Below are 72,089 nucleotides of genomic sequence, written 5' to 3' on the forward strand. Positions count from 1 at the left end.
AGTCATGGTGAAGCTGAAATAGGACCTGGCGGCCCGGATGGAATCCATCACCTTCCTTCCAGCTTCTCCCTAGGGCATGACTCGGACTACCTCTACTACCCTGGGCAGCTCAAACTGTGCAACAAGTGCAGCAAACCAGGCCACACTGCCAAAGATTGCACAGTGCAAGGTGTGCAAGAACTGTAAAAGGGAAGGACACACAGCCAGGGCATGCAAAGAATAAGCCCCCTGCAACCTCATAGGGGGATGGGAGACATCGTTTCAAGGACTGCCTGCAAAGAGCCAAGTCCTATGCCCAGGCAGCCAAACCTCCCTGGAGAGCGACACAAGAGGGAGGCTGCCGCGGCCAGCCCTCCAGTCCCAGACCCCAGAAAGACCAAGGAAACTGGGAGGAGGAAAGGTCCCAGGCAGGTGCAAGCCAAACCTGACAAGGGCTCCACCCAGGCCCTGGAGTCACAGAGCACAGAAGAAGAAATGCCTGCCATCCCCGAGAGAGGCAGACCCTTTGGGCCAACAGACAACGCTCCCCAACCTGCCTCTGAGATCCAGGAAGAAGGGCCATGGATGAAACAGGAGTGCATGGAAAGGAGGCACAGTTCCCCACAAGCAACAAAGAAGACCAGGAAGAAACACCTGAGCAACCACAACTCCTACACCGATCCTGAGGAGTCAGAGGAAGAGGAGCAACCAGGGAATGAGGGGCCAGATGACCAACTGGACCAAGTGACCAAAGCGCTGCAGGAGATGAGGGCGCTAGCCAGCGCCATGGAGGCGTCACCACCACCATCGTCAGCAACAGTCGAGCAGGAAGAGGCCTCCATGGAGGTGGAAGGGCAAAGCTAGGCCTCCATGGAGGAGGAAGAGCAAAGCTGACCCTCCAACCTGGAGGAGGAAGAGCCCGAGACCAGCCAGGGGTGCAAGCCAGCCTCAGAGAAGCACCAAGCAACGGTGGCCAAGACAACAGTCCCTGCACCGGAGACCTGCCAGGAGCCTAACCAGCCCTGTAAGTAGCCTTGTCACTGTGTATAAACAGCTAATTAGTCTGACATGATAGTTAGTATTTAAGCCCAAGTTTAACTCCTAAACACTAATTAAGATGGCTATTTAATTGTTTTCCATAAATGAGAAAAGTATCAGAGACAAGCGCAGATGTGCTAGCACCTTGAACTTTCTTGCCAGCCAGGAATGTGATGTGTACGTGATTGAGGAATGCTCCATCCCCTTTGCAGCTTCATACACACACCTAGAACACTAGTGGACATTTGGGCCTTCCTTTTGGTCTGGGGGGAACAGCAGTATGTCTGTAGGAGTCGCTACCTTAGTCAGAGGGAGGTGTTTCACAATGGACTCGGTCACCGAGCTGGAAGGCGGCAGGGCTCTTGTCGTTGACAGCTTGTGGGCAGGAGAAACAGTTAGACTGACTCATGTGAATGTGCCTTCTGATGTAGGTGAGAGACGGGAGCTGTTCCAGCACCTCAGACCGCAGCTGGTCACCTCAAGAACAATCATGATGGGTAGGGATTTCAACTGTATCCTAGAAAGTGGTGGTCGATGTGGGACCAGGGCTGGGGAAGGATGGATGGATTTATGCCGCAAAACTCCTGACAGAGATGGTGGGTGAGGCCTCCCTGACAGATGTCATTGGATCCATGGAGCCGGATGCCAGGAACTTCACCTGGAGCCTCCCTGATGGATCCTTGCGCTCCTGGATAGACTTTGTTTTCACCTCTAAATCAGTGAGGATCAGGCAACACTCCATGGTAACAGTGCATTTCTCTGATCACAGAGCTATCAGGTTCCAGGGGGAACTGACAGGCATGTTCCTGGCAGGTCCCGGCACCTGGAAGCTGAATAGTTCTCTGCTGGGGAGAGATGTACAGGAGGAGCTGAGGAGGACTTACAGTGAGTGGCAAGACATGAACGAGACCTTCCAGTCCATAGAGGAGTGGTGGGAGTGGGTGAAAGGAAGGATTCAGGACTTCTTTAAGAACATGGCCAGGAAAGCAGCGGGGGAAGAAGGAAGGAGTTCATTAGACTGCAGCAACAGCTACAGTAAATGCACAACCTCCAACTCCGGGGCTGGGAGGTCATGAACCCTCTGGAGGCAGTCAGGAAAGAGCTGAGCGAGCCCTTTCATGACAAATCCAGGAGGATCATCTTCCGTTCTAAAATGGAGAACCGGGAAAAGGGAGAGAAATGCAACTCCTTCTTCTTTAGGAAAATCACTACGCTCACACCCCTCTGGGTCAACTGCGCAACAGGGAGGGAACTTTGTGTGACACCAAGGAAGATATTAGGAAAGTTGTGATAGACTTCAATGGGGACCGCTACTCAGAGAAGAGGTCAGATGGGGATCAGGCAGAAAAGTTTTTGTCAGGTATCCCGAAAAAGGTTTCCACACCAGCAAGGGAAGTCCTGAACGCACCCTTCACTTTGGAGGAGCTGCACCCTGCAGTTAATTCCTTCAAGTCAGGAAAGACACCAGGTAGTGACGGTCTACCAATTGAATTCTACACTTCACTGTGGGACCAGACCTTCTGGAGGTGCAAAGGCCGCCCCCGAAGGGGGCATAAAGGCCGCATTGGCCCAGAAGGGACCGGTTAAACCGTTTTTTGGGGAAATGCGCGCCAACTAGGTGGCGACGCCCCCGACCCCCATTGTTGCTAACAGGTGGGGAAGGTAGAAAATAAATTGACCAATGGGGGGGGTTTGCTGTCCTTCAAACCCCCCAATGGAAGTGATGAATTTTCAAGGAAGGGGGCGAAGGGGGAGCATTTAAGAGTGTGTGCCCCGTTGGGGGTTAATTCGTGATCAGGACAACGCGCTCACGTGACGGGAGAAGGAAACAGGACGACATCACTTACCGAGGACCGGACGACATCACCTACCAAGGGCTAAGTCCGGTGTGGATTGCTGCAAGGGGACCGCTCAACCCGGGCGACGCGACCCTGCAGTAACAGCCAATTGACCACTGACGCCGTATTTCCAATCCATCCGACCGGCTCCAGCTGCATCCTGCAAGTCTTTTCTTTCGGGGGACTGCTGCAAAGAGCGACTCGACCCCATATTGAACACCGCCGCAAGCTCATCCGTACGTGGGAGAGAATCGCGAGGAAGCGCCCGGGCTAAGTGTTTCTGGGGGACCGCGCATCAGCGCAATGCGACCCCGTGGAGACCCAGGCACTCCCTGTCGGAGATCCTTGCACCGACACGTCTCCCGCCCCCCTTTCTCCGTGGGACCGGAGCAACATGAACGACTGTTCCTGCGGGGGACCGCTTTATCAAGCGACGCGACCCTGCAGTGACCCTCAGGGGACCCTCAGCGCCACACGTTCGCACTGCCAAAGGCCCTTTTCTCTAAAGGGAAGTTTACACGTGGAACGCGTGCACATTCCAGGAACCGCCAAGCCCTTCCTGCGGAGGGAAAGGGCTCTCCTGGTATTTACACATTGCCCCCTGAAAGAAGTGCCGGCCCCACTTGCTCTGGAGGATCGCACAGTTGTGCGACGCGACCCCGTAGAGCCCCTTCAATTGGCGGAGGTCCGAAGGAGTCCCGGCATCGGCACATGTAGCAAGCTCTTCCGGTTGGGAGAAAGGGCTCTCCAGGGATATACTCCATTGCACCCTGGGAGAAGCGCCTGCCCCAGTGCTCCGGGTGACCGCGCATCTGCGCGACGCGACCCCACAGAGCCCCAGCAATCGGCACGTGGCCCCCCGCCCCACAGAAGCCAGGCAGCAACACCCCTCATCAGCAATAAGAAAGGGATCTCAATCGTTTTTAGCTGGCCAATGACTATCAGCTGATGCTGGGTCCAGGACGCAGGCAATAACAACTTAAAGGAGGAGGGAGGGGGCGCTTTTGACAGCCCAGATCACCGCCCAGAGAGGACGTGGCTCACATATGAAACGCAATCACTAATAAGACACTAGTGATCACATACGTCAGAGGGCAAGCAACTTTCCCTTTGAGGCTGCTCATCATGGAAGAAGATTAAGTGGTTGAACAACAAGATGACTTAGAAAGGATGATTGCTCACATGAGGGCGGAGGCACTGCAGCGTGGCAAGGATTGGCTGCACGCAAAGATGGAGGACACAGGCGAAGCATCTCGAGCTCAGGATTTGGAAGCCACAGCACTCTCGAATTTAGCAGATGATGCGGGAGCAGCAGAGCGTATTTCGCCCCCACCACAGAAGGCAAACAAGCGTCAGAGGTCTGAGGGAAAACCGGCAAGGACGATAGCCGAAAAATCAAGGGTCGTGGTTTAGAACACTGAGGAGGATACATCAGCATCACCTGAGTCCATCATATCACGAGCACCGGCAGAGGGTGAGCATATAAGCACTATAATTAAAGAATGCTTTAAATCACTTGCGCCACTGCTGTGGCGGGGTAATGGGGCGGGGCCAGTCACAGAGGGGATCGCACCCATAGGCAGGCAGGCACCCAAGCAGTTACCAAAGAGCGCCTTTCCCCAGGGGACCCCCTAACAGCATGGAGCGCAACAACGAAGGTAATAGATACACCAATAAATACAGGAAACCCGCCCGATTCATACACAAGACCATCCCTGGGTCCCCCCTCCATGACAACAAGAGCCGTGGGCCTGGCAACGGCCATCCCTCTAGCAGTAAAAGAAAGAATATGGCAAAAAGAATTTATAGACATTTTTACACTGTTGGAAATCCAACTAGAAGGTTTAGATCTTACTGTATGTGACAAAAAGGAAGATGACAGAAGGGAGAGGAAGAGAGCTAGGAAGGAGAGGAATTTTGAGAACTGGTTAGACGCTTTCAGAATATTGGCCTGTGTTATAGTAGAAAAAATTCCCATGCTGCGCCGCAGACCTCTGGTTGTACAAATCAAAAATACATGAGGCACACCGCCAATTCCCGGGGGATGCCTGGCTAGAGTATGACAAGAGTTTTAGGCTAAAAATGCAGGCCCACCCAGAGATGAGTGGAACCAAGAGGATGTCTCCAGCTACATCCACAAAATGATGGTTGCAAGAGAAGCAAGCTCCTGGGCGGGCAAAGGGGACATTCATTTCAGAATGCCCACAACAACGGGAGGCATGACAAATACAAAGCAACACACAAACACAAAACCTGGCACAGCGCCAAAGGGCAGGGCGACAAGGGACCGCAGGCCATTTGCTGGAAGTTTGAGACAGACGAGTGCACCTGGGGGCACAATTGCAAGTTTAGACACAACTGCTCATCTTGCGGGGGCGAACACCCAGCGGCAGCATGTAGAAAACACAGGCACAAGTCAGACAGAAAAGATAAGAAAAAGAAACAGTAGTGCCAATCCTCCTGCCAATCTTAAAACCATCCAATTAAAATTGAAACTGGCCAAGTCCCCAATCAATACAAAAATCCTGAGAAAACTAGCAAACGAATACTATAACAAAAAAGATGTGATCACACTAGTGAAAGGCTTCGAGGAAGGTTTCTTTATCCCAGTGAAAGGGCAGATAACTGGATGGACCCCAAAGAATTTGAAATCAGCCAGGGAACACCCACAGGTAGGCCTGGAAAAAATTGAGGAGGAATTGAGGCTTGGGCGCATTGAGGGCCCTCGCCCCCCCCTCCCCGTAGGCCTAATCATCTCACCACTAGGGGTGGTACCCAAGAAGGAGCCTGGCCAATTCAGATTAATACACCACCTATTGTTCCCTGAAGGCACATCAGTCAACGATAGCATCCCAAAACAAGCATGTACGGTGGGGTATGCCACAGTGGATGATGCAATTGACATGATCAAAGCAGCTGGCAAAAGGGCACTATTAGCAAAAGCGGACATAGAGTCTGCATTCCGGTTATTTCCAGTGCACCCGGACAGTTATTGTAAGGAAATGCCTCCTTGGCATGGTTGCCCCCTGACTTTTTGCCTTTGCTGATGCTATGTTTACAATTGAAAGTGTGCTGAGGCCTGCTAACCAGGCCCCAGCACCAGTGTTCTTTCCCTAACCTGTACTTTTGTATCCACAATTGGCAGACCCTGGCATCCAGATAAGTCCCTTGTAACTGGTACTTCTAGTACCAAGGGCCCTGATGCCAAGGAAGGTCTCTAAGGGCTGCAGCATGTCTTATGCCACCCTGGAGACCTCTCACTCAGCACAGACACACTGCTTGCCAGCTTGTGTGTGCTAGTGAGAACAAAACGAGTAAGTCGACATGGCACTCCCCTCAGGGTGCCATGCCAGCCTCTCACTGCCTATGCAAGTATAGGTCAGTCACCCCTCTAGCAGGCCTTACAGCCCTAAGGCAGGGTGCACTATACCATAGGTGAGAGTACCAGTGCATGAGCATGGTACCCCTACAGTGTCTAAACAAAACCTTAGACATTGTAAGTGCAGGGTAGCCATAAGAGTATATGGTCTGGGAGTCTGTCAAACACGAACTCCACAGCACCATAATGGCTACACTGAAAACTGGGAAGTTTGGTATCAAACTTCTCAGCACAATAAATGCACACTGATGCCAGTGTACATTTTATTGTAAAATACACCACAGAGGGCACCTTAGAGGTGCCCCCTGAAACTTAACCGACTGTCTGTGTAGGCTGACTAGTTCCAGCAGCCTGCCACACTAGAGACATGTTGCTGGCCCCATGGGGAGAGTGCCTTTGTCACTCTGAGGCCAGTAACAAAGCCTGCACTGGGTGGAGATGCTAACACCTCCCCCAGGCAGGAGCTGTAACACCTGGCGGTGAGCCTCAAAGGCTCACCCCTTTGTCACAGCCCAGCAGGGCACTCCGGCTTAGTGGAGTTGCCCGCCCCCTCCGGCCACGGCCCCCACTTTTGGCGGCAAGGCTGGAGGGAACAAAGAAAGCAACAAGGAGGAGTCACTGGCCAGTCAGGACAGCCCCTAAGGTGTCCTGAGCTGAGGTGACTCTAACTTTTAGAAATCCTCCATCTTGCAGATGGAGGATTCCCCCAATAGGGTTAGGATTGTGACCCCCTCCCCTTGGGAGGAGGCACAAAGAGGGTGTACCCACCCTCAGGGCTAGTAGCCATTGGCTACTAACCCCCCAGACCTAAACACGCCCTTAAATTTAGTATTTAAGGGCTACCCTGAACCCTAGAAAATTAGATTCCTGCAACTACAAGAAGAAGGACTGCCTAGCTGAAAACCCCTGCAGAGGAAGACCAGAAGACGACAACTGCCTTGGCTCCAGAAACTCACCGGCCTGTCTCCTGCCTTCCAAAGAACTCTGCTCCAGCGACGCCTTCCAAGGGACCAGCGACCTCTGAATCCTCTGAGGACTGCCCTGCTTCGAAAAAGACAAGAAACTCCAGAGGACAGCGGACCTGCTCCAAAAAGACTGCAACTTTGTTTCAAGGAGCAGCTTTAAAGACCCTGCAATCTCCCCGCAAGAAGCGTGAGACTTGCAACACTGCACCCGGCGACCCCGACTCGGCTGGTGGAGAACCAACACCTCAGGGAGGACCCCCGGACTACTCTACGACTGTGAGTACCAAAACCTGTCCCCCCTGAGCCCCCACAGCGCCGCCTGCAGAGGGAATCCCGAGGCTTCCCCTGACCGCGACTCTCTGAAACCTAAGTCCCGACGCCTGGAAAAGACCCTGCACCCGCAGCCCCCAGGACCTGAAGGACCGGACTTTCACTGGAGAAGTGACCCCCAGGAGTCCCTCTCCCTTGCCCAAGTGGAGGTTTCCCCGAGGAAGCCCCCCCTTGCCTGCCTGCCGCGCTGAAGAGATCCGTTGATCTCTCATAGACTAACATCGCAAACCCGACGCTTGTTTCTACACTGCACCCGGCCGCCCCCGCGCTGCTGAGGGTGAAATTTCTGTGTGGGCTTGTGTCCCCCCCGGTGCCCTACAAAACGCCCCTGGTCTGCCCTCCGAAGACGCGGGTACTTACCTGCAAGCAGACCGGAACCGGGGCACCCCCTTCTCTCCATTCTAGCCTATGCGTTTTGGGCACCACTTTGAACTCTGCACCTGACCGGCCCTGAGCTGCTGGTGTGGTGACTTTGGGGTTGCTCTGAACCCCCAACGGTGGGCTACCTTGGACCAAGAACTGAACCCTGTAAGTGTCTTACTTACCTGGTAAAACTAACAAAAACTTACCTCCCCCAGGAACTGTGAAAATTGCACTGTGTCCACTTTTAAACTAGCTATTTGTGAATAACTTGAAAAGTATACATGCAATTGAAATAATTCAAAGTTCCTAATGTACTTACCTGCAATACCTTTCAAACAAGATATTACATGTTAAATTTGAACCTGTGGTTCTTAAAATAAACTAAGAAAAGATATTTTTCTATAACAAAACCTATTGGCTGGATTTGTCTCTGAGTGTGTGTACCTCATTTATTGTCTATGTGTATGTACAACAAATGCTTAACACTACTCCTTGGATAAGCCTACTGCTCGACCACACTACCACAAAATAGAGCATTAGTATTATCTATTTTTACCACTATTTTACCTCTAAGGGGAACCCTTGGACTCTGTGCATGCTATTCCTTACTTTGAAATAGCACATACAGAGCCAACTTCCTACATTGGTGGATCAGCGGTGGGGTACAAGACTTTGCATTTGCTGGACTACTCAGCCAATACCTGATCACACGACAAATTCCAAAATTGTCATTAGAAATTGATTTTTGCAATTTGAAAAGTTTTCTAAATTCTTAAAAGACCTGCTAGGGCCTTGTGTTAGATCCTGTTTAGCATTTCTTTTAGAGTTTAAAAGTTTGTAAAAGTTTGAATTAGATTCTGGAACCAGTTGTAGATTCTTAAAAAGTATTCCAACTTTTAGAAGCAAAATGTCTAGCACAGATGTGACTGTGGTGGAACTCAACACCACACCTTACCTCCATCTTAAGATGAGGGAGCTAAGGTCACTCTGTAAAATAAAGAAAATAACAATGGGCCCCAAACCTACCAAAATACAGCTCCAGGAGCTTTTGGCAGAGTTTGAAAAGGCCAACCCTTCTGAGGGTGGCAACTCAGAGGAAGAGGATAGTGACTTGGAGGAAAATTCCCCCCTACCAGTCCTATCTAGGGAGAACAGGGTCTCTCAAACCCTGACTCCAAAAATAATAGTCAGAGATGCTGGATCCCTCACAGGAGAGACCAACACCTCTGAAATCACTGAGGATAACTCCAGTGAAGAGGACATCCAGTTAGCCAGGATGGCCAAAAGATTGGCTTTGGAAAGACAGATCCTAGCCATAGAGAGGGAAAGACAAGAGATGGGCCTAGGACCCATCAATGGTGGCAGCAACATAAATAGGGTCAGAGATTCTCCTGACATGTTGAAAATCCCTAAAGGGATTGTAACTAAATATGAAGATGGTGATGACATCACCAAATGGTTCACAGCTTTTGAGAGGGCTTGTGTAACCAGAAAAGTGAACAGATCTCACTGGGGTGCTCTCCTTTGGGAAATGTTCACAGGAAAGTGTAGGGATAGACTCCTCACACTCTCTGGAAAAGATGCAGAATCTTATGACCTCATGAAGGGTACCCTGATTGAGGGCTTTGGATTCTCCACTGAGGAGTATAGGATTAGATTCAGGGGGGCTCAAAAATCCTCGAGCCAGACCTGGGTTGACTTTGTAGACTACTCAGTAAAAACACTAGATGGTTGGATTCAAGGCAGTGGTGTAAGTAATTATGATGGGCTGTACAATTTATTTGTGAAAGAACACCTGTTAAGTAATTGTTTCAATGATAAACTGCATCAGCATCTGGTAGACCTAGGACCAATTTCTCCCCAAGAATTGGGAAAGAAGGCGGACCATTGGGTCAAGACAAGGGTGTCCAAAACTTCCACAGGGGGTGACCAAAAGAAAGGGGTCACAAAACCTCCCCAGGGGAAAGGTGGTGAGACAGCCAAAAATAAAAATAGTCAAGAGTCTTCTAAAGGCCCCCAAAAACCTGCACAGGAGGGTGGGCCCAGAGCCTCTTCACAAAACAATCCTGGGTACAAGGGTAAAAACTTTGATCCCAAAAAGGCCTGGTGTCGAAACTGTAGTCAGTCTGGACACCAAACTGGAGACAAGGCCTGTCCCAAGAAAAGTTCCACTCCAAACTCCAAGCCAGGTAACACTGGAATGGCTAGTCTCCAAGTGGGATCAACAGTGTGCCCAGAGCAAATCAGGGTCCACACTGAAGCTACTCTAGTCTCTGAGGGTGGGGTGGATTTAGCCACACTAGCTGCCTGGCCCCCTAACATGCAAAAATACAGGCAGCAGCTCTTTATTAATGGGACAAGTGTAGAGGGCCTGAGGGATACAGGTGCCAGTGTCACCATGGTGACAGAGAAACTGGTTTCCCCTGGCCAATACCTGACTGGAAAAACTTATACAGTCACCAATGCTGACAATCAAACTAAAGCACATCCCATGGCAATGGTAACTTTAGAATGGGAGGGGTCAATGGCCTGAAACAGGTGGTGGTCTCCTCAAACATCCCAGTAGACTGTCTGCTTGGAAATGACCTGGAGTCCTCAGCATGGGCTGAGGTAGAACTAAAAACCCATGCAGCCATGCTGGGTATCCCTGAACTGGTGTGTGTAAAAACAAGAGCACAATGCAAGGCACAGGGTGAAAAAGTAGAGCTGGAGTCTGGAAAAATGGCCCAGCCTACCAAGAGAAAAGGAAAGTCAGTTGGGAAACCAACTGCAACACAGTCAGAAAAAGAGAACCTCTCTTCTCAGGAAGAAGTTCTGCCCTCTGAGGGAACTGAGCCTTTGGAGCTTGAACCTTATCAGGTTGAGCTCTTAGGCCCAGGGGGACCCTCAAGGGAGGAGCTGTGTAAGGGACAAGAAACCTGTCCCTCTCTTGAAGGCCTTAGGCAGCAAGCTGCTGAAGAGTCCAAGGGCAAGAAAAATGGAACACATAGGGTCTATTGGGAAGATGGACTCCTGTACACTGAGGCCAGAGACCCCAAACCTGGTGCCACTAGGAGAGTGGTAGTGCCTCAGTCGTTCAGAGAGTTTATTCTGACCTTAGCCCATGATATTCCCCTTGCTGGGCATTTGGGACAAACCAAGACGTGGGAGAGGTTAGTCAACCACTTCTACTGGCCCAATATGTCCCAGAAGGTTAAGGAGTTTTGCCTCTCCTGCCCCACCTGTCAATCCAGTGGTAAGACAGGTGGGCACCCAAAGGCCCCCCTCATTCCACTTCCAGTGGTGGGGGTCCCCTTTGAAAGAGTGGGTGTGGACATAGTTGGTCCACTGTAACCTCCCACAGCCTCAGGAAATATGTACATCCTAGTAGTAGTGGATCATGCTACTAGGTATCCTGAAGCTATTCCCCTTAGGTCGACTACTGCCCCTGCAGTAGCCAAGGCCCTCATTGGTATCTTTACCAGAGTGGGTTTCCCTAAGGAGGTGGTGTCTGACAGAGGTACCAACTTCATGTCAGCATACCTAAAACACATGTGGAATGAGTGTGGAGTGACTTACAAATTCACTACACCATACCATCCACAAACTAATGGCTTAGTTGAGAGATTCAACAAGACATTAAAAGGCATGATCATGGGGCTCCCAGAAAAACTCAAAAGGAGATGGGATGTCCTCTTGCCATGTCTGCTTTTTGCTTACAGAGAGGTGCCACAGAAGGGAGTAGGATTCTCACCCTTTGAACTTCTGTTTGGCCACCCTGTAAGGGGACCACTTGCTCTTGTTAAAGAAGGCTGGGAGAGACCTCTTCATGAGCCTAAACAAGACATAGTGGACTATGTACTTGGCCTTCGCTCTAGAATGGCAGAGTACATGGAAAAGGCAACCAAAAACCTTGAGGCCAGCCAACAGCTCCAGAAGTTTTGGTATGACCAAAAGGCTGCACTGGTTGAGTTCCAACCAGGGCAGAAAGTCTGGGTTCTGGAGCCTGTGGCTCCCAGGGCACTCCAGGACAAATGGAGTGGCCCTTACCCAGTGCTAGAAAGGAAGAGTCAGGTCACCTACCTGGTGGACCTGGGCACAAGCAGGAGCCCCAAGAGGGTGATCCATGTGAACCGCCTTAAGCTCTTCCATGACAGGGCTGATGTGAATCTGTTGATGGTAACAGATGAGGATCAGGAGGCAGAGAGTGAACCTCTCCCTGATCTTCTGTCATCAGACCCAAAAGATGGCACAGTAGATGGAGTGATCTACTCAGACACCCTCTCTGGCCAACAGCAAGCTGATTGTAGGAGAGTCCTACAACAGTTTCCTGAACTCTTCTCCTTAACCCCTGGTCAGACACACCTGTGTACCCATGATTTGGACACAGGAGACAGCATGCCTGTCAAAAACAAAATCTTTAGACAGTCTGACCATGTTAAGGAAAGCATCAAGGTGGAAGTCCACAAGATGCTGGAATTGGGAGTAATTGAGCGCTCTGACAGCCCCTGGGCTAGCCCAGTGGTCTTAGTCCCCAAACCTCACACCAAAGATGGAAAGAAAGAGATGAGGTTTTGTGTGGACTACAGAGGGCTCAATTCTGTCACCAAGACAGATGCTCATCCAATTCCTAGAGCTGATGAGCTCATAGATAAATTAGGTGCTGCCAAATTCTTAAGTACCTTTGACTTGACAGCAGGGTACTGGCAAATAAAAATGGCACCTGGAGCAAAAGAGAAAACAGCATTCTCCACACCTGATGGGCATTATCAGTTTACTGTTATGCCCTTTGGTTTAAAGAATGCCCCTGCCACCTTCCAAAGGTTGGTGAATCAAGTCCTTGCTGGCTTGGAGTCCTTTAGCACAGCTTATCTTGATGATATTGCTGTCTTTAGCTCCACCTGGCAGGATCACCTGGTCCACCTGAAGAAGGTTTTGAAGGCTCTGCAATCTGCAGGCCTCTCTATCAAGGCATCCAAATGCCAGATAGGGCAGGGAACTGTGGTTTACTTGGGCCACCTTGTAGGTGGAGGCCAAGTTCAGCCACTCCAACCCAAGATCCAGACTATTCTGGACTGGGTAGCTCCAAAAACCCAGACTCAAGTCAGGGCATTCCTTGGCTTGACTGGGTATTACAGGAGGTTTGTGAAGGGATATGGACCCATTGTGACAGCCCTCACTGAACTCACCTCCAAGAAAATGCCCAAGAAAGTGAACTGGACTGTGGAATGCCAACAGGCCTTTGACACCCTGAAACAAGCAATGTGCTCAGCACCAGTTCTAAAAGCTCCAGATTATTCTAAGCAGTTCATTGTGCAGACAGATGCCTCTGAACATGGGATAGGGGCAGTTTTGTCCCAAACAAATGATGATGGCCTTGACCAGCCTGTTGCTTTCATTAGCAGGAGGTTACTCCCCAGGGAGCAGCGTTGGAGTGCCATTGAGAGGGAGGCCTTTGCTGTGGTTTGGTCCCTGAAGAAGCTGAGACCATACCTCTTTGGGACTCACTTCCTAGTTCAAACTGACCACAGACCTCTCAAATGGCTGATGCAAATGAAAGGTGAAAATCCTAAACTGTTGAGGTGGTCCATCTCCCTACAGGGAATGGACTTTATAGTGGAACACAGACCTGGGACTGCCCATGCCAATGCAGATGGCCTTTCCAGGTTCTTCCACTTAGAAAATGAAGACTCTCTTGGGAAAGGTTAGTCTCATCCTCTTTCGTTTGGGGGGGGGTTGTGTAAGGAAATGCCTCCTTGGCATGGTTGCCCCCTGACTTTTTGCCTTTGCTGATGCTATGTTTACAATTGAAAGTGTGCTGAGGCCTGCTAACCAGGCCCCAGCACCAGTGTTCTTTCCCTAACCTGTACTTTTGTATCCACAATTGGCAGACCCTGGCATCCAGATAAGTCCCTTGTAACTGGTACTTCTAGTACCAAGGGCCCTGATGCCAAGGAAGGTCTCTAAGGGCTGCAGCATGTCTTATGCCACCCTGGAGACCTCTCACTCAGCACAGACACACTGCTTGCCAGCTTGTGTGTGCTAGTGAGAACAAAACGAGTAAGTCGACATGGCACTCCCCTCAGGGTGCCATGCCAGCCTCTCACTGCCTATGCAAGTATAGGTCAGTCACCCCTCTAGCAGGCCTTACAGCCCTAAGGCAGGGTGCACTATACCATAGGTGAGGGTACCAGTGCATGAGCATGGTACCCCTACAGTGTCTAAACAAAACCTTAGACATTGTAAGTGCAGGGTAGCCATAAGAGTATATGGTCTGGGAGTCTGTCAAACACGAACTCCACAGCACCATAATGGCTACACTGAAAACTGGGAAGTTTGGTATCAAACTTCTCAGCACAATAAATGCACACTGATGCCAGTGTACATTTTATTGTAAAATACACCACAGAGGGCACCTTAGAGGTGCCCCCTGAAACTTAACCGACTGTCTGTGTAGGCTGACTAGTTCCAGCAGCCTGCCACACTAGAGACATGTTGCTGGCCCCATGGGGAGAGTGCCTTTGTCACTCTGAGGCCAGTAACAAAGCCTGCACTGGGTGGAGATGCTAACACCTCCCCCAGGCAGGAGCTGTAACACCTGGCGGTGAGCCTCAAAGGCTCACCCCTTTGTCACAGCCCAGCAGGGCACTCCGGCTTAGTGGAGTTGCCCGCCCCCTCCGGCCACGGCCCCCACTTTTGGCGGCAAGGCTGGAGGGAACAAAGAAAGCAACAAGGAGGAGTCACTGGCCAGTCAGGACAGCCCCTAAGGTGTCCTGAGCTGAGGTGACTCTAACTTTTAGAAATCCTCCATCTTGCAGATGGAGGATTCCCCCAATAGGGTTAGGATTGTGACCCCCTCCCCTTGGGAGGAGGCACAAAGAGGGTGTACCCACCCTCAGGGCTAGTAGCCATTGGCTACTAACCCCCCAGACCTAAACACGCCCTTAAATTTAGTATTTAAGGGCTACCCTGAACCCTAGAAAATTAGATTCCTGCAACTACAAGAAGAAGGACTGCCAAGCTGAAAACCCCTGCAGAGGAAGACCAGAAGACGACAACTGCCTTGGCTCCAGAAACTCACCGGCCTGTCTCCTGCCTTCCAAAGAACTCTGCTCCAGCGACGCCTTCCAAGGGACCAGCGACCTCTGAATCTTCTGAGGACTGCCCTGCTTCGAAAAAGACAAGAAACTCCAGAGGACAGCGGACCTGCTCCAAAAAGACTGCAACTTTGTTTCAAGGAGCAGCTTTAAAGACCCTGCAATCTCCCCGCAAGAAGCGTGAGACTTGCAACACTGCACCCGGCGACCCCGACTCGGCTGGTGGAGAACCAACACCTCAGGGAGGACCCCCGGACTACTCTACGACTGTGAGTACCAAAACCTGTCCCCCCTGAGCCCCCACAGCGCCGCCTGCAGAGGGAATCCCGAGGCTTCCCCTGACCGCGACTCTCTGAAACCTAAGTCCCGACGCCTGGAAAAGACCCTGCACCCGCAGCCCCCAGGACCTGAAGGACCGGACTTTCACTGGAGAAGTGACCCCCAGGAGTCCCTCTCCCTTGCCCAAGTGGAGGTTTCCCCGAGGAAGCCCCCCCTTGCCTGCCTGCCGCGCTGAAGAGATCCGTTGATCTCTCATAGACTAACATTGCAAACCCGACGCTTGTTTCTACACTGCACCCGGCCGCCCCCGCGCTGCTGAGGGTGAAATTTCTGTGTGGGCTTGTGTCCCCCCCGGTGCCCTACAAAACCCCCCTGGTCTGCCCTCCGAAGACGCGGGTACTTACCTGCAAGCAGACCGGAACCGGGGCACCCCCTTCTCTCCATTCTAGCCTATGCGTTTTGGGCACCACTTTGAACTCTGCACCTGACCGGCCCTGAGCTGCTGGTGTGGTGACTTTGGGGTTGCTCTGAACCCCCAACGGTGGGCTACCTTGGACCAAGAACTGAACCCTGTAAGTGTCTTACTTACCTGGTAAAACTAACAAAAACTTACCTCCCCCAGGAACTGTGAAAATTGCACTGTGTCCACTTTTAAACTAGCTATTTGTGAGTAACTTGAAAAGTATACATGCAATTGAAATAATTCAAAGTTCCTAATGTACTTACCTGCAATACCTTTCAAACAAGATATTACATGTTAAATTTGAACCTGTGGTTCTTAAAATAAACTAAGAAAAGATATTTTTCTATAACAAAACCTATTGGCTGGATTTGTCTCTGAGTGTGTGTACCTCATTTATTGTCTATGTGTATGTACAACAAATGCTTAACACTACTCCTTGGATAAGCCTACTGCTCGACCACACTACCACAAAATAGAGCATTAGTATTATCTATTTTTACCACTATTTTACCTCTAAGGGGAACCCTTGGACTCTGTGCATGCTATTCCTTACTTTGAAATAGCACATACAGAGCCAACTTCCTACAGTTATCATTTGTTAGGTTTCCAACACAAAGGGCAGGTGTTCGTGGACAAGGCCATGCCGATGGGTTGCTCTATCGCATGCGCATATTTTGAACAATTCAGTACATTTCTGGAATGGGCATTACAAAGGAGGCACCCGACAGGGGGAAAAATGCCTTACTTGGACGATTTCTTATTTGTAGGGGGGGGGCTGACGACGGGACATGTGCCAGCCTACTGGGGCCTTTCACTCCCTAGCGGAGGAGATGGGTGTCCCCTTAGCAGCAGATAAGACGGTAGGCCCAACCACATCACTAGTGTTCCTAGGCATAGAACTAGACTCAGTCGCCGGTACCACCAGATTACCAGATGAGAAAGTGGCAGACCTGAGAGCAGACATCAAGTCCCTGTTAGGTAAACAGAAAGCAACCCTCGGGAAATTGCAGAGTATGGTTGGCAAACTCAATTTCGCAACTTGAGTGATCCCAGCAGGCAGGGTTTTCGCTAGGCGGCTGAGCAAGCTGACAGCAGGTCTGCGCAAAAAACATCACCACGTGAGACTGGGAGGAGGGGTCAAAAGAGACCTCGCCACGTGGCACTCTTTTCTAGAGGAATTTAATGGCCGGCTCATCTGGAGGGATGGCTGGATATCAGCTAGAGAGACCTCACTTTTCATAGACGCCGCGGGGGGCTGTGGTTTCGGGGCCATCCTAGGCAGGGAATGGTGCACAGGCGAGTGGCCACCCAGATGGTACGACCTAGGGATCAACAGAAACACCACATTTATGGAGCTATTCCCCATCGAGGTAGCCCTGACAATCTGGAAAACCCAGTTGCGAAACATGAAAATAACTTTGTGGTCCGATAACCTAGGCGTGGTCATGGCAATAAACAAGGGGTCTACTTCATGCCTAAACACACTGAGGCTTTTAAGGCGTCTGGTACACATCAAGTTTAAAGGCAACCTGGATGTCAGGGCCAGACATGTCCAGGGCATAAAGAACTCACGGGCGGACGCCCTTTCTCGTTCCCAGATAGACAGATTCAGGAAGCTCGCCCCAGAAGCAAGCAGCAGGATGACACCTTTTCCAGCAGAACTATGGGATCTGGCAGAGTAGACCTGTCCATATTAGTGCAGAGCGCATTCACACCAGAGACACAACGGAGATACAACAAATACGCCAAGGTCCTCATGGATATCGGGGGTTTAAAATCACTAATAGACCCGATAGCAACCAGATCAGCAGCGGAACATTTCATTATGTGGGCTTTCAAACAGGGGAAAACAAAGTCCTGGGCCCAAGCGCACTTGGCGGCAGTGGCCCATTATTCAAAACTACAAACGGGCACCGACCCCACTGCCTCGCATTACATCAAAACGGCAATGAAAGGCTGGAAACGCCTCAAAGGGCACAAAAAAGACACCAGACACCCCATTGATTTTAGCAAACTGACCCTCTTAATAGATTCTCTTCAAACCATAGCAGAAAATTGGTATGAGCTGTTAGTTTTAAGAGCAGCGTTCGCCACAGCCTTCTTTGGGGCATTTAGAGTGGTCGAGTTGGTGGCATTAGCGAGAAATTCAGGAGGCAGCATCTGCCTGCAAAGAGAGGACTGCCATTTAGAAGCTGACGGGGTGCGCTTAGTACTGAGATGATCCAAAACTGACCAAACTGGCAGGGGCACCCGCATTGATCTAAAATGCATAAGTCAGACAAAGTATTGCCCGGTGTGCAGCATAAGGGATTATTTAGATATACGCCCCGTGGGACCAGGCCCTTTAAACAGACATGCCAACGGGGATTACCCGAGCAGATTCCAGTTTACCGCTGTCATGCGGAAAACAATAGTGAGGGGAGGCCTGCCCCATCAGAGTTTAGTTCTCATTCATTTTGCATCGGGCAGCCACCACAGCCACCAGTTTAGGCTTAGATTCAAACGCAATACAAGCGGTCAGCAGATGACGGTCAAAAGCTTACAAAAGTTACATTTGCCCACACCTATTGTGATGGTATCTTGCCACTGCAGTGGCAGGTGCACCTCCCAAGCTAATATGGGTAATTGGGCACTCATTCATATCCAGACTATAAGCATGGTGGAAGCAGAACAAGAAGTTCAGCTCAGGAGAAAGACCAGCATATACTATCAGATGGTGGGGCTTTCCGGGCATGAAATGGTCCCAGCTCCAACCGACCATGCACAAGCTATTAGAGACCGTGCAAAAACGCCCATGTACAATAATCATACACCTGGGGGGGAAAGATCTGACCACATTGGGGAGAAAAGGTGCTCCTGAGCGACATCAGGAGACACTATTGACCCTTACTAGACTTTGCGGAGAAACCACCTTCATCTGGTCAGAAATAATCCCCCAGAATCACATGGCGGGGGCAACATCGGGCAAAGCGATAGATAACTCCAGGAGGAAGCTGAACATCGCGGTCGCCAAGTACTGCTAATTTAACGGATAGGAAAGCATCCGCCATGGCTTGATCCACCCCAGGCGACCAGAGCTCTATGCGCCGGATGGCGTACATTTGTCAGCAGAAGGGATGGGTATCTTCTGGTCCAACTTGACATCAGCAATGGACAAAAAAAAATAAAAATTTGCAACGGGGAGCTGGCAGGAGACGTGAGCCTCACTGGCAGCGTGGCGGAAAATAAACAAGGTTTTACCAAATAATTGATCGGAAGACACACCTAGTAAGGGGGTGTGCAAACAAAAGCCACACACCCGGGGATGCCTTACGGCAGGGTGTAAGGTGGCCAAGTAAGGGGAGTAAGCAGAACACGGCACTCGCAGCCCAGACCCGCCAAATCGGATGGCAGGGCATAGGTACACGCCAGGTAGCGAGTTGGTCCTAATCCAAAGAACTTGAAGCTACCCCCTAAAACAACGTGGTAAAACAAACTCTATTGGCGTGAGCCCCTCCAAAACGAAAGGTGGGATTGCCTAAAAAACCTAAGGGCAAAAGGAGACGTGACAAATGGAGGCCAGGACTTGAAGGCCCAGCAGTCACTCACTGCAATTTGTGAAAAATTTGAATTTAGATGTTATCAAATGAATATGCTGATGTTTTATTGTCATAAGTACGAATTGTATTGTCAGTGATTGGGTCTCATGCTCAATGTACGTTATCATGGGCAGTTGCACGCTTGTCCACATTAATAAAGCGGCCAAATTTTATCCACAATATGAAACTTTGTCAAAGTCTGGTTTCATGCATGTCGGTATGCCATATTTAAAGTAATTGCATGAAATGTGATTCCATAATGCCAGCTCTGTAGTGTGACATGTGCGGGAGTTAGTGCAAAGGCCGCCCCCAAAGGGGGCATAAAGGGCCGGCGCCGTAACGGCCGCCCTGGCCCGGAAGGGACCGGTTAAACCGTTTTTCGGGGAAATGCGCGCCAACTAGGTTGCGACGCCCCCCACCCCCATTGTTGCTAACAGGTGGGGAAGGTAAAAAATAAATTGACCAATGGGGGGGGTTTGCTGTCCTTCAAATCCCCCAATGGAAGTGACGAATTTTCAAGGAAGGGGGAGCATTTAAGAGCGCGTTGCCCCGTTGGGGGTTAATTTGTGATCAGGACAATGCGCTCGCTTGACGGGAGAAGGAAACACCACCCTCCCACCCGATGAGAAAGCATTCAGTCGCAATGCCGGACAAATAAAAGGGGTAAACAGGAAAATAAACAAGGTTTTACCAAATAATTGATCGGAAGACACACCTAGTAAGGTGGTGTGCGAAGACAAAAGCCACACACCTGGGGATGCCTTACGGCAGGGTGTAAGTGGCCAAGTAAGGGGAGTAAGCGAAACACGGCACTCGCAGCCCAGACCCACCAAATCGGATGGCAGGGCATAGGTACACGCCAGATAGCGAGTTGGGCCTAATCCAAAGAACTTGAAGCTACCCCCTAAAACAATGTGGTAAAACAAATTCTATTGGAGTGAGCCCCTCCAAAACGAAAGGTGGGATTGCCTAAAAAACCGAAGGGCAAAAGGAGACATGACAAATGGAGGCCAGGACTTGAAGGCCCAGCAGTCACTCACTGCAATTTGTGAAAAATTTGAATTTAGATGTTATTAAATTAATATGCTGATGTTTTATTGTCATAAGTACGAATTGTATTGTCAGTGATTGGGTCTCATGCTCAATATACGTTATCATGGGCAGTCGCACGCTTGTCCACATTAATAAAGCGGCCAAATTTTATCCACAATATAAAACTTTGTCAAAGTCTGGTTTCATGCATGTTGGTATGTCATATTTAAAGTAATTGCATGAAATGTGGTTCCATAATGCCAGCTCTGTAGTGTGACAAGTGCAGGAGTTACTGTATGAGGAGACAGAGTCAAGACGATTTGCATATGGCTGGGTCCAAACTGGGGTGGCGTGGTGAGCAAAAAAACAATGGATTAAACCCAGATCTTTGTGACTGGGGGTGAATGTTTGCATTGTTCAGCATTCTGTCCATCATCTGTTCTTTTTGCATTTTTCGCCCCAAGTGGGAAGGGTATCCCCAGACAGGGGTCCCGTGCTCACTGCGTCACTGGATTCAAGCTAGCCTAGCTGGTGAATGGTGTTACCCTGGAACCGGCTCTAGGATGCTTTTTTCCAGTCCAGGGAGGACCTGGCTTCGCAGTTCGGGCTGGACTGTTCCCATGACGAACAGGGTCAAGACTGATTTGCATATGGCTGGGTCCAAACTGGGGTGGTGTGGTGAGCAAAAAAACAATGGATTAAACCCAGATCTTTGTGACTGGGGGTGAATGTGTGCATTGTTCAGCATTTCGTCCATCATCTGTTCTTTTTGCACTTATAGTTACAATGGCACAGCCAAAATCATACAGAAGTGACAGAGGCTACAAGGATGTTTAAATAGCTATAGCCAGATTCTTATTTAACTTTTTGCTTTTGCTAAACAGTACCATGCAGCATACTTGCAGGGAACTAGTCCAAGCAGAAAGTGTTTCTTGGTGAGACATTATATACTAACCAGTCTTCTGTGGGCAACAGTTATGACAAACCACTTAATGAGAAATGTCAATATATATTGTGGGTATTTCACTGGTATTATATAACATTTTTGCCTATGTCTCCTCTCATTCCAAAACATGTAATAGCTTAAGTCCTTAAGTGGCACGTGAAAATACAATTATTTTTAGACATTATACAGTTATTTTAAGGACTTCTTCATGACTGGGCACTCTCCTCACTCTAAATGATAATTCTTGAGCAAGATCAAGTTTATTAATAAATTAGTGGCATAGAAGTAACATATGGCAGCTAATAAACACACATTTAATAAGCTTAACAGAGAAAAATAACATAGAAATGAAATTGTACACGTTTAAATTGTGGTGGACATTTGTGCCTGCCAATCGTATTTTTGGCATCACGTTTAACATAAAGGCATGAATTTGTAATATGAGTGAATTATTAATAAACATTAACCTGAATGTATTATTTTCAAGTAAAAATCAGTAGAACTAAAATATATCATGAGTATTAATTGAACATGAATTAAACACACTTATATTGATATCAATAGATTTCATAATGACTTATGTATTTGGTAAATAAATACTTGTATAAAAATGCTTTGACATAACATGAGTGATGTTTTAGACGAATGCTTTGCATATTTGATTTGAATTTAATGTGCACAAAAAGTTGTATTAAGGTATTACGTGTATTAATGTGTATTTAGGTTTCTTAACTTGACTAGGCCTTAAGATTCATTTTGTAAGCAGTCATGGAAAATTTTATTTTTTTATTCTGTCTCCTCTGGTCTGAATTCTTTCCCTAGGCAGCAATGTAATGTTGAATGTTCTATTGTATTGCAGGAGACATGTACCAGATGCAATAATGTAATAATGTAACAATAATGTTCTAGCTGTCGAATGGAGCAGGAAGCTATTGTACTCACCCAAAAGAATATTGTTTAGCTTATTGTGAATCGTGTGGAAAGAACTGTAAGCTGCTGATTATTACAAAATGTAATATTTTGGCAGAGCCTTATAACCTGAGGAAGATGACAACACACTTTTGCAGAGAAGTTTCCTGAATTTGGCAAACTTGGTGGTGCCATCTACGCGATTGGATGTTGAAATTGACGCCCAGTATGTGCCCACTTGAAGGACAAATAAATGGATTGCTCCTACTTTTTATTAGTGAAGGAGTTGGAAACTTGGAGTTAGTTCTCCTCCTGTCTCGAATCCGTCCAGAACCCCATTTGAGTCTTTTCTCACATTCTGTTATTCTCTAAGTTTCCTGAGTTTCCTCATCATAATCTTAACTGCCCTATTTTGTTATCTGGTTCAGCTCTAATAAGGTCAACTAATTCTGACTGCTGATCTGTCCTATGAGCAGTTCGTGTTCTGCACCATCCTGATTCTGCTATCAACTGACACAAGAAGATGGTGACCGCTCTGTCTACATGAATCAACTACTGTCTGTTGTCCCATAAGGAGAGGTATAACTAAATGTGGTTTCTTGTTTCCCTTTCAGTTGGTTACTCACACCAGTATATTTTTGTGGTGAGTTATTCCAGTTAGATGTTATCCAAATTATTTCTGTCTTGTTTTATTTTTTTGCTTTTGTCCGCATGTGTTAGCCTGTTCCCACACATGCAAGTCCCAATTCTAATTAGTATTAGGAATGGCCCAGCTCTGAAATTTATTGTTAAAACTGTATTTTGATGATTTACTGATGTCACCATCATCTGCTTTGAATTCTGACAATGTGCATATAGTTTTGTTGCTAATTCACTTAATACTTTTGGATTGTCTAACAGTATTGATGTTTAGTAGACTGAATCTTTACAGATGTTTCGGTCAGCCTATGGTTTTCATGTATGTTTATAACTTAGTTTTGCACACTATTTATGTGACATTGATTTTGGGATTGCAATAAAGCTTTGAAACTTATTCACTTTGGAGTTTGATTTAGAATTACATTGTTATGATGTCCATAATTATTATGGTATAGTGTCATTGATTTGTGATTGAATGTTTCTGACTACTACTACTCACCAAGTCCAAAGATTCAGTCGACCTCCATAGGTGAGAAAAGTGATGGTGTCTCAGCTGCACTCTGGTGGTTGTTGAGCCCAGAACAGGAGAGTAAAAACTCCTTTCTCAGGTCCTGGCAGAGCTCCAGCATTCCCAATGCGTATTTCTAGGTGGACGCAAATAGTACAGAGCTAGAGGCAAGACTAGAGAGACATCAGGAGTCAAGCATTCATGAGGATACACATTCGAGCCTTTGTGTTATACAGAAATAGAACAAAGCACAGCTGAAAGGCAAAGCAAACATTAACAAGCATGAGCAAGTGCTTTTCTGTCTTTGATGGGTTTAGCCACTCAAAAAAGTAATCATATATGCACCCTCTCACTTATCTTTGCACTCATGCATCCATTAATCCTTCCACTGACTAATTTGTGCATTCACCCCTGATACCACCACAGTAAAAAAAAAATATATATATATATATATATATATATATATATATATATATATATATATATATATATGCAAGGAAATCTTGTAATAACAAGAAGGGTCAGGACACTTCCAGTATAGTTAAAGCTTTTTACTCTTTACAACGAAATTCCTCCCAACGTGTTTCAGCCGTAGCCTTGTTCACAGATGGGGGAGCTTGGCAAATTAGCATACAAATACCAACACTCAACAAAACTAAAAACGGACAAACACAGCACATCTATAGAATACCTTGAATAGCATGGCGGCCATACTAGGCTAGTCTTTTGTACATAATATAACTTCCACAATGTGTTGATATTCTTTCTCTTACTGTTTGTATAGCCTATATAGCATTACATTATTAGTATCCTCAAAGTATTCAACATAATGTTATTATTAAACTGCGTATACCAAATAAATATCATGTTTTTCAAATAGTTATGTCTTAAATGCCGTGTTTATATATCCAGTACACATACTTCATAACCCCCAAAAAAAATTGATTAAACAAAAACCCTACAGGTGAAGAAATCACTACTAATGCCCACAAAAAACAGATACGTACAAAAATATATCTAAAACTAAAAAATATATATGTTACAAAACTGTCATCTTATACCCAGAAAAGTACTGCTTAGCCTAAGTGAATGCACATTTCCTCACTGGAATTAAGCCCTCCAGGCGAGAGTGTCATGAATCTGATAATGTATGTACAAAAGACTAGCCTATATGGCCGCCATGCTATTCAAGGTATTCTATAGATGTGCTGTGTTTGTCCGTTTTTAGTTTTGTTGAGTGTTGGTATTTGTATGCTAATTTGCCAAGCTCCCCCATCTGTGAACAAGGCTACGGCTGAAACGCGTTGGAAGGAATTTCGTTGTAAAGAGTAAAAAGCTTTAACTATACTGGAAGTGTCCTGACCCTTCTTGTTATTACAAGATTTCATTGCATTTTTATGGCATTGCTCGAAGCCATGGTCGGACCGCCACTTTTTGAGCCTCGGTATTTCGAGTTCTTTTTGTGAATTAAGTTTCTGTATATACCTTGAGGCTCCTGCAAGGCTATTTTTGCTGGTGCTTTTTAGCTGATGGGATGACATGTGTTTGGCTCGGTATGTTGCACCGGGTGAGTTGTTCTTTTGTCACATTGTAGCAATGGAGTCAGAGTCCGGAGTCTGAAGGATATTCAATTGCAGGAAATCGGGAATGAAGATCGGCTGTTTCTGCCGAACGTGGAATCATTTCTGGGAAGTGCCGCTTTAACTTACACGACTTTACGGTAAGCGGCATTTGAAATATTTCCTTTTTGCTACCATTTAGCGCGGGAGGCATACGCGCGTGTTTCTTGGCATTACGGAACGCAGACAGCTGGCGCCCGCGTTCAAAGAAGCAAAGAAACGGGGAGCGCTTGCGAAACGTATCGGACCTTTAAGATCGTGTTCTTCATACATACACGAAAAAACGGCAGGGCAGCTGCATACCTCCCGAACCTGCAGGACTCGTTGCAAATTGAGGCCTGAATTAAAGAATATTGACGCTCACAATCTGCTTACTGAAAGGTCCCTCATTACCGGAGTAGCAGACATGTGTCTGTCTCCGATGTGAGGGACATTCGTGCACAGGAACGAGGAAGTCTCTTAAGATATTGTGCCAGAACTATAGCTGATTTGGTGGCACTATCTATTGCACTAATGGGAATATACCACATGATGAGATTATTGCTACAGCTGTCCTGACTTTTTGGGCCCTGCAGTTTGTGATTACCCCTTCAAGTGCCATTTTGTGTACAAAAGATTTAATTAAATCATGTTACTTTCTCTGGGGCAGTAAGAGCCAATACGCAGTGTTATCCTTATAAAGAAGAAAATTGTATACACCAGCTACTTGCAGTGTGGATTGGGCAGGGATAAATATTTAGCATTTGCTGAATCCCAGCCCATTTCCAGTATATTGCTGACTCTTAGAACATTATTACACAAATATGGCTTCCTCGTCAGAAGCCCGTAGGAAGGAGAAATCAAGTAAACTGTTTTTTACCCAGAATGACCTAGGAGAACGGCAAGGGATTACTACGCCAGGTTTTGCATTGAAATTACAACTCTGTTATGACAAACTAGAGAAATTGATGAGAAGAGAGCTGTCGAAATGGTGGGAAATTGAATCATTACAACAATATATTGATGCCCAGCGAGTGCCCAGGGGCCTAAGGATTTATACAATTCCATCCTATGAAGATCCAGATCCGGACTTATTAGAGGAATGGGCGGAGAATTCAAAAGAGAGCTCTTTAAATATGATGAAGTTGCTAATTAAGTATGCGTCTAAAGACAGAGCTAAAACTCTCGAGGAAATTGAACAGTTAACTAAGGAAATTCTGACATTTACAACACCAGAAAATTTTGAAGAGGTGAAAGTGAATCTTGACAAAAAACTCATCAAGTATGAAGAAGACATCACCGCAAAGAAACAGAGAACATTTTTGAGAGATTTTAAGGATTACCAGGCCGGTAGGATTCTGACTTTTCACCGGAAGTACGATCATATGTTCTCTAATGAGTACCGGGAATCATTGCCTGATATGAGGAAAGACACCACTGGTACTGAGGTACATGAATCGGAAGAAAGTGACATGTCAGACAGTAATTACTCAGACACTACGGACACCTCAAGCTCTAGTAGAACCATGGGGTCTGATAAAAATATCGAGAGAGCCAATTTTTTAAAACAATTTCGGCTACTCAACCAAGGAAGGACAGACCAAAAGAAGGATTAATTTCAATCGCGCGGCAGAGGCCGTGGTTCGAGAGGCAGAGGAAGAGGAACCGCGCAGTGAAAGCCCGTAGAAGAAAGAGAAGGGCCCATGATAGGAAGAATGACTACAAGGGCTCGGACAGTCACATAAAAACTGTGGTCAACCTATCTAAGAGACCTCTAACGTCTGAAGAAATCAGTGTATTGGCCTTGGGTTTATCATTTTGTCCGACTAATCGTTTAGATTATGTGCAGACTAGAATTGACCTCTTTCAGTTTGTGAGAAAGCTAAAACTGAAAAAATGGTTTCAGACTAGGGTAACTTCGCATTCAATAGGAGCAGAAAGGGCCCAAACCAGTAAATTTTTGATCTCAGATATTGAAACGTTACATACACTATCCATATTGGATGGTGACACGCAAGCACATGACGATCCTATAATGAATTTGGAGGTTTTGGGCTTAGATATAGATGCTACATGCCCCAGCCCCTTTAAACCCAAATCTACCTTTTTACCTACTATACAGAATGATGCTATTGATGTGTTTGAGAGGGATGTTACCATCCAATTAAAGAAAATCAGGTTCAGTTCGCTAGATAGAAAATTAGACAATCTGTCTTCTAAACAACGTATAGCCCTGAACACATTAGCCAAAGATCCTAGCATCGTAATACGTGAATCTGACAAAGGCGGTAATGTAGTAGTCCTGGATAAGACACACTACCTGAAGGAGGGAATGAGACAGCTTAGTGTAACACAATGCTATACTAAAGCTGTACAAGTTGATTTTAAGGGGTCCATTATGAGATACCATGATATGTTGATAGAATGGAGTGAGGCAGGGCTGCTTGAATGGGAAGAATATCATTTTCTAAAGTGTGATCACCCCAAGATACCTGTCTTGTATTTATTGCCCAAGTTACACAAGGACTGTGCCAATCCCCCTGGTAGACCAATTGTGTCCGCGATGTCCTCATTACTGGAGAACACTTCAAGATATATTGATTATTTCTTACGACCTTTTGTGGAATGTCTGCCCTCTTATGTCAAGGATACTACCCATTTCTTGAAACTGATGGATGGCCTGCACTGGGATAATGACTTCTTACTATTAACTATGGATGTCACCAGTTTATATACTAGTATCCAACATGATTTGGGCCTCAAGGCTGTGAAACACTACATGAGAGCCCGTTCTATTTCATACTTGAAACACACTGATATGATTTGTGACATGATTTGGTATTGTCTCTCTAACAACTTTTTTCTGTTTGACAATACGATATATAAACAACTACAAGGGACAGCAATGGGTACTTGCTTCGCTCCCAGCTATGCAAATTTATTCATGGGATGGTGGGAGGAGCAGGTATCCCAAGATCAAAATGACTTTGAAGATAAGGTGGTACTCTGGTGCCGCTATATTGATGATATCTTTCTGATATGGAAGGGAGACGAGAAATCAGCTAGTGAGTTTGTAACGCTGTTGAATTCGAATGATTGCAATATACAGTTAAGTGCACAGTATAGTAAGACCGCTATTCAATTTTTAGATGTAGAAATAAGTATTGACAATGATCATGTGGTAACTAAACAATACAGAAAAACGACAGCAGGGAATAGCTTACTGAATGCAGGGAGCGCCCATCCGTCTGATCTCAATAGGAGCATTCCATACGGGGAATTGTTACGGGCTAAAAGAATCTGCAGCACTAAGGAAAGTTATCAACAAGAGCGTAGTGTAATGTGCCAAAGACTCTTGGAAAGAGGGTACAGTGACAAAATGATCAAGACTGCAGCTGATAAGGTGGACTCTAAAGAAAGGTCGGACTTGCTGTATTCTTCAAATACAGCAAAGGACGATCAGCAACAAATAAGATTTATTACCACCTATTCGAACCAAGCTTTCAAACTAAGACAAATTTTGAGGAAAAGTTGGCATATTTTACAAACAGATTCCCATTTGAAAAGTGTAGTACAGGATTCTCCTTCGATTACATTTCGAAGAGGTAGGTCAATACGTGATGACCTAAGTCACAATATGATAATGAGTTCTGACACCACCAAACAGATTGGGGTCCCCGTACAGGGTTTTTACTGTTGCCAACGGTGTAAAGCTTGTAGAAATAGTGTCAATTGTACAGAGGTCATGCGGGGTGATGGGCGAAACAAACATCGAATTACCGTTTTTTTCAACTGCAATACCGAATATTGTGTGTACTGCTTAAGATGTCCTTGTGATAAGATATATGTGGGCAGCACTATCCACAAAGCAAAGAAAAGAGTTCTTGAACATATGAGAGCCATCCGCAATAATGATTCCAACTACCCGGTAGCGAGGCATTTTCAAGAGGTACATCAAGGCAATGATAAATTACTGAGCTATCTGGTATGTGATCATGTTAAAAACAGTATAAGAGGTGGCAATCGACAAAAAAACGTACGGATTTTGGAATCTAAATACATTATCAGATTCATGACACTCTCGCCTGGAGGGCTTAATTCCAGTGAGGAAATGTGTAGTCACTTAGGCTAAGTAGTACTTTTCTGGGTATAAGATGACAGTTTTGTAACATACATATTTTTTAGTTTTAGATATATTTTTGTACGTATCTGTTTTTTGTGGGCATTAGTAGTGATTTCTTCACCTGTAGGGTTTTTGTTTAATCAATTTTTTTGGGGGGGTTATGAAGTATGTGTACTGGATATATAAACACGGCATTTAAGACATAACTATTTGAAAAACATGATATTTATTTGGTATACGCAGTTTAATAATAACATTATGTTGAATACTTTGAGGATACTAATAATGTAATGCTATATAGGCTATACAAACAGTAAGAGAAAGAATATCAACACATTGTGGAAGTTATATTATGTACAAAAGACTAGCCTAGTATGGCCGCCATGCTATTCAAGGTATTCTATAGATGTGCTGTGTTTGTCCGTTTTTAGTTTTGTTGAGTGTTGGTATTTGTATGCTAATTTGCCAAGCTCCCCCATCTGTGAACAAGGCTACGGCTGAAACGCATTGGGAGGAATTTCGTTGTAAAGAGTAAAAAGCTTTAACTATACTGGAAGTGTCCTGACCCTTCTTGTTATTACAAGATTTCCTTGCATTTGCATTGGCATTGCTCGAAGCCATGGTCGGACCGCCACTTTTTGAGCCTCGGTATTTTGAGTTCTTTTTGTGAATATATATATATATATATATATATATATATATATATATATATATATATATATATATAAGTAGATATAGTTAGGACCATGTTTCCATGTTCCCTTCCTAAATCTTTGACACCGTTTGATGAATCTTCACAAAATTTTCAAAACAAAAAGTGTTGCAGTGATTCAATTCAATTCAAGTCACTTTATTCGGTTAGAAAACTTTCAACCATAAGAACATATAAATAAACAACACATAAAAACAATTAAAAAGACAATTACATTCAAAATTACAGTACTCATTTGATGGATCCATAAAAGAATAAAAATGTATATAAACACTAACAAAAATTTAAAGTTAACACTATTCCGCCATGTTATAGCTCCCTTTAAAAAGGAGCCCATCCCCTTGCCACACCAACGCATCAGAAGTCATAAACAACCACATAAAGGCTGGGTGGTATTGCACAAAATCCCTATCCCTCAAAAGAGGGACTAAATAGCATTTCCTAAAAGGTGCATAAAACTCACAAAACATAGTAAAATGAATTAAGGTCTGTGGGGATACACCATCACACGGACACAATTTTATGGAATTTGGTCAAACTGCCCTAGCGGAAAACACAAATTGCTTCTAATTGCTCCCAGATGGAATCGCGTAACAAGGGTCCTTTCCCATACATTTTTAACCTCCAAGAGGTAGGTCTCTGGGGCCACCCCCATCTTTAGCATAATAAAGTCCCTCACTGATTTTTTCCTTAACTCTACCTCCTCCTTCTTGGCCCTAGAATTTTTAGGAAGTTCTTCTTCATCCACCATTTGTCTGAGCTGGTTAAACCCTCTGGTGCATCAAAAATATCAGAGAGCCCCAATACACTGGCTACCTTTCTCACATAAGCCAACCAGGGAATTTCCTTTGCGTGCTTGCATAGAAAACAATCTCTCAGGATTTCCCTGTTGAGGGACGCAAACTCATTAGTCCAGATTTAAATCCACAATAAAAGGGGAGCTATTTTAATGGCATCTTCTATAATATCCAAATCCAGCTCAACATGCAAGCAAAACCCAGGAATATTTTGGCCCGCCCCTATTAACCTTCAACAAAAACGATTTTCCTCAATCGCAGGGGGCCCTATTATTCGTATAGCGCCAAAGTGGGGCCCCATACATCAGAACTGGAAGGCATTTATGCCTATAGACATCAAGCAAGGGCTTAATAGGTTTATTGCCCACCCTGGCACCAAACAAACGTGGCATCTACAGTGGAGTTAAAAAGCCTCCCTCTCTTAGAGATACATGGTTTCCAGGATCTCTTATCATCAAAGTTCACCCCTAGATCAGGGAGATCCTGTACTTTTCCAATTACCTGCTCCTTTATTTGCAGCACACCCACCCTTTGCAGTGATTCTTTTTGCACACAGAAAGTTTTGGGGTGATCCATCAAGTGGGTTGCCGAGAAAAAGGTGGGGTGAAAAAAGTTGTGTTTCCCATGTTAGTTTCCATATGACCTTTAGACACATCTACAGCCCGAACCGCTGGACGGAATTACGCCAAGTTTGGCAGAAAGCTAGCTTTCGGTATGCAGATCATGCTTTCACTTATTTGGTGTGAATCCGTTCAGTAGTTTTTGAGATATTAAAGGGAAAATTAAATTTGTGTATCTCTGGCTGCAATAACTTCGTGAATATTTCACAAAGGGGCGTGCTAAAAGAAGCATTGCAGTTGGCTGATCATAACCTGACTAGAAAGTTGCAGTTGCCATTTTATTTCATGGGGCACGGTCCCCGGGGGTGAAAATTCAAATTGAAAGTGGCATAAGGGGTCAGGGTGAGGATACCCTGACCACCGGGGTGTGATATGGGTGTGCTATAGGGTCAAATTATAGGTTTCAAATAATGTTTTGTCACCATGTGCGATATGAAAGAAAATTCACAGAAATTCGCAAATTATTAGCAAAATATTGGCAAATAAGGCAAAACTTAAAAAAGAAATTACAGACACATTCATACACTAAATCATTCACTCATACATGCACTGAGACTCAGCAGGTGCCCACTCACACACTCACGCACTCACTCATAGATCCACTGAGAGAGACAGGCCCTGTGGTCAACCTACTCTGCGCACAGCCAAAGACCGTGTATGGCAAGGGGTTGGGTGGTTATAATTGCTTGGCTGCAAGACCTGGATGCAGGCCTGGCCTTCCGACCAACCCCTGATGCACATGGCCAAAGGCCGTGCGCGGCGGAGGGTTGAAATACCGTATAGTAATTGACATTTTTTTACATTAAAAATGATAGAAATTCATTGGAAAAAAAAAAAAACAAGGTTACAGGGACGCTATAGTTAGGTTCTGAATTGACACGTTCAAAACAATAGAAATTCAGCAGTTATAGTTAGAGTTCTTTCAAGTATCTATAATTCGTGCCCTAAGGTAACTTTAACTTGTGCCTTCGCCATGCATAGGTAATTACTCCACATATTATATCATTGACGAGATTTTGTATGGCATCTTTGATATCACTGCAACATTTGCAATAAAATTATTGATAAGAAAACTGTGCCTTACAATGGGGCGAGATTATATATATATATATATATATATATATATATATATATATATATTTATGCACACATTAACACATGTACATGCAATATGTATATATATATGCACACACACATGTACAATATATATATATATACATATACACACATACAAATGATTTTTTTTTTTATATTGCAAGAGCTTGACAGACAGCTAAGAAGATTCTTGCAAGAATTATTACAGTGCAAATCCTCTCTCCTTAGGGCTTGCTAGCTGCAGTAACAAACACCACAGTTCATCGCTACACAGATAACCTTTCATGCAGCAAAATACCTATCTGTAGGCTTTAATATAGAGTTATAACAATCAACACTTAAAAACCTATTGTCAAGTAAACTCACAAAATGCTTTATCGATTATAAAAATAGCTGCAAACCAGGAAGACAATAAATATATGTACTGAGATATATATATATATATATATATATATATATATACACACATACATAGAAATATACTCAGTACTATATCAGAACTATATTCTTCGGATGTAACGCTGATTGTAAAAAACCTCAGAACCGTTGCACAGACTTCATCAATTGATTATCATTTAAAGGAAGTATAAAGCAGGTTTACACTGTCTCAAATTATCTTTCCTTAAAATCTGGATTACAATTTTTTTTTGTACAAAGAATATAAATATGCAAAACATATACAAAACATATCAGTGTTTGATCTGAATGCTTATCACAGGGACAAGAACAAATGCATTCAGTGCTGTTTTGGCCCAGACGAAAATAGCACGGATAGTGGACCATACCACACCTGAATCTTGACAAAAGGCCTCTCTCCAACACTCCAAAGTCCAGAGTCAAACATACAAGATTGTCTGTATGAGGGCATAACTCCTAAATTACTTTTTCTTAAGTTCATTCTCTTCCATCAGTACACAATGTCTCTCCATAAAGGAGTTTTCCAAGTCAAGGTTATTGACCTTGCATATTGCAGATTTATTTTTAAATAACTGGTGTGAAAAATTGGATTGCTGGTTGGGTGAGGTGCTAACCCTGTTTAAGCAACAGTCACAATCCCTATCGTGGTGAACCACAAAGGTCACTAAATTAGCATGTGCTTAATCCTCTGGTAGCTTGGCACAACAGCAGTCAGGCTTAGCTTTAGAGGCAATGTGTAAAGTATTTATGCAGCCCATAAACAGTAATTAAGGGGAAACACAACACAAGAAAAAACCCACACCAATTTGGACAAATAGAGTAAATTTTAATAAATTATTTGACATCAAATCAACAAAAATGCAATCCATAGAACCAGAGTTATGATTTTTTAAAGTTGAAGATTAAAACCAGCACCAAAAAGATCAAAGCACCAACCACAGACATTTAGACCGGGGTCAAAGTTGAAAAATATGGCCAACTGTGATGGAGCATGAGTTGAATACAAAGACTGGATTGGGCCCAGTTGACCTTTACCTGTAGACTTAAAATAAATATGTAAAAATAATCTCTGAGGTGTTCGAGGAGGAGGCGTGGTTGTCGGGGAGCCACTGGATGAAGCTGCACTGAAAATATTTACGACTGGACTTAGGGGGTTATTCTGACCGCCGGGGGCCGGGGTCGGCGGGAGCACCGCCAACAGGCTGGCGGTGCCCCGCAGGGCATTCTGACCGCGGCGGTTCAGCCGCGGCCAGAAAGGGAAAACTGGCGGTCTCCCGCCGGTTTTCCGCTGCCCTGGGAATCCCCCATGGCGGCGCAGCAAGCTGCGCCGCCATGGGGGATTCCGACCCCCTCACCGCCATCCTGTTCCTGGCGGTTCTGACCGCCAGGAACAGGATGGCGGTGAGGGGTGTCGTGGGGCCCCTGGGGGCCCCTGCAGTGCCCATGCCAACGGCATGGGTGTCGTTGGGCCCCTGTAAGAGGGCCCCACTCTGAATTTCAGTGTCTGCTTTGCAGACACTGACATTCGCGACGGGTGCTACTGCACCCGTCGCACATCCTCCCCTCCGCCGGCTCCATTCGGAGCCGGCATCCTCATGGAGGGGTGTTTCCCACTGGGCTGGCGGGCGGCCTTTTGGCGGTCGCCCGCCAGCCCAGTGGGAAACCCAGAATACCCGCGGCGGTCTTTTGACCGCGCAGCGGTATTCTGGCAGTTCCCTCCAGGCGGGCGGCTCCTGCCGCCCGCCGGGGTCAGAATGACCCCCTTAGTCTCTTTTTTGGAAGTTGAAAATCTCCAGTAGGATAAGGCTGGAGGCTGTAGCTGGTAAGAGTTCCACGAGGCAAAATACCCCTTTGGTGAAGGACCACTGTACAGAATTTGCTGCCAAAGAGAAGAATGTAGTAGGAACTGCTGCAAAGTCAGGCCGACAATGATGCTCTTGAGAGGCTAGACGATCAGGTTGGTTCCTGTTTCCTCTCAGTTCTCAGACCAGTTTTAGCCAAAAAATGTCAGTCTGAAGCTTTGGATTTTAGCTATCTAGGCTCCTTTAACACCACCATCGAGGGTCCAGGACTCGGGGGGTACCACGTGGGGGGAAATTGGGACACACTAAGGCTGGGTCCAGGTGTGGGTTCAAGACGGGCGGAGCCTTTACTTTCCCTGAGGCTCTGATCATGAAGCTAGCCAACTAGCCATTGGAGTTACTATGGTAGTCCTGAGTTCAAGAAGTGGAACAGAGCTCAAGTGGCAGAGCATGCCTTTGAGAGTTCAGACAGGCTTCAGGCAGCAAAACAGTTCTTCCAAGTGCAACAAAGCAGTCCTCTGAAGTACACAGCAGGCAATTCACTGAAAGTCCTTCCACAGGTCCAGAAGGTGAAGTGAAGAGGGAGTCTGAGGGTCCTATTCTTATGGCATCACAACAAGGGTATGCAGTTTCTTTTATAGAAAAGATGCAGCTTGAGGAAATAGGTTCTGGTATGAGTTGAGGGATCAGTAAGGGGGGAAATCCCTCAGGGGCAACAGCCTTCTCACATCAAGAAGGGTGTCATGCTTAACCATAGGGAATGCTTCACACTGGGCCGGTGCTGCACTGCCCAACAGGCACCCGCAAGGGGGCTCTTTGCCAGAGATCTTTTATATAAAATGCCATATCTGAAGTATGGGTGTGGGGCTGTTAATGTAGACTGGTGTGTAAAATATATGTGTGTGAAAGAAAGTGCATGCAAAAATAGACGAAGTGGTTCTCAGTGGATTTTAATAAAGGAGTCCACATTTCTAATTAAAAAGGTGATCGTCGAGACAGTGATTGTCGATAGCTCAGTGGGACAACATGTTTCTTGCCAATTAATGTCACTAATGATCTTGTGGCAATTCTTCAGGACCTATTTTTCCTAATCCACATAGTGGTCAAAATCTTGACTTATGTTTTTCCACAGCTTGCCAATAACAAGTAACCAAAAGTGGCTGAGGCTGTAGACTGAGGAAAGGAGGGAGAGCCCTACAACCTGTATTTGTTTCTTTGGTATACAAACTGACTCAAAAGCAGGAGTGTGTATGCATCCATTGAGTCATGTTTGTCAGTCAGACAGTCACGCTTCATCAATTGCAGGTATTGGTGGGTCAGCTAAACTTCGTACTCAAGGTGATTTCCATGGGAAGGGTGCTCTCAAGGAATATTGCCAGGGCCATGTCCAGCCTTAAAGCCAAACTCGACTATACTAGGCTATCACCTGAGGTCAAGGAGGATCTGTATATATGGTGGGACTTCCTTAAAAACTTTAACAGTGTGCTCCTGTGGCACCAACCGGTGCAGTCCAAAACATATCTGGCTCTCTACACAGACCCTATAGGTAATGTAGATTTTGGGGCAGCATTTGGCACCAAGTAGTGCATGCAACATTGGGCCGCTGAGTGAGTTTAATCTGGTCACACCCGTAACATTACATTTTTGGAACTGTTCCCAATCATATTTGCTCTGCACATTTTGGGTGCTTTTCGCGCTAATAGAAGGATCATCTTCTGGTCCAATAGCATGTCAGCAGTGGCGGCAGTTAACAATCACTAAATGCCCGTTTCGTGTTGAGGCTGCCCCAGGCCCTCATCCGTGGTTGCCTGGCATCAAATATGTATTTCTCTGCCAATTATATTCTTGGGGTAAAGAAATAGAATAGCTGATGCTCTATCCCATTTTAAGATGATAGTGTTCAGATCGCTCTGGCTGCCTGTGAATGAGAAGATGATGTACTTCCCCAAGGCATTGGGGTAGCTTGGTGCCCCATTGTCCCAGAGTTAATTATGGCATCCTTGGCTGCCAGGACAAAACATGCGAATGAGCCGGTGTAGCAAGCTTACGATGCATCTTTTAGTTCACCTGACAGTTCCAAATGGTCTTCTCTGGAGAGTATATTGCATATCCTGGTTAAGCAGAGTGAACAGGGTAAGTACCTACCATTAGTAAGAAAGCATATGTCTGCAAATTGCCTTATTCGTGGGTCTGTGGTGTGTTGGGGGATCTGACCAAAGATGTTAGAGTGCAGAGGGTCATCAAAGGATAGGAGCACTTGGTCCCTGTGGTATAGGACAGCAGGAGACCTATTGATGTAGTTTAGCTGTTGCGTATTATTGGCATTCTGCCACTGTTTTTTTTGTCTCAGCACAAAGTTCAGTTATTTAGTCTGACTTACTCTCGCTTTCTTTGGGTTGTTAAGTATTTCAGAGTTGGTAGTGACTTCCAAGAAGGGACAAGGAATGGGGTTTGATGTTTCTGATTTAATATTATTGGGGAGCTCCTTTCGGATGTGAGTGAGGATGTCGAAGACATATCTACTAGAAAGGTGGCCATGACTGGCCATGGATTTCCTTTGATGTCACCCTGAAGCGGATGTACCAATCTGCTGGTACACGCAGATGGTGCCCCACTTATGCGTTTCCATTTTACAAAGATATGCAAGCGCTGTTTGGCTTGGCACTCCTGGGTGAGGAGACAGCGCGCACTTTAGTTCCCACTCCTTCCGTATTGGCGCAGCCACTACTTCATTAGCATTGGGCCTAACGTCTGAGGCCATCAAAGGAGTAGGTAGATGCAGGTCATTCTGCTTCAATAGTTATGTCAGGCCCACTTGGCCTTCGGGTACAGGTGAATGTCTGATCAAAAAGAGTGCTGATAGCCCCAGTAACATTTCTTTCTGGCCTTTTTCGGCAGTCTCCAAGCAAAGGCTGGTGAATGTTTGCTCATTTCCCTCTTTTGTCTGCAGAGCAGCCAATCAGCTTTGCAGATCCAGACTCAAGAGGGCCCAGCTGGCAGCTGAAGTCAATCATTATTGGGTGGGTGTTGGGAAGCTCAGATTGGTGAGCATTTTTGAACACCCTCAAATGGCGTTTGAGGAAAGAGGTTTCCCCACCCCTGATATCCTTATTATCCATGTGGGAGACATTATTTTCAGTCCTTTTTAAAGGGAGAAAGCAACTATCGGATACTGAGATTGTGTGGTTTGAAGTTTATACCGCAGTCCGTCTGGCCAGGGACGGTGCCCGCTAGGGCAATGAATGATTTGGTTAAGAAGCTTAATCATTCTATGCAAAAAATTCTAGCTGGCCTTCATGGGCAAAATCAGGCACAGTTTGATCCAGCTATCCAGGGTGGACTTTTTCCATAAGGATGGGGTTCACTTGTCTTTCAGGGGTCATGAACCCCTCATTCAGAGTCTCTTGGGGGCCATTGCCAAACTCTGCCAGTGGCAGCGAGGGAAGGATGAGATCACCAATGCCGTCCTCACCCTGTTGTGGTCACTGACAGCAGAGAAATGGGGGATAACCAATGGGCTGACCCCTTGGCGGAGTGATGATTTGTGTGGGCACCGGGCTGTCATGATGGTGGAATGACCTGCTGGTGGTCCTGTACTCTTCTGACATACCGCACAATGTCGGGAGTGGAACTTTTAAGGTCTTCGCACACAGGGACAGTGTGTTCTGTGGTGCCCTAGTGGATATGTTAGAATGGTACTTCTCTGGGATGGAAGGGATGTGGTGATGTTGTTACTACAGTCTGTCAGCCAAATTTTTCTTCGCAAAATATTTCACGGATGCCCTAGGTAGAGGGCCTGGGAGATGTATCCCGGATGGGGCCTTCTGGCCAATGTATTCAGCATGTTTTGTTGGCCGATGCAATTAGAAGTATCAAATGTGGTATTTGAGGTTTAATATTTTTATTTGAGTAATGTTTCTGTATTGTATCCTGTATTTCTACGTTTTAATGACTGCTGAACAAGGACTATTTTTCACCCTGATACTGTCCAATAAAAGGCTATGCCTTGGTTGAACCATCATAAGTATATTCTCCTTCCTGCTCGCACACTATTCTCCAAAGCTCAATAATTTCTGACAGTGCAGCCACTAGGACCATGAACCCACTTTAGTCACTAGTGCAAAATATCAAGGGGTTAAGTTTGATAATGAGCTTTCTTTTAAAGACCAAACGACCTCTGCTGACATTTCATGCAAACATAGTTCACTGAGCAGACATTGCCTGAGTTTAACCTACACACTTTAGAAGTTCCTTAAATACTCTAGATGGGACCAATAGTATGTTCTTTTTTTTGGCCTTCTCGTTAGCCGTACTAAAAAGCTTAACCCTATTTAAGCAGAGCAACTGAGTCTCTTTTTAGACTATAAACATGAAATCACATTACACCTAAGCTGAACAGGCTCCTGCCCGTGGCTTTGCAACTCCAATTTAAATGGTAAGACACTGAGACATGGGGAAGAAACACCTTCATCTCTCTCAGGAAGAACTTCTTGAGATACACACCCTGGGCGTCACACTGACAGTTTGGAGATAATGATTGCTGCTCATTCAAAACCTATTTTCGTGATGTTCGCTTCTATGAAAAAAATCTTCCCTTCCGTTCTCAAATATGTGGAGTGAGTGTGCCTATTCACTCCCCTGCCACACACTGTAAAAGCAGTTTCTTTCCTTTCTATGAAAGGGACAAGGTCAAAGAGTATATAGCCCCTCCTCCTCCTGCTGAACATCATTTCTATTTTGTGCCCATGTTCTGTCTTTTGCCGCTCCCTGTCTTTTTTGGGTTGACTTTGTTCTGTGCGCATGCACATGGCTGTGCGCATGCGCACTAATGATTTTGTCAATTTTCTCGTCTTAAACAGCTCCCCTCACAGTGCACTTGTGAAGCACATGAGCATGGGTGTGCGAATGCGCGTTTTTCATTTCAAGGTTGTCTTTAGCAGCTCCCCTCACAGCTCATTACGATCACGGCTGATTGCGGTCGGAGCGGCGTTACCGCCTCATTACGGTCACAGCAGATTGCGGTCACCTTCTTTAAGGTCAGCACTTGTGCCGATTATATATTCCATATATATAATTTCGGCTTTCTTTTTTCACTGTGAGTTTCTCTTGCATCTCTGCTCACCTGTTTGTTACCGGTTCCCGAACTGCGTCGCAGCACCCCATTGGGCCGTTGGAAGCAGCTAGGGACACCGCACGCATTTTGGGAGCAATAAATAAACGGCAGGCAGCGCGATTACGATGATAAAATGTGAGCCTCTGCTTAGGTGGGGCCAGGCGCACAGGCATACAGCGATGCATGAATGTTACTGCTACCCGTGTGATCATTATACAGGGCAGGCCATCGTCTTTACAAGTGTGTACTTTCAGACCTGCCCTGCCTAACGATCACGGGGACAGCAAGAGCCTCAGTTATTGTTGCTGTGTGTGACATTTGTATAATTTAATTATATGGGTGACTTTTTAACTGCTACACTTTATCTGTATTAAAATCCAGCTATCTGAAACCTTGGCATCTATGTAGGGTGCAGCATAGGGCAACAGCCTGACACACGCACATTGTTGGCCACACCGCAGCCTATTTTCACCTCATTCAGCAACAGTAATTGAGCGTCTTGCTGTCTGGATCCTTAGGCAGGGCAGGCCTGAAAGTACGCACCGGTAAAAAACTCGGTGTATTTATGAGTGCCCTTTTTTTGGGAGAAAAAACTAAAAATAAAACCAATTAAAAATATAGATTTTAAAAATTGACAGCATGCAAGTATGAATGTAATATTTGGCTGTGGATTTTTGTGAATTTCCGAGTTTACTGTTCATTTAAATACGGGGGTGATTGAGGTGTTACACTCCCAAAATAAATGTAATAGTTTTGTGCAGGTGATTTCACCAGCACTTTTTGCACACAGACAACAATGCACACACGCTATCCCTCCTTGTTTTGAGAGTAGTCAAAACTATTTGTTATTTTACAAAATATTGTTTTCTCTCCCACCAATGTTCATTACTCTCCCCTTCCACTTCCACATATGCCACTCTCATGCACCCTGCTTCTCCTATCATTAAATATTATGGACCTCATTCCAGCCTCGCTGTGGCAGTCCTTCCGCACTGAAGCTGCCACATTAAGAGTTGTGGGGCTTGGTAGACGCCTTATATGCAAGCCTGATTGTCAGAGAAACTGCAGCGCCCCTCTCTAACAGACCAAGCTACGACCCTGTTTAACTCTTGTGTTTTTGGAAGGTGCAGAATATCGCTCAGCGCCATTGTTTGAAGTGTTGGCTCTGCCCTTTTAACCCCCTCCCCCTGAAGTTTGGATTTAGTTGCCTTCTGGGCAGCTATGGGTATGTATAGCGAATTATGGGACTGGTATGAAGGCTATCACAGAACACATAAGGTGCATAGTTTGAATACTTTGGGACAGGACAGTTGTGTACAAGAAATGTTTTCTTTACACTTTACATATGTTTCAGGGTTAGTTTTCTCCAGTAACTACTTATTCAGATGAGTTATGTGGATTGTGATGTAATCATTTTATTCAAATTGGATAATTAACATTTTCTAAAATCATCCACTGCATGTTAAATTATTATTATTATTTTTTTTTTAGGGGGGGGGGGCACTCTACGCAGTCCGTAAAGTGGCCTACGGGTGTAATGGACTGTAGGATTTGATACTAAATTAGTCAGAGACACGCTGGTGTGTCCACTTCTGCCAGGAACATGAGTGATTTACACCATCGTTGTCATTCGTTTCTCCACAATCTCGCACCCAGCTGCCCAGCGCTTCCACCAAGGGTGCTGGTTGTTTCTCATTAATGTCCCGAATGTGAGGGAAATTAGTTTTTCCTTTACTGACCCATCCAATAAATCCCATCTCCGCAAATAATTGCTCCTGCATCTCTACATTTCTGAGGGTGCTTTGATGAAGATCTGCCTTTAGTTGGGCATATTTCATCCATTGCATGGCAGACGATCCAATATTCCTTTTGTAGATGTGCAAAGGGGACTACTCCATTGTCATTCCACACGTCTGCCAGAATTGAGATGCCTATCGTCCCAACCACGAAACTCCTTCAGAGTCACCAACTTTGGGAGCCTAGAACCCTCCCATAACAGTGTTACGGGGATCCATAGGTACACTTAGCCATTTTTTTTTATTTATCTTCCTCCAAGTCCTATCCACCAATTCCTTGCCTGGATAGAGTGTCAATTCCAGTTTACACCTGTACAGCCGAAGTAGGATAGCATTGTTTACCCATATATTGGTGGTCAGCCCAAATGGTGGCCTTTCCACTTGAGCATATGCACATTGAATAACTACACAAACCTGTCCAGCCTCATAATACTTGCAAATGTTTTGCTGCTCTATCCGCCTTTATATTTAGACTCCTGGAGAAAATACAGAGCCACCCTTGGCTTCCCACCCGTCCATAACAGGGTGTGCACCAGCGCTTCAACCCGTATAAAGAATGTGTCTCTTATATATAGGGTGTGTTTGGAAGAATGTAGAGAAAGTACAGGGCTCCAATAATCTACTCAACCACTTGCTATGTTGAGATTTATCTTATGCGTTCTAGCTATTTTTTGATTCCACTTAACCCTTCTAGCGAGTGGACAAATAAGAGGTGTTCTGTCCAATCAGAAGCTGAATTAGCAATTAAGATGCCTTTAAATCTTATTCTTGTCACATTTTCTCTGTATTCAGAGACAGAGTTCAAAAGTCAGTTTGTCTTCTTGGATTGCAAATAATGTTCCTTGTGACTACAGAGTCCCAGGATTTTGTAAGGTAAACTGTCTGACCAAAGTGGAATGAGAGGCTTTTAGTATCTGGTTTTTCTTAACACACATCTTTTTAACTAAGTCAACTTTACATACATTTTAAAATATATTTCAGTAGCTGTGAAAGACCCTTTTTTGAACGTGTGTGATTAAAAAAAATATATATTTTTTATTAGTATTAAAAACAAGTCGTAACACTGTACGTGGTGATGTGCAAATGAAAAAAAATTCTGAAATCCAATTTTCACAGAATTTTGTTAATACACTACATAGTATTATCATTAAAGCTGCAGGTTAATGAGCAGCTTTGGGGACATTTTTGCGAAAGGTGGTGTCTGTAAATGACAGTGTGCTACCACATCACGCTCTGGTAATATATTTACTTAAAGTGAGGGTTTACAAATAAACTGAGAAACACTCCTGCCCTGATGGCAAAGTCATACATGGATCATGTGTACCCTATATGTGGGTTATATTTATTATACATGGAGCAAACATTTAGTGTATTGAATCCAACAAAAGAGGATTTTTTTTACAGCAGAAATGCTGAACTTACATATTTGAAGGTGCACTCATATGTGAGAATGAACAAAAAGGTGATTGCAAAATTCAATACTTGCCTAGGAACCCACAATATGAGATCCGTTTCCGGTTCAAGTACATTACAGTTTGGTCGAGTAGATTATTCAAGCTACTTGACTTGTATGTCTAGTAAAATTTTTATGATTTTTCTATGCCTAAAGCAGGTTAGTGCTCGCTTTTTAAAATATGTCACACTTACCTGCGGAGAAATTGACATTGACTGCCATTGCCTTACATTCTTGTCAAAGTGGGCTAGCAGAGAGACCAAATTATCTCCCCAAATATTTAAATTTAGTCATCTCAACTGTAACGGCTAAAGCCAATTGTTGATCATGTACTTTGTCCATTGGGAACAATAAAGATATGTCCCAAATATCATTAAATCCAGAGACCTTTACAAAGACCTGAAAAATCTCTCACTACCTCTTTAGTGTTCCGATCACTTGCGTCAAGTAATAAAAAACAAAACAAAAAAAACATAAGCAGCATTCTGGGTGATTACCCCCACCCCGTGCATCTTGGCCACCTTCAAACCTGCGCATCCGCCCGAATCCATTTTATAACACCCTCTACCACCAGCCAAATATCATCGGCATTAAAGGGCAGCCCTGTAGCCGGAACTCACAAGAGGCGTGCCTTTTAATTCTTATTCTTGCACAGGGTCTATTGTACAAAAACCTACCATCTCCGGTACTTGGGGCCAAAACTAATTTTCTCCAGGATTCCAAAATGAAATGGCCATTTTTCAGAGGATGTACATGATCTTGTATTGTCTGACATCTGCCCCATTAATGTTTGTTTCATGGAAACAAGAGTGACTTTCATGTGTATTATGGACATTTGTGGTATGTAGGGGAACCACACAACATAAGTGTGAGGTACTGATTAGTTGAGGTACATCATCATACTTAGTATAACTCACATATAGTATGGCTCCCCTATTAATATAGTTGCTGAACAGTTAGCAGCTGAACTTAATTATGCATATATGTATTGTTTATGTGTGTATGGGCAGCCAATCTCTTCTTTCAGTTAATTGGTTAGCCAGTATACTGGTATTTTTGTACGACCATCTACCGTATCTGCTCAGTTTATATATTTGTTTCTGCAAGACATATTGTTACTGTGGTTCAAAAATGAGAATCAAATAAAATATTTATATGTATTTTACGTTTGCTTATTGTCAGATGTCCTTCTCTTAAGGTTCACTGCCAAATTTTTGCCTTCCTTCTCTTTCTCAGACTTTTTTCTTGTTGTCAGGACTCTGAGTACTTTACCACTGCTACGCAGTGCTGAAGTACATGTGCTCTTGCCTTAAAATATGGTAATGTTTGCTTATCCACATTTGGCATATTTCATTTACTTATAAGTCCCTAATAAATTGCACTTACCTATGCCCTGGATTTGTAAGTTAAAGGCTACTAGTGTGCCCACAGAAATTATTATGCATCTCAATTAAGTAGTACGTCCAACATGGCTTGCTTGTCATTCCATAGCCTGTCTTTGCAGTTCTAAACCACCATTTTGATCTGTCATGTTAAGTCTTTCCATTTTCAAACCTTTATTTTTAAAACATATGTAACCCCCTTTAGTGGGCCCGGGACATATCAAAGGGCAGGGGCAAGTTGGGCATGTATTTGTAGATTTTAACCTGTTGTGGTAATAGAAAAACTATTACACTTGTCTTTCACCACCGCAAGGCCTAACTTTCACTGAAGCTAACATCAGGGTTACCTTGAAGCAGCCTGTCTAATTTCCAATTGTTGAAAAAACAAAAATTGGAGTTAGGTGTCTCCGGACTCGCAATTCAAAATTACAACTTATGGTCAAGTCGAACTTTTAATTTGTGTGGCTGAAAATGTCACATTAAGAAATTAGCTGTTTTATTTTCTTAAATATTTACTGACTACTGGCTGCCCCTGACTACATCTTTGGGTGGGTGACGCATCATCTGTTGTGCATTCCCTCCAGACAGGCACACACCAAGGGAGCTCAGGTGTGACTGATGGACCATAAACATCCTGATGGCCCAACTTCGGCAGGATGAAATTGTACAGCTGACCTAAATGGTATGGCTATTCTTCCCACACACAGGGCTGCATAACCCCCCGTAGCGATTCTGCAGCTAGGACAGGAAGTGCAGTGACTATGTGCACTTTCTTCAAAGGCCTCTTTTTCAAGTCTCCCCCATTTCAGAGGAACCACTGGGCATAATAATTGGACCTTGGACATCACTAACTCAGTACACTTCTGGACATGTGGACACTTTGCTAGGAAGAACTGCTATGTTGCTTAAAGGACTGTCACTCTACTGGACTCCTGTTCTGCTGTGCTGACCTGCTGTCTGCTGCCCTCCTCGCTTGGTATCTGTAAGGGCTGTTCCTGAATCTCTCCAACCCAGAACCAAAGTCATTTTAAGTGCTTGCTGGCATTCCTCCTGTTCTTTAGCAGTCCCAAGGTCACAAAAGACTTCTGACACATCACCTACTACATCTGGAATTTGCTTGCTGCAGCTCTTGCCCTGCCAATTACAGTCCTGGCCCCTTCGAAGGGTGTATAAAGTGCTGCTACTTCTAGAACCTGCGCATTGATGTCGTCGTGCTGCTTAGAGGTGGCACACCTCCATTGACACCACAGTTATTATAAAGCATATTGCATTGCTCTTGTTGCGAGACTGCCACCAGCGCATCGCTGCTGGTGCAGGGACTGGACTGGAGCATCATGCTCTGAACTGATGTATTTCCACCATTGTTTGGAGAAATCTGTTGCGACACCCCAATCACGTGGGGATTTTCAACTCATCTCATGCTGTGACAAGTATTACGGTAGTTTGAATCACCAGTCCCTGCCTGGGTCCTGTAGCCAGTTTGCATTCCAATACGAGAGGCCTGAAAACTTGACTTTCTCTGGGTCCAATTCTGAAAGATAACTCAAGATTCGCTTTCTGCTTCTAAGCGCTATTGCATTTAATCTTTACAAATACATGCCTGACTTCTAATCATTGTATTTTGGATTTTTGGTGTTTTTTTTTTATTTATAAAATTTGAATCTACTTTTATGAACATGATGTCCTTTTGTGTTATTTTTACTTTGTTGCTGTTTTCGGTGTTGCCCAAATATATTATTTATTATATATTGCCTCCTAACCCACCTCCACCCGCAGACCCCTCCATGTGCCTCATCCCTGGTGACCTAATGGCCATCTTACACTAAGTATATCACACTCTATTAACTTTTTTCCTCCCTTAACTTCTGCCTTTTTACTTCTGACTTTACTTCTATTTTTTTCACTTGTTTCTTTTATGTCTGTTTTTCTTTTTCTCCCTCTTGTGTTTTCTACATGCCACTGCTGCCCTGGTTGCTCCTCCTCCTCTCCTGCGAAGCACATTTCCTGTCCTTTTGCCCCTCAGCAGAGCGGCACCCCTCTCTCCCCTCCTTAATGGCGGGTGCAGGACTATATGAGAGGGCGACTCCTCTGACCTCCTGGTCAGCGTCTGATGCCCTCCTGAATGCAGGTGCTCTGGTTGCTGTTGTTCCCTTTGCTTGGGACAAACTCAGAGCCTGCCTGACTCTCGGGTCGAGGCCCACCTCCACCCGCAGGCTCCTGCCTGCTCCTCATCGATGGTGGCCTAGTGGCTGTCTGAAAGTAAGTATCTTCCTCTCAATACTGTTTGCCTCTCTTTACTCTTGCTTTTTTACTTCTGTTTCTTTCACTTGCTTCTTTTCTGTCCTTTTCTCTTTTTCTCCCTCTTGTGTTTACCCCGCACCGCTGGTGCCCCAGCATCCCCACCCTCCCCATGCAAAGTGTTTCTCCCACCTCCTTATCACTGGACCTCCGCCTCCCTCTCTTTCTTAATGACGGCCGCCACGCTGGTGCACCACAGTGGAGCCTGTTTGTGCATGGGTGGCACCCAGCACCACGGACCCTAGTTCTCACCCCTTCTGCCAGTTCAACGCAAGCACTCTACGTGCCCTCAACCCGATAAGATCATCCGCATGCCACCAAGCTGACCACATGAACACCCATGGATCATTTTCTTGCTGCGCCTGTTCCAGCACACTCCAAGTGCCACCCCATGATTCCACACTGCTCCTCAACACATGCTCCCTCATCAAGCATGCACTACAAGTCTGAGACCTCCTTGACTCAACAGCCCCGGACGTCACCTTCTCACGATGACTTGGATCACCCCTGCCGCTACCACAGACATTGCCAAGGCCATCATGCACAACTACAAAATCATACACAAGCAACGAGCTAACCGGCCAGGAGGTGGCATTGCCATAATCTACAAGAACAACCTCTGCCTTTCATCATCTAGTCATATTCTATCAATGCAAGAGCATCTACATTTCCAGATCCTGGCCAACCAAGACACCTTCCTACATGGCAACCTCCCCTCCAGGCCACTTGGACCACAACCCCAGTTTTGACAAGACATCGTCAACCTTGTTGCCCCTCCAAGCATTCACTTCCTCCTATTACATCCCACTCAGTGATCTCGATTTACAGCTTGATACCCTCGATGACCCCCCCAATACGTCAAATATCCTGTACAACCCCACAACTCTCGGCCTCAAACAACTCATCAACTTCCCCCACCCACAAAGCCGTACACATCCTCTACGCCGTTCTCTCAGCAGGAGACAACCTCACCATCATCCACACCTCCGAACACTGTTGGATTGACCGCAAGTGCATCTACTTTACCTACTCAAACACTGCACGCCACCACATACCCTAACCCCCGGCAGACATTCAGGCAAAGTCAGGGAAGCAGAGATCACCAAATGCTGTCAACCACTCCCTCACACTGGACGCTAATGAATCTGCAGGCACACTAAAGCGCTGGCTCTGAATGTGCCGACAATGTAGCCCCCCCTAAGGAAATTGGCATGGAATCTACAGAGCAAAACTCCCAAGTGGTTTACGCGATACCTACATTAATCCAAGCACGCCTACAGATGATTGTAACGCAAATGTAGCCTCAGCAAAGACCGCACCGCCTACAAAAATACTGGCACAACGTACCACCAGAACATCCGAGCCACCCAAAAAGCTGCATTTCAAGCATGCCTCAACACCAGCACTCGCAGCATCAAAGAGCTCTTCGTCATTGTCAAAGACTTCACGAACCACAGGGCAGACACCTCATCCATCCCTCCCTCCCTCCCAAGACCTCTGCAATGATCCGGGACCTCTACGAAGGCTTCAGCATACAAAGCCCGCCTTCACCGCTAAACCACCACAGACCTTGCAGCCTCACCAGATACTGAACTGCTGAACCCCCATTACTGTAGAGGACACCCAAAGAATAATGAACTCCATCCACTTGGAAGCACCCTCAGATCCATGCCCTCATCACACCCTCAACCTTGTCATCACCATCATTTCACCAGAGCTTTGCTGAACCATCGACCTATCGTTTAAGACCGCCACATTCCCCTCAGACTGTAAACATGCTGAAATCAGCCCGCTACTCAAGAAACCCAAAGCCGACCCTAGGGAGCTGAAGAACTACTGACCCGTGTCTCTGCTCCCTTTCCTAGCCAAGGTAACGGAAAAAGCATTCAACCAGGAACTCACCGAGTTCCTCGAGACACACCGTATCCTACAACTGTCCCATTCCGGATTCGGAAGCAACCACAGCACTGAAACGGCACACTTAGCCACTACCGACGACATACGCATCATACTGCACTGCCGCACCCATCCTTCTAGACCTCTCTACTGCATTTGACACCGTCTCAAACTTCAGCCTCTGCGACAGGCTGCACGATGCTGGCATCCGAGACAAAGCCCGGAGCTGGATCTGGTCCTTCCTCACCAGAAGAACACAGAGGGTCAGACTACCACAGTTCACATCACAACCTAAAGACACTTGCAGCGGAGTGTACCAAGGGTCCCCACACTGCGCAAAGCTTTTTAACCTCTACATGGCCCGCTCGCTAAGATCATCAAACAACACCAGGTAAAGATAGTCTCCTACGCCAATGACACCCAACTGATCCTCTCCATGTCTGATGGCTCTGCTCTCATCCCATTGTGGAAATGCATCTTGGCTTGAGCAGTCTGCCCTTGGATGGAGGTCAGCTGCCTCAAGCTCCACTCAGAGAACACAGAAATCCTCGTGATTGGCTATACCCCATTCTGCCTGGAACGACTCCTGGTGGCCCCCCATTCAGGTTAACGCCCCCGCCCACGTTGACCAATTGCATAACCTGGCCATTATCCTTGACTTCTCTCTATCAAAGTTAACACTGTCTCCTCAACAAGCTGACACACCCTCTGTAGAAAATGTTTTCCATTTTGCAGTCCCCCCCCACACTTTTTGCCTGCTATTGATGCTGACTTTACTGAGAAGTGTGCTGTGATCCTGCTAACCAGGCCCCAGCACCAGTGTTCTTTCAGTTAAAAATGTACCATTGTTTCCACAATTGGGACACCCCTCGTACACAGGTAAGTCCCTTGTAAAAGGTACCAGTCATACCAAGGGCCCTGTGACCAGGGAAGGTTCCTAAGGGCTGCAGCATGTGTTGTGCCACCATCAGGGATCCCTCATCTAAAACCGGCACACTACCATTGCAGATAGTGTATGCTGGTGGGGATAAAAAGGCAAAGTCGGCATGGCATCCCCCTCAGGGTGCCATGCACACCTAATACTGCCTGCGGCATAGGTAAGTCACCCCTCTAGCAGGCCTTAAAGCCCTAAGGCAGGGTGCACTATACCACAGTTGAGGGCATAGCTGCATGAGCAATATGCCCCTACAGTGTCTAAGTCCATTCTTAGACATTGTATTTACAGTGTGTCCATATTAAGAATATGGTCTTGGAGTTTGTCAAAAACTCCACAGCTCCCTAATGGCTACACTGAACACTGTGAAGTTTGGTATCAAACTTCTCAAAATAATAATCTCACACTCATGCCAGTGCTGGATTTATTACAAAATGCACTCAGAGGGCATCTTAAAGATGCCCCCTGTATTTTACCCAATCCTTCAGTGCAGGGCTGACTGGTCTGTGCCAGCCTGCCACAGAGGGACGAGTTTCTGACCTCCTGGCGTGAGAGTCTTATGTGCTCTCTGAGGCCAGAAACAAAGCCTGCACTGGGTGGAGGTGCTTCACACCTCCCCTCTGCAGGAACTATGACACCTAGCAGTGAGCCTCAAAGGCTCAGGCTTTGTGTTACACTGCCCCACGGCACTCCAACTAGTGGAAATGCCCGCCCCCCCGGACATAGGCCCCACTTTTGGCGGCAAGTCCAGAGGAGATAATGAGAAAAACAAGGAGGAGTCACCCCCTCAGCCAGGTCCAACCCTAAGTTGACCAGAGCTGTAGTGACCCTCTCCTTGGAAAATCCCCCATCTTGTTTTGGAGGATTTACCCAATGAGAATAGGGATGTGCCTCCCTCCCCAAAGGGAGGAGACACAAGGAGGGTGTAGCCATTCTCAAGGACAGTAGCCATTGGGTACTGCCCTCCAGCCCTAATACCCCCCTAAATTCAATATTTAGGGGCGACCCTGAACCCAGGATTTCAGATTTCCTGAAGAACTAAAGAAGAAGAAGGACTGCTGACCTGAAAGCCCTGTGGAGAAGACGAAGACAACAACTGACTTGGCCCAAATAGGAAGAACAGAAATGACTGAGTTAAGAACACGAATAGCAAACATTTTACAGGCACGTATGGTTAGGAAATGGGAGGCTAGCAAGTTAAAACATTTTGAATATGGGGAAAACTCAGGAAAATGACTTGCCTGGAAAGCTAAAACAGATCAAGTTAGGAGTTATATTAAGGAAATAGTGATTGAAGATACGGGTGTTAAATTATCTCATGCAGAAGACATTGAACGAGGGTTTCAAGATTTTTTTACATTTTTATATACGGAACAGGCAGAGGTGCGAGAGGGAATGATGGAGAACTGGTTAGCTCAGGATATATTACCAGAAATTTCGCAACAGAATCAGGAATTTCTTAATGGTCCTATTACGGTGGAAGAAGTGTGAGCAGCCTTAGCTAAGGGTAAGGAAGGGAAAGCCCCGGGTAAGGAAGGGAAAGCCCCGGGTAAGGAAGGGAAAGCCCCGGGTCCGGATGGTATTCCGGTGGAGTTGTATAAAGCATTAGGTGAGGCAATTGTTCCGTTCTTGACTGAGTTATTTGGTAGGATTTTTTTTAACGATATAAGTATGCCAGTTACGTGGAATGAAGCAATTATTACATTAATACCGAAACCCGGGAAAAACCCATCTTATTGCTCTTCCTATAGACCTATTTCATTATTGAACAGCGATTATAAGCTGTTTACGAAAATAGTGGCGGATAGGTTAAATAAGGTAGTAGACAGCTTAATTCATCCTGATCAGAAGGGCTTCTCGAAGGGGAGGTATTTGCATGAGTTAACATATGAATTAATAGGGGCCATAGATATGGCAGTAGAATCGGAATCCCCTTTGGGGATTATAACGGTCGATGCTGCAAAAGCCTTTGACCAGGTAAACTGGGTCTATTTAAAAACTCTGCTAAAAAAAGCTAAACTGGGAAATAATTTCTGTGGGGTAGTGAACCAGATATATAGGGCTCCTATAGCTAGAATATTAGTGAATGGGAACCTTACAGGGCCGATAGCTATAGCTAGAGGCACCAGACAGGGATGCCGCTGTCCCCTGCACTATTTAACTTATACATCGAACCATTCGCGAGGAAAATTCGGTGGAATACGATGATTACTCCTTTTAGCTGTCAGGGATGGGAAAGAAAGCTCGCTTTGTATGCTGATGACCTTCTGTTATATACAGATGATTTAGGTACTGCATCTTCCGAGATTTTTAAACTGGCCGAAGAGTTTGGGAGGGTGTCTGGTTATCAAGTGAATGTTGAAAAAACAGAGATTATGGCTTGGAATATGGAATATAAGTCTGCTTTTCGTAAAAAGGAAATTAGATATTTGGGAATTTTGGTACCTCAAGATATTAATCAGTTAGCGGAGAGGAACCAGGAAAAAGTGTTGGCAGAATGTAAAAGTTTATTGCAAGGTTGGATACATCTTCCCCTGACGATAATAGGTCGAGTAAACTTGGTAAAAATGGCCATTCTTCCAAAATGGAACTTTCTGTTTTCTACTTCTCCACTCCCAAGGCAGAAAATTCATATAGAAAAAATGCAGCGCCTTATAAGCAATTTTATTTGGAGATCTAAGGGTGTTAGAATCTCTCAGAAGAAGTTGCGTCGGCGTAAGGTTCAGGGAGGTTTGGCATTACCTGAGTTGCAATATTATGCATGGGCCTTTCTTTTGAAAATGTTTAGACTTTTGTCTCTTGCGTCAGATTCCACAACAACGGGTCTAATGTTTAAGATAATGGCCTCTAGAATTAACGGTGCTTCAACCAATTTTGTGTTTAAATTTGGGGACCCTAAGTTTTTCAAAAAGATAAGGTTGAAAATTATGCGAGGGCTGGCAGAAAGTTGGTATCATATTAGGCAATCTGCGAAACTTACTTACTATAACATTGACGCACCTATCTGGGACTCCCCGGGAACCCCGGAATGTTTTCAAGATGTTTTGGCATTACCGATAAGAGAAGCGGGATTAGAATATTGGGGAGAGTTGTTTTCGGAAGGGGCTTTTCTCTCATGGGAGGAATTACAGTTAAAGATGGGTGGTGCTTTGTCCAGATGGAAATTTTTACAAATAAGAAAATGGGCTCAGGGGATAAAGGAAGGTGTTGGTATGCCTAATCCATTGAGCGAGATCACCCCGAGCCCACTAGGAGGCCCTCACAGAGTGTGTACTTGGTATTGGGGGATCCTGGAAGGGGTAGATGGTGAGTTTGTATTACCTACCGATTTGTGGAGGAAATTTTTTTCAGAAGACGTAGCTAAAAGGGGGTGGGAAGAGTCATTAAAAATGCTTTTTGATATTGTGAAACCAGCCACTCTTAGGAAAAATCATTATTTCACATTACATAGAGTGTATATTTCCCCCAAGAAACTATCAAAAATGAAAGGAGGGCAAGAGGTGGAATGTCCAAAATGTGGTTTATTACAAGCAACTGATGTTCACATGTTTTGGGAATGCCCTGATATTCGATTCTTCTGGGAAAGAGTATGCGAAACAATTTCATGTATACTAAATCGGGGAATTGAACCCTCTCTTCAGTTAATAATATTTGGGCAAGTTCAAGACCAGCAGGGGTGGTTAGGTCGGGACATTATTGCAGATAAAAAGTTTGTATTTTATGCAATACTGTTGGGAAGGCGAGAAATTTGTAGAAAATGGATTTTAAAGACCCCCCCAGATCATTCAGAATGGCTTAGGGATGTTTTTTCTATAGCAGAATTGGATCAAAAGATGGGGGGAAAGGAAAGGATGCGAGGGAATTTTTGGGTAGCATTAATGAATTGGAAATCAGGAGATTGATGTATAGATGTCTGTGTGTTTAATGTTGGAGTAGAATTGTATTTGTATTTGTGATATCTGTCCAATGATTTTACACCCTGCTCCGAAATCCTCACAGAATTGGAACAGTCTGAGGATTGTTTGAGAGTAATAAACAACCCCTGGCCGAGGAAAATCTCCTGCGCTTCGGTTGAAAAGGGAAAGGAGGTTGTATATGGCCTAGGGTGAATGAGGACAAGAAAAAAGGAAAAAGAAAAAAAAAAAAAACTGACTTGGCCCCAGCCCTACCTGCCTGACTCCAGACTCAAAGAACCTGCAACAGCGACGCATCCAGCGGGACCAGCGACCTCTGCCGACTCATGGGACTGCCCTGCCACCCAACGGACCAAGAAACTCCAGTGGACAGGGGCTCTGTCCAAACAACAAGGAAGAAACCATCTTTAAAGGGACTCCCACCTCACTCCTGAGGCGTGAGTCCCCAAAACTTTGCCCCCAGCTTGTGTCCAGAGAAACCAACACTTCAGCGAGGGCCCCAGGCCACTCCCACAACGTGTCCACCCTGAGACAACCTCCCTGCAACCCACGGTGAAGCCTGCAGAGAGAATTCAGAGGCTCCCCCTGTCTGCGACTGCCTGGTAACAAAGAACTGCCCCCACAGCCCCCAGGCCAGAGAGGAACCAACTACCGGTGCAGGAGTGACCAGCAGGTGGCCCTCATCTTTGCCCAGTCATTGGCTGGCCAGAGAAGCACCCTGCGCCCTGCCTGAATTACCAGAGTGACACCCGGGTCCCTCCATTGATTTCTATTCAAAACCAGACACCTACTTTGCACACTTCACCCGGCTGGCCCTGTGCCGCTGAGGGTGTATTTTGTGTGCCTGTCTGGGACCCCCCAGTGCTCTACAAAACCCCCTTGGTCTGCTCCCCGAGGACGCAGGTACTTACCTGCTAGCAGACTGGAACCAGAGCACCCCTGTTCTTCATAGGCACCTATGCTATTTGGGCCCTACTTTGACCTCTGCACCTGACTGGCCCTGTGTTGCTGGTGCTGGGTGTTTGTGGTTGACTTGAATCCCCAATGGTGGGCTGCCTATGCCCTGGAGCATGAACTTGTAAGTGCTTTACTTACCTGCTAGACTAAGTTGTACTTACCTCCCCCAGGAACTGTTGAATGTTTCAATGTCCTCTTTTAAAATAGCTTATTGGCATCTTTGCCAAAACTGTGTACCTTACTGCTTTCATTCCAAGTTCTATATTTACTTATGCCAAGTACCTTACAATTTATGTACTTACTTGAATTCTAAATGTTGTGGTTCTAAAATAAATTAAGAAAAGAATATTTTTCTATATAAAAAACCTATTGGCCTGGAGTTAAGGCATTGAGTGGGTGTTCCCATTTACTGCCTGTGTGTGTACAACAAATGCTTAACACTACCCTCTGATAATACTAATGCTCCCTTTGTGATAGTGTGGCCGAGCAGTAGGTTTATCTAATTTTGCCACTATCAACCTCTAAGGGGAACCCTTGGACTCTGTGCACACTATCTCTCACTTTGAGATAGTATATACAGGGCCAGCTTCCTACATCCTCTGTCTCCCACAGAAGATTTTAAAATGTATCCCCCCCGACACGAGGAAGACAGTCCTGCACTCACTTATCACTATCAAATAGGACTACGTCAACTGAGTCCAGAATGCAGCATCCACATCAATCCTCGACCTCCACCAACATAGCTGAATCTCCTCCCACCTCAGAGACCTATGCTGGCTTCCAGTCAACCAGCCCATTACATTGAATGCATTGCACAATATAGTACCGGCATACATCAACTACCGCCTCACCTTCTTCGTACCCAACAGGCGTCTGCCTTCCTCCAGATCGCACTTGCATCTGTCCCTAAGAAACTGAACTGTACAGCATTAGGAAGATACTTCTCATACCTAGCAGCCTGGACATGGATGGAACACACTTCCCCTCAAGCTCAGGCAGACAGCATCACTGAAACTGTTCAGGAAAGAACTCAAGACCTGGCTCTTCGACTGAGCAGCATGCCCACTTTTTGCGCCCTGAGACTCTATGGGTGATTGGCTGCGTTTTACAAAACTTTGATTGATTGATTGGTGTATATCTGAGTACAAGGGGTATATCATCGTGGCCCGGAAGCACCGAGGGGGCCTATAGGACAGCACAGAGGAAGGCCCTCCCTGCTGGGATAGGCGGAGAGTGGTAGGAGGTGGGCCCAGCCGCCGGGACGGGTGGTGCAGGTCAGACAGCGTGCCACTTCCAGACTGCGAACCTGGGGGTTAGAGGTGGCAGCGTAGGTAATCTGGGCCTGAAGACTGAAAGAGAAGGCCAGTAGGGAGCGGTGATCCCTTGGGCTCAATTGTGACTGCAGCGGGGGTTGGTGGGGCCCGGTGAGAGTCAGAGAGAGTCTGCGGCAGAGGGGACCGGTGTGCGACAGCAGGAGGTGGAAAAATGGTGAATCCAAAGTGCCATCCCAATGCACAGTCAAATCAAATGGACAGGTATACGGTAGGGAAACTACAGGCGGCCAACAAATTAATAGCCTGGCTTGAAAGAAGAGACAGGGTGAGGAACTGGGTCGTGACAATCCAAGATGCGAAGGGGCAGGAGTGCAGGACCAGTGTAAACACTGCTGAGGCCTTTGTGGACTATTATGAGCGGCTATACGAGTCCATGGTCGAATATTCGGGAAGGGAATGTGTGGAGCTCCCGGAGGATGTGTCCTACCGACTCTCACAACTGAGGCCTGCGATGAGCTAGAGGAGGAGCTGTCTGAGGAGGAGGTTGGCCAGGCCCTTCGAGACTTACAGTCCGTAAAGGCAGTCGGGCCCAATGGTATCTCGGTCAAACTATACAAGTGTACAGTTAAAGGGGCAGCAAAACATATGCTGCAAATGTTCAGGACGGCAAGGATAGAAGGGATCCTGCCAAGGGATCAGAGATTAGCCACAATAGTGGAAATCTCAAAGAAAGGGAAAGACCTTGAGTCTTGCGGTTCGTACAGGACCATTTCATTATTGAATGTAGCGGTCAAGGTCTTCGCAAAGATCCTGGCCAACAGGCTGTTTAGGGTGATTAGAAAACTGATTCATCCTGATCAGACAGGCTTTATGCCTCGGTGGTGGGACTAGGCTCAACCTCTATCGCCTGTATCGAGTCCTGCACATGACGAATGAAGCAGAACATGAGGATGCCGTAGTGCTGCCATTGGCCATATCTATTTGCAGCGCTGGACAGGATGAGATTCGGCCCTGGATTTTGTGAATTGGTGCAGCTCCTATACCATTCCCCCCTGGAACGGGTGCAGGTGAAAGGGTCAACATTTTACCAGTTTGTGCTCAGCAAGGGGACGAACAGGGATGTCCCTTGTCCCCTATGATTTTTGCACTGGCGCTAGAGCCACTAGTGGCTTGGATACGGCAAGATTCTTTGATATGTGGGATAGAAGGGAAGGAGGGATGGGAGGAGCTATTCTCCTTATATGCAGATGGTATTCTGCTCTATGTGGCGAGACCAAGTGTTTACGGTGGACATGCTGCTCCATATCTTCCAAGTATTTGGTAGTTACTCGGGATCCCAAATCAACTTGGACAAATTGTTGGTCTAACCGCTCACGAGGGGTGCCCCAGAACTACGTGTCGCCCCAGTGGCAATGGAAGGGTTTTGTTACATAGGTATTTCAGTCACGCGCGATGTGCCCAGGTTCCTGGAGGAAAACCTGTTGGTGCAGCTGAGGTGCCTCGAGGCGGATGTCTTGCATTGGAGGTGGACGTGCGGTCCTCTTTAAAATGATGGCCCTGCCGCGGCTTCTGTATTGTCTGCAAAATACTCCATATGAGGTGCCCCCTGGAGTATTTCCGAATATTAATAGCGAATTAAGGAAGCTGCTGTGGCACGGGGATAGCTCTCGCATCTCCCTAACTAAACTCCAGAGGGGAGTGTTCGAGGGAGGCCTGGCGGTACCGGATGTACGTACGTATTACTGGGGAGCACAACTGTGCACAGTCAATGACTGGGTGTTCGTGGCATTAGATGACCTAGCATTTCGGCTGGATAGAGAGGCAATGGGACCTCTGGGCTTTCATACGCTCCTGTATGGGGGCGACCGGTTGGGTCGACTGCCGTTTCATACGCAGTCAGTGGTTAAAGACTGGAGGGCGGCCAATAGATTACTAGGATGGGAAGGGAAACTAACAGACAGAACCCAACTTTGGTCCAGTGCACTGTTGCAGGATGTGTGGAAACTCCAGGGATTTAAGGTGGGAAATCATTGAGATAACGTTCCCGGGTGATGTATGGAGAGGAGGAGCACTATTGACCTTTTGAGGACCTTGAACATGAGTATGAGATGAGACAATGGGAACATTATAGGCTTCTGCAACCTGGCCGCGTGCTCCACAGACACATAGTAGAGGGAGAGCAGCTACCAGACTCTTCGCCCCTGAATGATAGATTACTGACAGAACCATTGACGAGTAGGGCTATCTCACGGATATACAAGAAAATTAAGGACAATTCCCCAGACCCTCTGAGAACATTACGGTCCGCCTGGGAAAGCGACTAAGGAACGCTTGAGGATGAGGACTGGGTGGAGGCGATGCAAACCCCCAGGGAGGTGGGCATAAAGGCCGGTTTCCATCTCATACAGTTCAGTGTTCTACACAGACCATATCACTCCAGAACACTATTGCATAGGATGGGTCGCACTGACTACGACAAATGTGCCAGGGGATGCGATGCAGCAGGTTCCTTCTTCCACACCCTGTGGTGATGCCCAAAGATTCAGGAATATTGGGAGAGGGTGGTTCAAATAATGGGTACAGTAACTGGACTGCACCCAACCCTAGAAGCGAAATAGTTGCTAATGGCCATTACTGGCAATGAGGGGTGGCCCAGATACGCAAATATTTTGCTAAAGCAACACATTGCGCGGGGATGGGTGGCGAGGTACCCTCCTAGGATCACAGACTGGGAGAGGGACTTAGACTGGTTCCAAAGAGCGGAACAAGTGATTTACAACAGCAGGGGATGCATGAAGAAATACAACATAATATTGTCAAAGTAGGAGGCATATAGAGACTCAGGAAGTCGGCTCTCAGGAAGAGTGTCTGTGTGTGACATGAGATGGTTTAAGATCAATGATCGTGTACTGTTGGTCGCAGGCCATATCTTACTGTATACCTTGATTGAGGTACCATGCTATGTAATTGATATGGATTCCAATGTATGATGAGCTTTGTTTACAAAAAAAAAATGAAAAAAACAAAACAAAAGGGATGCTGGATTGCCACAAAGCACTACCATTGACCGCCATGGAAAAAAATGTACAGCTATTCTCCAGCCATACCTCCCACCCTCTGTAAACCTTTGCAGCTAGCAGCTGTTCCCATTTGGACCCTGTGCCATTTTTTTTTTTTTTAATAGTATCAGAAACATAGTGATTTTCTATATTGTTCCATTATTTAGACAGTGATTTTTCTATCAAAGTTACTTACATCTACATTTGTTTAACCTTTTTCCTGCTGTGTCCCCCGCAACCCCATCTGCTAAGACTTTTTGGGAATAATTTAGAGTAGTTTACACTTAAGCATCCATCATTTTGTCACTACATACGCAGTCCACAATAAATATCTGTTGTTTTTTCCAGCAACCTGTGGATTCTAAATGTGCACAGGGTTTATGGATTACCCTGTAGGGAACTGTGGAAATAAAAATATATTTAGGATTTAGATTTAAATTATTTGATTGGCTTTTTGTTTTTTAATATTTGTTTTATTTTATTGAGTACAAATGTGAGAAAATGCTACTACCTCACCCCCTCCCCTCCCTCCCTCCCTCCCTTCAGGCCTGGCACTTGGGAATGGTTTGTTGAACTAAATTCATCTTCCAAGCTTTCCAGAAACATGGTACAGTGGAATCAAAATACTTAATTTTGTACCACAGCTTCCTGAGTTTTTGTGTAGGTGCCATAATCTTTTCTATTTGTTGTACTCTCAATCTACTAATGTTTGTGGCAGAAACCAGTGTGAAACATATTGGTGATTCAGAACAGCTATAGATGTATGGAAAGTAGACAACATTTCTCATTCAGAAAGGGTTTATTGTTTAGATCCTTCAAGGTTTTCATAACAAAAATACATTTTGAAATAAATAAATACTGAAATCGAGTAGGAAGGGGGCACTGGGGCCTAGGTAGTCTCCGGCCAATATGGCTGTATGGTCATTGATCTCTGCAACTAGCGGCGAGATCCCCCAGCTAAAATCCATACATTATTCTGTTCAAAGTACCTGGTTTGCCTGTGACCCACACATGGGGTTCCACTGAGAAGCAGTGCGGGTGGCCTGTCTCATCCAGGAGGGACGGCGCTCCTGACAGCAGAGGAAGACAGGTGAGGCCTGGCGAGGCTGTAGCACCGAGTGTTGAGGTAAGCTTGGTAGGAGGCCTCTGGAGCTTGGGTGATGGCACCCCATTCACCCCGGCGACAAAGCAAAGTGGTGGCTTGTGGTTGGTGTGGCTCCACCTCTGGCTGGCTGGCACTGGGTGCGGAGGAGAAACCCACCCTTCCCCCAACATCCCCAAACCACCGACACCACCACCATCTTCCTCAAGGTTACTGTATCGACTCGCAGGATGCAGCTCTCAGGAGTCAAGGTGCAGTCTGGTGCCTCCATTGATGATGAGTGCTTTTTTGGGCACCTCAGGAGAATCAGCCTTTGAGGATGGCTGGAGCTTCACCGCCCGCATGGTAGGCTCCATCGGCATGGACAAGATTGCGCTGTGAGTGACGCGCTGACTGTAGTGGGCCCTCCGAGGGGCTGCAGGGGTCCGCCATTGTGGCATGGAGCGGTTCCTCAGACTTTGATCATGATGGATTGCCTGAGGGAGTGACATCTCAGTAGAGGCGCATGGTGGTAGTTATACCTAGTCCCCCATTGGTACTGGACTGATAAACACTGTGTGGAGGAAGTAGGGGCCTGGAAGTTTTGGTGAGGTGAGCCCATTTGCATCTGGTGGACACTTCAGCATGGTAAGAAACCAGGGGCAGGTCCCCGCGCAGGTCAATAAAATGGACAACTACGTGGTCACTAGGTTGCCAGTGGCTCAGGTGGAGCGGTAGGTGGTTGTGCCAGGAAAGAAGGGGTTACAACCTGCATTGGCCAAACCGTCGCTTTGGGCAATTATGGCTGCTATTCCTGTCCGAAGATAGATGGATTCTGTGATGATAGATGTGACTTTCCTACATGCAGATCTTAAATAAGTGGAGGACAAGGTTTTAGTCACAGAAATAGATATCATGCAATATCAATCCACGTCAAAACACCTACGGAGCTAACAGTGGTTCCTGATCATGGAGTGTTGAAAAAATGGTGGCTCAGCTGGAGGACCAGGATGGAAGGGCCAGAAGAAATAACATCTGAGTAGTGAGTGTGCTGGAACGGGCGGAGGGGCAGAGTTCGGAACTCTTTTTGGACAATCGTGATATTATGAAATTATATCCCCAAACAGTTGTCCCACTTTCTCACTATAGAAAGAGTCGCCGGATCCCCAGTTATTTCAGTGCCTACCCACCTAGGCTATAACCTGCAGGCTTTTTAACTTCCATTACATGGAAGCCATTTTTCAAACTGCCCGAATGAAAGGTGACATTTAATATTAAAACTGTCATCCCGTATATTTTGTGTTACTTTTTAAACTGATTTCATACTTCAAGTGCAAAGACAGTGACCCCATTTTCAGGAGGTGACAAAAGGTGTGGAGAGACACAGGTGCCTTTATTATATGATGATGTATGCATTCCTGCTGATAGTGGAAGGAAAGACCAGGCACTTCAACGCCCCAGCAGAAGTGTCTGAATGGTTGGAGAGGTGAGGCACACAGGGATGTCGACATAAGCAAGCTGCGGTTGCGTGGGGCTGAGGGCCGGGGGCTCAGCACAACTCCCAGAAGCGCAGACACACAGACAATGGACAAACTCCAGACCGTCTGATGCTGTCCTAATACAAGTTCCACAGGACGGAGGGCGGGCTGGAAATGATCTTGTGTTTCGGTCCGGTGTTGTTTCTCCTTGTCTCGTACTTTGGATCAATAAGCCGAACGGGAAAGTGGTGTGTACTGTTTGTGAAGCGAGGTTGTGACTGAGGACACCTGCAACAAATGTGTGTGTTAGCACTGTATGGATTTCAACTATTCAAAGTCTGCAATTTTGAGGGTACAGAGGTGCATGGTGGCTTTCACACAAGTGATGGTTCAACAATATCACCTCGCCCTCATATGTTGGCGCCTGCCAACGCAGATGATTTGAACTTATTTTTTGGTGTACTGGCACTCTGCAAGTTGGTTGGAAGGGCACATAGAAGCCTATCTAGCAGGGGAGCAGTTTGTGGGGATTTGGGAAGTTTCTGTTGTGTGTGGTTAGCTATTGCGTTCTTTTGTTTCAGTACTGCCTGTTGTCAGAATATGCCTTTACTGACTAGGTGGAGGGATAGTACGGAGGGCCCTCTGGGGAGCACAGGTTTGTAAAGGAGAACCATAGAGTACAAGGTCACTGCATTCATGGGTCTATCACACAGCACTACAGATTCACAATGTCTCAGCTGTTTAAGTATTGGCATGGAATGTTAATGGCCTAGTAAACTGTATGAAGCACACCATCGTCCTACAGTACATACATAGACATGCTGCGGAGGTGGCTCTCCTCCAGGAGACACACATGAGGGGGAATATATGCGGGAACTAGACAGGTTTGTATACTACCTGGTCGCACATGCAGGAAACACCACTGAATCCAGGCCTGTGGGGATATTTTTGAAGAAATCACTAGCATTCTCTGTGACTTGGACCAGTTGTGATTCATTGTGTAGGTATGTTGGGATATCAGGGGTGTGGCAAGGACAGATCTTGAATTTGTGCCTGGTTTATGTGCCTCCAAGGCTACATACACAAACCCTGGCTGAGTTGGGACATTACTTCTGGACATGGCAGGTTGGTGTTTGGGGGAGACTTGAATAGGTTACTAGACCTGACTCGGGATAGGGATATGAGAGCAACTACACAGGGGGAAGGTGGCACTCCTGCACAACTTCTTGGATGCCATGCGGCTTGGTCGACCTATGGAGAGAATATCCCCCTGTAGTCGAACCAGTATGCTTGTTGTTACACGGCACATGACAGCTACTCGCAACTACATTACTTGCTCACCACTGAAAAGCATTTGGGGTACTACATGGATGTGCAACACAAATTGAAAGGAATCTCTGACCACTCCCTAGTGACAGTGCAGTTGCATGACCCAATCCAAAGGTATGCACTGCCTCCTAAGCTAAGTCCGTGTTTTTTGAAGCACAAGGTATTTTTGAGATGCCTTGAGTGAAAGGTCAGAACAATACTTCCATGAAAACAAAGGTTCAGTTAAATCAGCGTGTGTGTTATGGGAGGCCTTTAAGAATTCATTGGGAATTTATGTGCAGGATTTCATTGGGGGGAGAAGGAGCAGCGGGAATGATGTGGGCCACAGGAGCAAGATATAAGGGCTCTACAGGCGTTCACTGCGAAGGAGGGCGGCATTACCCCCTAAATTTCAACATCAAATTTGTATTAAATGACAGTGATTTCAGGAAGTATGGGAACATCAAGCCCAGGTATACGCGTTGGTGCAGAGGCACCTCTGCGGTGTGGGGGACAAAGACTCTCAGCAATTAGCATGCGAGGACAAGAGGGACTCTGAGAGATCCTGGTTTACACAAATCACTGACAAGGATGGAGAGTGGTGGGATGCCAATGCGGAAAGCACAAAAGCATTTGTGGAATATTATGAGCCAACATATGCCTCTGGGACCCAGGACACACCAGAGGGCTGTAGAGTCTTATTGAGGGATATTGACCTCTCCCAATTGTCAAGAGGGTGGCTGTCAATGAGATAGTGCAGGCACTGCAAAGTTTGCAGTTTTGTAAGGTGGCTGGACCCAGTGCAGTATCCTCTGAATTCTTTAAATGCTCAACTGATGAACTGACGAGGCCCATGCTTGAAATTTGTATGTAGTAACTCAATAGGGGGAGCTTGCTATTAGATCAAAGAACAGCAACCATGATAGCACTACATAAAGAAGGAAAAACCCCAGAGGAGTGCGGTTTCTAAAGACTCATCTTTTTGCCAAATACGGAGATCAAGATTCTTGCCAAGGCCTTGGTTGTCAGATTGAGTACTATTACAGGCAAGTTAATACATACGGATTAATCCTGATTTATGCTATACAAGAGTTCTCGCCTCCATTTGAGGTGCCTTTATGAAAATCAATATCTGACCAACACGTGTACAGCGGAATGGGCGGCCCTCTTGTTGTTAGACACCAAAATGCCCTTTGATAGTATTGAATGGTTCTACATATTGGCACTGCTCAAGATGCTGCGATCCGGCCTTTGCTTTTGGAGCTGGATCCGCCGCCTATACAGGGAACAAATGCCTAGGGTTTTGTTTAATGCAACCCTCTTACGACTGTTTCTAATGCACATGGCCACGCATCATGAGTGTCAGCTCTCCCCTACGCTCTTTGCTTTTGCACTTGAGCCACTGGTAGCCTGGTTTTCAACAGTGTTACCTGAAATGGGGCATCAGGGCCTCCGTGGCCTTGATGAGCGAATCTTGCTATACGCAGATGATGTGCTGCTCTGTTACTAATCCACATTGGGCCATAGATAGGAATATGCATGTCTTCCATATTTTCACAGAACATTCGTGCTACCATATTAACAGCGATGAGCTCCTTGTATTTCCACTGGCTGGGGACGAACTGGAATTGCCTCCATTATGCCTGGCTCCCGTATTTCGAAATGGATTAATGTACTTGGGTATATACATTGCTGGTGAGCCATTAGGGTTCTATGAGTCCACTCTCCTCACCCAGCTAAGTAGGTTGCGGAGAGATATGCGCCTTTTGCAAGCCCTGCCCTTGCCTCTCATCAGGAGGGCCTCACTATACAAAATGCTGTCACTCTAGCGATTATTGTATGTCTTGCAGAACACCTCTTACAATGTCCCAAATTAGGTGAACCAAAAGATAGAGCAGTAGCTTGTACTGCACCTGTGGAATGAGGGAAGCTCGCTTATAGCTTTCATTACTTAGCAGTTCGGAGCATATATGAGGGTTGACTTGTTGCTATGGATGTTAACGGATATTAGTGGATAACATAATTAGTACTGGTCATTGCGCGGGTGTTTGCGTGTCCAGCAGGACCCAGCATTTTGGGCATACAGGGATGCCTTTGGGTGCGTGGGATACAAGAGGGTGCTCTATTAACGGTCTTTAGATCGCGGCTGGCCTGCAAAAACCAACACGGTACAACAGATGTGAAAGGGGGCATCCTAGTATGGGAAACAGGAAGACACCAGCTTGGACATGACACCCCTGTGCATAGTGAGGTGGGATGTTTCAAAGGCTTTCAAAAGTGGGAACTGCTAGGCATTGAACTTCTGGTTGACGTCTGGAGGGAACGGTCATATATTTCACTTGAGCCTAGGTTAGAATACAGTGTGTTTGGATTGGAGGGCTATTGTCAGCTCCCGCTGGGGAATACCCTGCGCTTTCACATCCAACCATATTAGAAGATAACTTCCTCACAGAGCTATTGGAAAATTAAACAACCTCTTTAATTGATATGAATCTGATGAATAATTGCGCTGGCCCATTGTTTTTCTTCAGTGAGGCTTGGGAAGGGGATGTGGGAGGACTGGAGGATGGTGATTGGGCAATTGTGCTCCAGATCTTCGAGGGAGTTGCAGATTCATGTCCGGTTCAAACAGGTACTGCTGATAATTCTCCATAGGGCCCACTACTCTACAACATTCTTGCACAGGATTGACTGGGGGGTATTACTCATAATTTTTAGGTAATGCGGACAGAAGGTGACCTTCTACCACATCCTTTGGTAAAGCTTGGCAATCCTAGTGATACTGGGAGGGTGTGAAGGGTGTTATGACCCGGGTGACTGGGGATAAACCTCCATTGGACCAGAAATTACTTCTTTTGAATATCAACACAACTGGCCAAAATACAAAAGTAGGTGGCTGACCCTTGCGGCCATGGTAGCTAAATGAAATATAGCGAGGGCCTGTGGGGCATGGCAGCCCCAAAGCGTTGGGGCTTGGAAGGATGACCTGGACTTCAGTGAGGCTGAAAGGGTGGTCTATTTGAGTACAGGGTGACATAAAAAATGGGACAAGGTATGTGGTAGCTGGAGTGCATATGCAGAGGAAGAATGGGAGAATGGCTGAGGAGATAGCAGTATGCAGATTGCATGTGACTGAGTGATGGCCATGGCCTCTATCGCCATTGTGTTATAGTTCAAAATGTGGGTTTAGATTTAACCTTTGGAATAGCATCCTCTAATAAAAACCAAGAGTTGATATCAAAATTGCGGCAAACAGTCAACAATATGCAACAAGTGCTTCAGGTTCTTAATAAAATCAATTATTTAAAAAACTAAATACTAGGAATACACGGTCATTTATGACAACATGCACAACTATAATCTTTTGGCACAATGATTGATTGAAAATAGCAAAACAACGTCAGTTTTGCCAGAGCCTTCTGGTTAAGGCATGTATAGGGTTTGTAGGTTTGCCAATACCCCAAGGTACACAGATTCAGAAACTGAGCTGAAACACACAATTGTTTTTCATTTGGTCATGAGTTTTCAACAATTATTAAAGCAAAAGAAGTGGAATGAAAACTGTGTATTAAGGAAGCATATGTATTTCTGGAATGAGCATAAGATACAGAGTTTAGGAACAGTGGTTATTCTAACATCACAAAATTGGAGCGTACTTCCACTAGCATATGATGTGTATGGTATTATTCAAACTGTCAGCGTCCCATAACGCTAGCTAACATCAGAAATGCAGCTACATCCATTTGTTAATAACAATTGTTCTTGCATTCTGTGCTCCCATAATTTTATCGATAAAAAATGGTACGTCTCTTGTGTGGGTAGACATGCTGCCTGCAACAGTAAGCAACCCAAAACGTAACATTGACTGATAAAGTTTTCCCCAGAAAATCGACCCTCTTTTTCCATTGTGGGTGTCCTTGAATTTTGTACAGTAGCTCATCCGGCACCTACAGAAAGCTAGCCAACCGGAAAACTTTTTTAAAATACAGAGCTGTATCTATGGTGTGCTTACTTACCTCGCTCTCAAAATATTTTTTATCCCAAATCCCATATGATGTGGGGTAGACCTAGTGGCTCAGACAGGAAACATCACAAAATGCAACTTTTACGCAGGACATTTTTCAATTGAAAACTCATCATCATTTATAGTGTGTGCACCTCCTACATTTTGCAACCATAGATCAACCGGTACCCAGAGAAACTAGCCAAATTGTACCTTTTTATTGATTAATTTTTATAAAACTGCACACATAGTGAAAAGTGAAGGCTGGCATTACTTTCATGAATCACATTTGGTTTGTTTTTTGCTAGAATGTTCCAACAAACTGCAAATTATGAATGAAATCACATCATTTTCTCAAGTTTCTATTACTGAAACTTCTGGAACGTGTCGGGAGCCACAAAACTACTACCACCCTGCATTGACCCACCTGAATCAAAAAAGAACATCACCACTTGTGTGTCTGGGCCTACAGCAGCAACAGGAATGGTTCCAACAAAGGACTACAGTATCTTAACATTTAACATTAATTTGAGTTGTCACCATTGGTGACCGTGTGGCCAGTCCGTAAGCCTATGAAGCCAGTAGCTGAGACTCTGTTGTCCGGTCAAAGTCCAGGGAGCGAGCATCCAAAACCAGAATTTAGAGAGTTTTAAAAAGGACAGTTTCTCTAAAGCAATAGGTATTCCTGCTACTTGCTGTGGTGTGACACTCTCATTTTTCTTCATTTTTGAGGAGAGAACACCATGAACTCAAGTACTGGAATTTTCTGTCAAATCTGATAAATCTTAAAAACTTCGGTCTGTCAATATTTTTTTTTAGGCTACGACAAGATCATTTGGTCAACCATTCAAGCCAGGATTGGTCACTTGTTTTCTGGTTTCAAATTTTTAAATTAACGCACTATATTGTTGCTATTTTGCTAATTTCTAACTGCAAGGTTTTATGCTTCAGGAGGCCACATATGTGGACCTAGTGGAAGCTCAGGAGCCAAGCCTCATTAGACCTTGTTGCCTCTGTGCAAAGCCATATATCATATTCACCCTTCATTTGCACAGTGGGTGGTAAGAAATCAAGCTTTTTTTTTTTTTTTATCCAGATCTGCTAACAAATTAACTTAAATTTAGCAGTTAAAGAAGGGAAATTTGGACAAATGACTAAAGTTTTGTTTCCAATTAGAGGTGTGCAAGCCAACAAATTTCCATCTCCAAATTTTCATGACTAAAACAGCTTTATTTTTTCCTCTCAGCGCACCACTTGACAATTGTTATGGATTTTCTATTTATTCAAAGTTGGGGACAATTATTTTTTTTTCTAAAAAGTGCCAGACTCATTAAGAGACTTTATTTGCCTAGAATCACACCTGCTTTTTTAGGCGACAAAGCAAATATCGGTCCCTGGTTTTCTCATTCACATTGTGCAATTCATCCATTTGATCGCTACTATTTTGTTCTCCGTATAGTACCCAATGTTTTAAGATTTTTTTAAATAAATCATTATCGGCACGTGAAGTGAGAGTGGAAGCAATGCTGAATTTACATAAAAAATTTTTTTTTTTTATTTTAAGGTTCAAAACGAGCAGGAGGTGAGTTGCAGCAAAGCCGCTTTTTTGACACATGAGTAGCTTCTTCACCTCTGTCAAACTCAAGTTATAGTACTTTTTAGGTTCTTGTGTTTTTTTGCCCTAAACTTCAAACACTAGCTACGTTTGGGCTCCATAAGTACCAATTGATTTCCATTACATCTCTATAATGGGCTCCTTCACCTTGCCACAAAGACTGCTAAACAGGGACTGTTCCACCTTCAGGACTGGATTACATGTTTTTTCCAAATGACCAGTGGTGAGTATAAATTTGACATCGCTTCAAATCTTTTGTAACTATAACTACTATCCTGTAGTCAATATAAACTCTTTTCATTCATAACAGTCCACCATGAGTAAACCATTATTCTTCTATTAGTTTATGAAAGTTAAGGCGTATGCGTGGGAATCTTCCTTTTCATTTTTTCCCCAAATTGTTTTAATTGCTGAATCAATGCTCCAATGTATCATATTGGATTTTTAGATGTGGAGCTTCCATTTAAACTATTATGGAGGCTCTTTGATTGAGCTCCTGCAACAAGAGACAACTCCCAATAATTTGCACGAACAAGAGGCGCATGTGTCCCACCACCTACCAATGGGAAAACACCTGCGGAACAACCAATTAACAACATTGGTGTATAATAGTGTGTTATCCTACACCCTACCAACCGAAAGAGTGATGTCCATTGAAATACTTGTTTTTTAATTAAACGTAGTATTTATCAACACACACAAGATAGAACATAGTGTGTGCAAAATAATAGTCCTTCTCAGAACTGTAGTCTACAACTGTAGTCTACAACTGTTTGTGTGGGCTCCCTTTGTCTCTTACCCTCTATTAGATCCAGGTTATTCCTCAGTCTAGTGTGGTGACATACAGCCTACTAGTCAATACGAGTCTTTAAAGTCACAACATAACCTGGCTAAGGTCTATACATTTTTGTGCCCTCTGTTATAAAGTTTCAGTTTTAGACACCCACAAGCTCTGCACCAGAAAGTTCAAGCTTGTACATACCATGGAAGATCTACAGGCAGCTATCAAAATTTTCTGCGCTTGTGTGACGAACTCTGCAACGTTTTGTTCTGGCAAGTAACAGCAGGCTATTTGGGATCGGCACTGGATGTGGATCTTCGCACTGCTTCGCCGACTTGACAGTAAAGTGCCTTTGGCTTGGTATTTTCTTTATTTTTTTATTTTGGATATTTTTGTTGATACACTTAAAAACCTCCTTAAACAAGACGCTGGTGGGTTGATATAGGTCAAGCTTTGGTACATACATATGGAAAATAACAAACCCCTCACCCATCCAAACGTCAACACTCACTCCCTACATCACACTTCTCCCACTCGTGGTACACAAACTTTATGGATTTACAATCTACATGGGGTGTTAGAGGGAGGTAGTACCTCTCCTGGGGTAACATGTTGTGCTCTTCAAAGTAGTTCATCCACCTTGGTCCTCACCTGAAACTCATCTCTCACCTGTTGCTCCTTGTAGCAGGTTACATTCAACAGTGGACACACCCCGTGCAACGGATTCAACTGGTTGGAAAAACTATGGGGGAAGGTAGCAAATGGTGTTGAAACTCTGGTAGGTTAGGGCTTTTCTACATATGCCTGCGAAGACTGGATCCAGCAGACTACATAGGGATCATAAAAAGATTTGGTAAATGGGCAGGAAGGCGGACTCAGCAAGCTGTGCAGCGCAAATAGGGAATAGTCAGACACATTCGTACAATGCAGGACATCCACTGCATCCCTACCTATCTCCAGTCGTCTTAACTATGTTGTGGCACTGGATCAAGATAGGCAGGGGCAAGAGAGTGAGGCTGATGACCTACACAACTCTCCCTCACTGTAATCCAGTTCACGCTCATCCTCCCTCGCCCATCCATCAAGTCCTGTGTCGGTAGGGGAATGATGAAGCAGCAGGTGCGGATACACCGGAAGCTGTAGACACAACACCACACACAGGTGACCCAGGGTAATGGATCGCTTTATACTGTACCGAAGCAGCAGTGTAGTTTGACAGCACCCTGGGTGTCTGAGTAGCCCTATTCAGGATTGGTCTGCTCACCTCCATGGTCTGAGGAAGGCGCTAGAAAAAGGTCCCCTAAAAATGGACAGCTGGCCATGGCATGCGGTGATCCCAAAAATGCGGTAGCATCACAAAGAAGAAAACAGCATTGACTCCGCACAAAATTGGCACATTGAATGTTCGCACCCTCATGGATACCTCTAACATACGAAGGCCAGCTGACAGATTTCAAAGCCAGTTACACATTTTTATGGGTGGCCTTAGCAGCCAAAGAACCTCCTGGAGCAGGAGTGGGTTGCAATCACATCTAATCTGATCAGCAAATTAGCCAGCCACACAAAATGATTTGACAATCGACTCGCCTCTGTGGCTCCCCTTGAAGGAAAGCGCTGCGCCACCTTTATCAGTGCACATGATCCCACCATGGGGGCAGAGGAGATCGAAGACATGTTTAAGGAAGACTTTTAGTCCCTCACAGCATCGGTGCCCAAGGAAGACAAGCTTGTTATCTTAGGCGACTTCAGTTCCAAAGTTTGTGCTGACTAACAGACATGGGAGGGAGTCATTGGGAGGAATGGAGTTGGCAAAAGCAACAGCAATGGTCATCTCTGTTTGGAAACCTGCACAGCTCATGACCTGTTGATCGCAAACAGCTTTCCGCCCACACAACTGTAACAAGATGTCCTGGATGCACCCATGCAGCAAGCACTGGCATCTCATTGATTACATTATAGTAGTGGGAAGGGACAGGCAGGATGTCAAAGTGACTAAGGTCATGTACGGCAAAGACTGCTGGACAGACCACAGACTCATTCTCTCAAAACTGAACATGCACATCCAGCCCATGCGGCGCCCGCAAGGCCAAAGGCACAATATGCGACTGAATGTCAGCAAGTTATAACACCACTCTGTGCGCCAGAAGCCCAGGAAGGAGCTCATCTGTAAGCTTGAGCAATTCAGCTTTGCACAAACGGTGCAGAATTTGGACTAGGCAGCTTTTATAGAAGTGGTCTACAACACCGCTATCGCTCACTTGGACCAGAAAATACAAAAAAAACACAGGAGGGTTCAATGGCAATGATAAACAAATTCAGAAGCTGCTGGATGAGAAGCCTGAAGACCTCAGATCCCTCCAGCAACACATTATAACTGCCTTCAATTAGGCAGCCTACAGCTCCATCAAAATCAAGGTACAAGCAAAGTTCAGAGAGATGCAAGAATCCTGGCTCAAAAGAGAGGCAGATGAAATCCAGGGGTACACTGACAGCCACAAATCCAATAGTTTCTATGACCCTCTGAGGAGCATCTATGGGCCACAGTCCTCTGGACCAACATCACTGTTCAGTGCTGACTGGTCCACCATACTCACTAACCGGAATAACATGTTGACAACAAGGGCTGAACACTTCAACAATACCCTGGACAGGTCTTTCTCTATCAAAGCTGAAGCTTTTGACAACACGCTGCAAGTCGCCATCAACACCTTCCTGGCAGAACCTCCAAAGGAATCAGAGGATAAGGAAGCAATTAGGCTTCTCTCTAATGATTAAGCACATGGCTCTGACTACAGAGAAAGGTAAACATCTAATCTTGGAACAAGGGTAAAGGAATCTCTCTCCTGGTCATTGGCGGTAAAATCCTTGTGACTATCCTTCTCAAACGCCAGCGTCAACACTTTGGAGTGGGACACCTGCCAGAGCGTTAGTGCGGCTTCAGAGACTGACAGTGGGCATGATACTTGCTGCACGTCAACTACAGGAACTGTTCAAGTAAGAAGACAGTGACATTTACACAACGTTTGTGGACCTGACCAAAGCCTTTGACAGTGTCAGTTGTAAGGGGCTATGGCGTGTCATGTAAAATTTTGGATGCCAAGGACAATTCATCAGTATGGTGTGCAAGTTCCACAACGGCTTGCTTGCTCAAGTAGGGGACGATGGACTCTTCCCCTGCCTTCCCAGTCAACAACGGAGTCAACCAAGGCTGTGTACTGACACCCACGCTGTTGAATCTGCATGGAGTGTAGACAGTCCTTC

This window comes from Pleurodeles waltl, chromosome 3_1, assembly GCF_031143425.1.
Source record: "Pleurodeles waltl isolate 20211129_DDA chromosome 3_1, aPleWal1.hap1.20221129, whole genome shotgun sequence".
Taxonomy (NCBI): domain Eukaryota; kingdom Metazoa; phylum Chordata; class Amphibia; order Caudata; family Salamandridae; genus Pleurodeles; species Pleurodeles waltl.